This window comes from Camellia sinensis, chromosome 13 (assembly GCF_055761805.1).
Source record: "Camellia sinensis isolate YWXY chromosome 13, ASM5576180v1, whole genome shotgun sequence".
NCBI classification, from domain to species: Eukaryota; Viridiplantae; Streptophyta; class Magnoliopsida; order Ericales; family Theaceae; genus Camellia; species Camellia sinensis.
The window spans coordinates 7,330,632-7,401,703 of NC_138973.1; the positions used below are offsets into that span (position 1 = coordinate 7,330,632).

Sequence of the window (71,072 nt, forward strand, 5' to 3'; positions counted from 1 at the left end):
TTAATTTATGAATTCAATTTTATCTTTCATTTTGGAATGGCTTCCCAAAAATAAAAGTAGAGGTGGAGATTATAAAATGCTAGTGGATGAAGTCAAAGCAACCCAATAAAGTGTGAAAACCCACATGCACTTGCTTAGGGCTTTATTTTTCCAGTCAAAAAGTCTTATTCAAACTCGAAAACTAAAGCCATAGTTGTGTAAGTATCAATGCACCTTCCCTATTAACATCCACCCAATCCTAGCTTCATCAAATTAACCTCATAAACCCTAGCTTCATCAATTAACAGCTTTCAAAACTCAAAATTATACAAAATTAAAAAACCAAAATCAAATCCCTAGAAACTTTTGTGTTCTATACCAAACACTTGAAAAAACATACACACAAAATCAACTTACAAAACCTAAAGAAACAGAACAAGAACACTCCAGATTTATAGATTAATAAATAAGCATCAATCGACCAAAATATAAATTAAAATTAAACTCTTAACAGCAATCAAAATGATAAAAATCGAACAAATTTGAATGAATCAACGAGAACTCATCTCATGCACAGATAATCAGTGTGATCTTGAAAGCATCTTCGATGACATCAAAAATGTACAATAACAGGGATTGGGAACAAAGCTCTGTTCGTTATGAGAGAGAGAGAGAGAGAGAGAGAGAGAGAGATTTGCAATTCGCACCTCCATAAGATCGTCGACTGTCAATTGAGAACAACTTGAAGGAACTTGATTCAGAACAACTTGAATTGCCTATTTACCATTGCTCCACGAGCATTAAATAATTTCTCCTATTTACCAACTGAATGAAAATCAAAATCAAGTTACACAGACACAGACACTCATTCGTACAAATTTCGAATGAGTGTGAAACAGGAGAGATTGGAATACAAATTTAGAGAGAGAAAACAGAGTAAAAAATGGGAAAGAACAGAGTTTTAGAAGAGGGAGGGTTTCAGAAATAATCAGAGGGAGGCATACCTTGTTGATTGCTCTTCTAAAAAAAATTCTTTATTTTCTTAGAAACCAAACAGAGGCTCACTTGGTTAGATTAGGGTTTTAAACAGAACAACCACTTCGGCTTGCATTCAATCGAGCCAGAGAAAGAGAGAGGAATGAGCGCAATAGAGAGAGAAGAGAGCGAGAGGAGCGAGGGGAAGAGATGGAAGGAAGGGGCAACAGAGAGAGAGAGAGAGAGGGGGCGAAAGAGAGAGACGAAAGTGAAAGTAGAGAGAATACTATGCAAGAAGAGAGAATATAGATCTGTCAACCGGTTGCTCCGGTGTCAAATTTTTCAAAATTAAATAATTCAACCGTCAAGATCAACTTATGTAATCTAATGGTCAATAATGAAGTTGCATATGGTGTGCAACCCTTTAAGGGTTGCACACTACAACAGACCCCTACTGCTATATTCCTCTTATTTGAGTGAGCAAGTACTGTTACATTTCTCTCCATACAAAAGAAAGTTTATATAAAAAGATCAAACATGAACTATTATAATGCCAGCAAAAAGCCCTTCACAAGAAAGGCCTTGTTTGGCATGATCTAAAAAAGTCAAAAAGTCAAAAAATTACTATTCTATTTAAGTCACATCATCTTATTTAAGTCACATCATCTCTCTAACACATCACTTTAAACTCAATATCTAACCCATATTTCATAAAAAGTAAAAAAATACACTTATTTAGATTATCCCAAATCACCCTAAAATAAAAGAGTATTTCTTCACAGATAAAATGTATAAAATTTCAACCTTCGAAGGCATCCAATCTAGCTTCTTGACTTCTTCTCTACTCTCAATTGCTCCCAACCAATTTGTACCTTTCTTCTCCTTCCTCATCTTCAGCTCTCTGTAACATAACGAGTAATCAATACAAATAACAATCTCATTAAGGCAAAATAACAAATATTGACAAAGCCTAAGTTCTCTTTCTCATTAAAAATACTTGCCGTATCTGGATTTGAAACCAAAACTAAATATGGGCTTCCCAATGGAGCTACATTAGCACTACAGTTCCTTTTCTTTTCATGAATTTTTCTTGTCATACCTGAATTCTGTGGTTGAACAAGATCTTCTTTAAGTTTTGGAGATTGGATTTTCAATAGATATCTACAGCTCCGCCTCAAAAAACTGTAATTCATTTGAAAATGAGCAAAAACCCCAGTTATCAATCCCACAATGCCAATTCTGACAAAAATTCCAGCCTATTTAAACTAAGATTATGAGTATTCATACCAGGCTTCTACCAAAAGGATATCTCACTTTTACTTTGCAGTCTACAATTTTCTAATTTTTTATACAAATTCCTATATATGATCAAAACCAATGGTACATGACCACAAATAATGGTCTATGCAAGAACATAATGGAGCGATATAGACATCAGACAGTAGAGAACAAGGTTCAAATTCAACAAGCAAATTCTCCCAAATTGAAATTTTATTGCACATTGACTGAAATTTATCCATATGGATTGAACAAGGGACAAGATATCATTTACACTAATACTATTTTTCCATTACACTACAGAACCTGAAGGACATATACAATATGTGATTATTCACAATCCTTGTGGACAACAGTCAGGAGAACTTAAAAAGCACCTCAAATATTCGGACCACAGACCTTGGAACCTTTTGAAGCATGGTAGTTGTAGACACCCCATTTTTGACCGACCTTGAGACTCAGATGTCACCAGTTGAGCACTTGGTGATATTGCATAATGTGCTTGTTCAGAAATTTCAGAGTCACGGCCGTGAGCCCTACCTTCGGACTTCCGAACCCTCTTCTGTGCCTTATCTCGGTTTGCGAACCAGACTCGGTTTTCTCTGTTTCTTTTCCTGAGGGAAGGGAGAGGTCCCGTAGACCGTCTCTCAAATGTCCGTAGGCTACATTTGGTGGCCGTAGGCCATTTTTCCCATTTCAGAGCCCGGTTTCCGGTTTTCGGAGCCGTCAGGCCGTGTGCCTCGGTTCGGGACCGCCTAACCATCTCCGTTTGCTCTGACTTTTGGCATACATCTTATTTCATCCCTTTTGAGGGACACTGGGGGCTAAGAAACCCACTTCGAGGTCGAATACCATTTTCGGTGCTTAACAGCCCATTTTCGGGACCCCGAACTGCGTGTTTTGGCCCCGGAACGTTCGTTTTACAACGGTTTTCGTTCATTTTTGGCAGGTACCTCTGTTTTATCACAAGGAAGGTCACTGAAGGGTGGGAGGCCAGCAATTGTTGCAGCAACCAGTTATCTCTCTTCCGGAGCCTCCCGGCGCCCGTTTTTCGCACTTCCGGGCTAATGTTGAATACCTTGGAGCTAGTGTTGCCAACTTTCAACCACATATCTGTGATCTACACATCTGAGAGGCCCCTAAAAGTTCATGGCCGGCCATTAAGGTCACCTGACCCTTTTGACCCCTTCCTTCCGGGCTAATGTTGAACCCCTTGGACCTTTTTTCTTGAACTTTGAACCACATATCTGTGATGTACACACATGAGAGGCCCCTAAAAGTTCGTGGCCGGCCAGTAAGTCAACTTGACCCTTTTGAAAAAACCCTAAGTCCCTAACCATTATTCCTTCTACACCACCAAGCTCTACCACCACCATCTCATTTCCAGCAACAAGGAAGGATTCTTGAAGGCTAAAGAAGCTGCAAATCCATCCAAAAAGCAACAAAAGTTCGATTCTTCAAGGGTAAGTAATACTTTTACCCTTTTGAACCTTTTTCTTGATCCATTTCTAAGCCCCACTTCTTTTTGGTTTCAAGCTCCGGCCCTAACTGAAAAGGGCCATATTTTGAGCTCATCTTAACTTCTCATTAAGGGCTCAACCCTGTTTGAGCCCTCCGTAATACACTTGCTTCATTGATCATCTTGTATGTCATAGTTTTGCATGCTGTTTTTGACCCATGAGCAATTTATTTTCGAGCATGTGGTAAACTGATATAAGGTTTATTTTGAGCCCCTCTTCAACATTGGAGAAGGGCTCAACATTGTTTGGTGCTTCCATGTGTCACTTGTAGTTATATCCCCTATTTGGCCCCATTTTTGCATAAATTGGCAACCCTCTTTGCTTCTGTTTTTGGACCTTGGTCCGAACTGAAAGTGGTCTTATTTTGGCCTATACTTCATGTTTCATTAACACTTTTTTTCTGTTTGGTGAATATTTTGTATACTTCATGTTATAGCCATTGTTGAGCCTTATTTTGCATCACATTTCTATCATGTTTGTATACTGATTTTGAGGCTGCCATATACTGTAAATATTCATATTTTTGGTCCCTCTTCAATGTTGTAGAAGGAAATTTTTCAGTTTGGGTTTTTCTTATACCACTTGCTTCATTACCCCTCTTTTGGCCCCTATTCTTGCATGCCATTTTTGCCATACCTATGCTTGCTGTTTGGCCATGTTTATAACTGTGAAAGTGCATCTTTTGGGACTGTCTAGCTTCTGTCTTTGCATTGCACGTCCATATTGTGCATGTTTGGCATAGCTATGGGCCATTTCGGGTGCCTAGATTCGCATTTCGGGACAATTCCATGCATTTCATGTCATTTTGCCTCATTTCGGAGCTGTTTTCCCTCATATTTTACTGCTGAAATTCCATTAGAATGATTGCTATCATTTTCATGCCATTTCATCGCATTTATGCATCGCCTCGGTTTGCGTGCCCGTGTGCACGCATTTCGAGGCGCCTCATTTTCTGCCATCGGCATCTTATGTGAGTGCGGCTGAGGCTCTCTCATGTTAGTATAAGTCCATATTGCATTCTGTATGTCATTTGCATTGCGTATGCATCGCCTCGATTTGCGTGCCCGTGTGTACGCATTTCGAGGCACCTCATTTTCTGCCATCGGCATCTTATGTGAGTGCGGCTGAGGCTCTCTCATGTTAGTATAAGTCCATATTGCATTCTGTATGTCATTTGCATTGCGTATGCATCGCCTCGGTTTGCGTGCCAGTGTGCACGCATTTCGAGGCACCTCATTTTCTGCCATCGGCATCTTATGTGAGTGCGGCTGAGTCTCTCTCATGTTAGTATAAGTCCATATTGCATTCTGTATGTCATTTGCATTGCGTATGCATCGCCTCGGTTTGCGTGCCCGTGTGCACGCATTTCGAGGCACCTCATTTTCTGCCATCGGCATCTTATGTGAGTGCGGCTGAGGCTCTCTCATGTTAGTATAAGTCCATATTGCATTCTGTATGTCATTTCATTGCATTCTGTCACCGCCTCGGTTTGCGTGCCCGTGTGCACGCATTTCGAGGCACTCCATTTTTATCCGCAGGCATCCTATGTGAGTGTGGCTGAGGCTCACTCATGTTGGTGTAAGCCCATTTGTCATTTTCATGTCATTTCATTGCATTCTGTCACCACCTCGGTTTGCGTGCCCGTGTGCACGCATTTCGAGGCACTCCATTTTTATCCGCAGGCATCCTATGTGAGTGTGGCTGAGGCTCACTCATGTTGGTATAAGCCCATTTGTCATTTCCATGTCATTTCATCATATCATATCATAGCCTCGGTTTGTGTGCCCGCGTGCACGTATTTCGAGACACATATCATCGCCTCGGTTTGCGTGCCCGCGTGCACGTATTTCGAACATGTCATTTTCTCGGTTTGCGTGCCCGTGTGCACGCATTTCGAGGCATCTCATTTTCATCATATTCTGCATTTTCTCGGTTTGCGTGCCCGTGTGCACGCATTTCGAGGCATCTCATTTTCATAGCATAGTGCATACTAGGTTGTATCTTAGATCGCATTCTGTCATTTTCTCGGTTTGCGCGCCCGTGTGCACGTATTTCGAGGCATGTCATTTCCATAGCATTGTGTATGTTAGGATTGTATCTTAGTTGCATTTATTGCATGTCATGCATATCGCATCGTATCCGGGATAGGAGTTAGCCCGGGCACGAGAAACGAGGTACATTTCGTACTCCGAGTGACGGAATGTGTCTCAATTCCCCAGTCACCGACACTCCAGATTATCCATGATGGAGTTAGGTTTTAGCTGTAGTTTCATGTGCATTCATCCTATATTGAGTTGTGCATTTCGATTCCTCGGCCATCATGCCTCGGTATGCGTGATTGGTGGTACGAGGATCGAGACATGCATATATCTGTGCAAATACATTGCTATGCCCCTTTCCTGCTCTCTGTTGCAGCAAAATGAAGAATCAGCAACCTTTGGGGGGGGCTTGGCACGCATTCCAAGAACAGGTGTAAACAGAGGCTAATTGGGGCATTCCGGTGGATTTCCGCGCAAGACAGTCCGGACATGCATCATCCACCAGAAGCAAGGCAGTCCCTGGCTTGCACGCCAGTTTTATTTGCTTTCTTAGTTAATTTGTTAATTAATTAGGATTTTGTAATATTTTGGACTGTAATATTCTTTATTCGGGACTGTAATATTTGGACTGTATATTTATTCGGACCCTCTGCGCGAGGGCAATGTTGTAATAAGTGTGCGTGAGTGTGTTGTATGTCTTCCAACCCCACGTCTTTCTCCTTTTTATTTATCCGCTTTTGATGGTTAGATTAGGGCATATTTAAATTAGCATACAGTATGACAGCATGTCTGCATCATTCATATGTATTGCATGCACCGGGCTCGGCGCATCATACTAACTGCATTGTACTTTCAATTCCAAATTGAATACATGTTAGCTGTAGCATTTCATATGCCATGTTTAGAATAGCCGAGCCTGCTATAGTTGCATTTTGCATGTGTTGCATTAGGCATTTTTGTATACTTAGGATCATGCATGATTTCTAATGTAATTTCCATTTTGGCTTGGAGTACTCGGTAAGTTTTATGCTTTAGCATCCTTGCATGCGTGTGAGTGACTGCCATGAATAACATGCTTACCATGAGGCTATATGCTTATGTGATATAACTGCCTGAATGCCTGTGGGTGAAGGTTGGGTTATTTGAATTGGAATAATTCATTAAATGTGTGTTTTAAGCCCACTAGATAGTGGCAAAATCATGTTTTCTAAGCCCACCTGAGGGTGGCAAATCCACGTCTTAGCCTACTTGCGAGTAGCATCATCAAACCATTTTCAAATAAACAAGCATGAAATGTTTTGTTCCAATTCGAACGACCCAGTCTATACTTATATGATGTGTGCATCACATAGTAACCTAGGCTAATAACCGGAATAAGGACACACAATATTTTCAAAAATTGATATCATGGTTAGTAGAGGCCGGTCTATGACCGGGCGAGCGGGGGTGCTCACGAAGTGACCTTCCCCAATCGTACCCAAGTTCCCGAGCCGAGGCAACTTTGGTGATGACGAACACGTGGCCTTTTGGCACCGAGTCAGGGTTTCCTAAATTTCTCAAAATAAAATATTTAGGTGGCGACTCTGTATCTGGCAAAGCAGTCCATGTTTGGCAATACTTTTTCAAAAAATCAGTTGCTCAAAACAATGTGCCGGATTTGGACTCTTTGGTTCAGATTAGGAACCGTGACATTTTAAGAGTCTGAGCTGTAGTAACCCAAAATGATCAGAACGGGAACTAACCCTCCCGGGGCGTTCGGGGACGTCTACAGTAGTAGCAATCTCACCACCAACATTGCAAGCACGACTAGGCCCACACTATCACAACCAAAATGATCAAGTACAATTAAGCCAAACATTCCTGGAAAGAAAACAAGTGTAAGCAAAATTAAGTGAAAGGTTGCCAAGTTAAAATTAATACACAAACAATGTCAGAAATCTAAAATTCAAAAAGGTAATAGAAAAGCCAGCGATGAATATTGGGGATATGCCAGAAAGAAATCCAAAGGATTGATACCTTGTGTGCCTCGAGTACTGGCATCAGAAATTAGGACAATTAAAAGCCGAGGAGTAACCCCAAAAAATTCAAAATTAATTAGGAAGCTGTGCAAATGTCCCAGTGTTGGGGCTGCAGCCCCCGGCCATCATCTTCTCATAGACCGCATATGCACGATCCAGATTCCCAGACATGCTATATCCTCGAATGAGAGCATTATATGTGAAAACATTAGGTTCAAGGCCCTTAAGTAGGAGTTCTTCATACATTTTCCCAGCTTCCTCGATCATTCCAGCAATCCCAAGATTGAGAATCAAGGAATTGTAGGTATAAAGGTTAGGAATAATCCCTCTACTTTGCATCTCATTGAAAAGAGAGAGAGCTTCTTCTATTCTTCTTGATCTCCCAAGGCCATTAATCATAAGGTTGTAAGAAATTAAATCAGGATCAATGCCAGTCGACTTTAATTCCTTAAAGTAGTGCACAGCATCATCCACTTTCCCCAACATGCAAAGGCAATCTACAAGAATGGTGTAGGACTTCAGATCTGGTCTTATTCCCTCTTTAACCATTCTATTAAACAACTCACAAGCAGTTTCCACATCCCCTCCTTTGCCAAATCCATTTATAAGAATATTGTAGATAGCACAGTTTGGTTTACATCCATAATCCACCATCTCATTAAAGAAACTCTTCACTTCATCCAAATTTCCCAGCTTTAAGAGACCATCTATGAGAAGACCATATGTACAAGGAGTGGGATTGAAATCTGCGCTGATGAGATCATAGTACAAATCTATGGCTTTCTCTATTCTATTAGACTTGACAAGACCAACAATAACTATATTGTGAGTTATGGTGTTAGGCTTACATCCCCTGCTGAGCATCTCTTCATAGAGTTCAAAAATTTCATCGACCCTCCCAGACTTCCCAAGATCATCAAGCAACAAGTTGTAGGTGAAAACATCAGGAGCACAACCAACAGTTTTCATCTCCTTAAAAAGACCCCAAGCCATTTCAGTGAGATGAACATCAAGAAACCCCTCAATCAGAACATAATATGCTTCTAGTGTAGGTTGAATTCCAAAACTGCTGGTAAACTTCACAAAAAGTTCGTGAGCGTTGAGGGCTTTCTTATGCTTGCACATAACCTTAATTAGAGGAATCAATACTGAGTCATTTCTGCAAAGCTCATCAACTATCAATATTTCAACAAATGAAATGGACTGATCAATTTCAGCATCACACAGAATTCCTTCAATTAAATCTCTCCAAAAAGAGATGTCTGTCTGATTCCTAACCTGGTGAATAAAGCTCTTTGCGATCTTAAAAGCATCCTCAATCCGTCCGTCCTTCACAACACCTGGTAGAAGGGTGCACAAAGTTATATCATCAGGATAGAGCATCTTTCTCATCTGATGGAAGAACAAGAATGCATCATTAACCCTGTTCTCTTTAACTAAACCGTAAATGACAGTGTTGTAAGTAAAAACATCGGGAAAGCAATTTCTTGTTGTCATCTCAAAGAGAAACTTCAAGGCCATATCAATCTCATCATTCTTACAAAGGCAATCGAGAAGTGTATTGAAGGTAATTGTGTTTGGATAGCACCCTTGTGCAGTTATACTCTCAAATAATTCCATGGCCTCTTGAACCTTCCATTCTCTCCCTAAACCAGCCAATAATGTGTTGAAGGTCACAACAGTAGGAGGAAGCTTCATCTCCTTCATTCTGCAAAACATTGCCCATGCCTCATCTACCCGATCAGCCTTGTAAAGAGTGTCAATCAAAGAATTGATATTAACCACGTCAGGATCACATCCATTTTCTATCATCTCAGAGAATAATTGGATGGCTTCATCTATTTTCCCTGCCTTACTGTAGCATTTCATCATCATGTTGTAGGTTATAGAATCTGGAGCAAGTCCATTCTTTTTAAGTCCATAGAATATACCTTTTGCCTCCCCAAGTCTACCCATTTCCGCTAGACTATACAAAGATGCATTACAAGCAACAATATTAGGAACAATTCCACAGAGTTTCATCTTCTCAAAAGTTTCAATAGCTTTTTCAGGTTCACCTGACTTGCCGTAGTAGTCAATGAAAAGGATATACGTGTAAGCAGTAGGTTTCACGCCAAACGATTCCATACCATCAAAAAGTTCTAACGCTTCATTCAATCCATCAACTCTCAAAAGTCCACCTATTAATGTATTATAAGTATGTAGATTTGGCAAGATCCCTATCTTTCTCATGTTATCAAGGGTACCAAATGCTTCATCAAGCTTCCCTGCTTTGCATAAAGCATCAACAAGTATTGTGAAAGTAACGACATCTGGAACATAACCATTTGCTTCCATCTCGCTCCAAAATTCTCTTACAGTGTCCAAATCTCCACGGTCACTGAACTTATCCAACAAGGTGATGTAAATCACTCAATCAGGTTTATGGCTGCTGGATTTCATCTTTAGAAACACTTCTTTTGCCTTGTCAAGTTTCCCCACATGACAAAGAGCATCGATGAGAACTGTATAAGTAATTACATCAGGTCCACAGCCCTCGTCATCCATTCTCTTCAGAAGACCATAAGCCTCGTCAATTTTTCCTGCCCTCCCAAGAACCCTAATGCATATGGTGAAAGTGTACACATTCGGCCTCAACCCCAAACTCTCCATCTCTTCAAGTAAGCCCATGACAGTTTCAATATCCCTTCTCTTCCCAGATGCTACCATAAGCGCAGAGTAGGTCTTGAGACTAGGCTTAATCCCTTCTGAAACGACTCTTCTATAAACCTCCGAAGCCTGTTTACAACATCCAGACTGAAGAAGCAAATGGATCAGCCCATTGTACGAATACCCATTCAAAACGAACCCTTCTTTTCTCATCCGCTCGAGTGCAAATGGTGCTTACCGAATCCCTCCTTTTACACGAAGAGCCTTAAATATGATCAAATAAGTATTCAAATTCCTATAGATAATTTGCTTTTGCATCAAATCAAACACAACAGCCATATCACCAACCCTCTTATGAACCATCAAGAGCTCAAGCATGTAATTACAGGTTTCGGCAGTGTGAACAACATTACGAAGCTGAGCAACAGACTTAAAGAATGAAAAAGCTTCCTCTGGGTCTGAAGAAATTGACTTTAAAACCCCAATTGCTTCCTCAGAAGACATACCACCATTTGGCTTCCCACTTACTGCCATTAACCCATGTGAGCTTTTCATCACAAACCCACAAAGACCCACCATTTTTCTCCTATGTTTCTTCCAATTCACCATAGACCCATTGCACTTTGAGTGGTATTGTCTATTATTACCAGTTAGGGCAGTGTAATTGACATTACTACAGTAAATACTTGAGTTGCAAAGTACCAAAACAGCCATTGATGATATTATCAGAAAGAATTCAATTCGGGAAGAGCATAAATTAGAGGTATGTTGTGTTTTGCATGATGGGTATTCGTTGAATTGTCTATGAGAAAGGAAATTGCAGAGATATCAAGATAGGCGTTCACTTACCAAAGAAAATTGGATGATGGATTATCAGTTGAATGAGAACTTCGTTTGGCGTAGACAGAGTTGAGTTTCCGAAACTGTCACAGTGAGGAGTAGTGAGAGCGTTCGAAACTATCTCAACTATCATTCGTTCGGAACCATATCTTGTGTGCAGTCCTAATAATTTTTAAATGGACGATGCAATCCAAATTAAATATTTATATAAAATTATTTTAGAAATGTTTCTATTTATATTTTTTTTTTCTATTAAACTTTTTATTGGTGATAAGTCTATTTTTATAAAAGCACAAAACAAGTCTAAGAATTGATTTTTTTTTTTTTTTTTTTGGTGTGATAAGAACGTCATTAATGATTGTTTATATTTTTAATCCATTGTTGCCATAGTAATTAGAAGTAGTAATAGTGGTGGTAATATAAACATATAAATAAATTAGATGGATAAATAAATTTTATAAGTAATGTAAACAAATAAAAAACGACGTGTGAAAATAAATGAGATGTAATCAGATAAATAATATATACAAATATGACAAATAACAGAGATAGAGAGCGATAGACAGATAATGATTATTGATAATTTTCAATAAAAAAAAGTATTAATAAATATATACACAGGGGTTATTGAGAATTTCCAATAATAAAAAAATACAAATAAAAAAATTAAACAGAAACAAATAAAATAAAAACAAAAACAAAAACAGAAATCTAATTATCGACTACCAAAATTGACGGTGGTATTATCCTCCCCCAACTCTGAAGTTCATCCACCAAGCTCCCCTCTCTCTCTCTCTCTCTCTCTCTCTCTAGTTTGTCTTCATATCAATGGCGGCGTCTACCAGTGCCCTAGCTCCACAATTTTCTAACCGCCACGGACTAGTTGAACCCAGAAACCCTAATTCCTCTTCGTTTTCATTCTGTAAGCTTTCTCTCTTTCATCCATGATCTTTGTTTTTGTACATATGTTTATTATACAATCTTTTTTTTTGGTTAAGATTGCTATTTGTAATCTTCTTTTTCACACGCACACAAATAGTTTTGTTTGGGGTATTTTGATTTTAGGAATTAATTCCCACAGTTCTTATGTTTCTAGATATGTAAATAATATCAATCAATTTCGAAACTTTTTGCATCTGGAAATTGGGATTTGCAGATGAGGTCCTTTAATGGGTACATTACTACATTGTTGTTAAATATTATTGGAACTAAATTTGTTGGGTTTTATTTGGTAGAACCTTTATATGATTTGGGCTCCTTTACTATGTTTCTTTATAATGGATTTATTAGTGTAGTGGAATTGTATGTTGAGGTCTTTGTTTGTCTTGGTCTCTGGATGTAACAATGAGTTTCGTTTTTGAATGAATTTAGATGACACAGTTCTTGTTAGTATATTACTACGACTTAAAAAATAAAATAAAATAAAATTTGCCGTACCTCAGTAATCAGGTGTGTAACAAATTAGGCAGTGTTGGGTGTGAGGGTGGGTGTATAAAACCATTGTTGATCCCAGAGTAGAAATGCTTATTTGGAAGAGTTACGAATGAGGTACACTACATAAAGTCCCTTGAAAGCCCTCACATTGGTAAGGGCCAAAAGCAACCAACCAACCTAAGGTTTATTGCAATAGTAGTTTTATAGAAGGAATTTATACATTGTGGATTCTCTTTTAGCCAAATCATTGACCTTAGTTGCCTCATGTGTGCATGCGTGCAGATGCTGTGTGCCTTTGGGAGAGAGGGAGAGATGGAGATTGCAACTCACTTGTGAGATCCAAGATCTCATTCAAGAGATATGAGTATTTGAAGGGGTCGTGTGGTTGTGTTGAGTTGTGATGTAGGATGAGAGCGGACCACACTCTCTTACAACCTTTCTTGCTGGTGTTTATATGCAGAAGATTAAGTTATTTTGACCAAAAGGCTGATTTTGAGAGTTTGTATGGGTGTAATTATGGGGCAAGTGGTTGGGGGTTCCAATGGACAAAGGAAGACAAAATTTTGGGGTACGATTCTAGGATTTTGAGTAGTATCCATGAATAACAGTAAGGTTGCCTTGGATGATTTTTATGTGGTATGGTTTGATGCAAAAGGAATTATAGTTTAGGCTTGTCAAGTAGGGCCTAGTGGTTACAGATTCTTGGTGGTGCCTTGGAGAAAAACAGTCCAGGGATGTCGCAGTATTATAGATTCTTCTATTGTTGTTAGATAGATAACAAATATCTCTCATGGCTGTCAAAATACTAGCATTTCATGTGCTAGTTCTGCCAGTTTTGGGTCTGTAGTTTTCTTAGAGTCATATGTCAACCAATGCAAAGCAGATTTCTTTGTTCAGAAAGGGGTTGAACTCTTGAGGAGCTATAAGTTGTTTTTTTTCATCTTTTTTAGCTTTGACTTCCTTAATATTTTATACCTACAAATTAATTATTCTTTTATTGTCCCATTTTTTCTAAGGTTTGGCAAGACTCAAGAGTGTTAAGCTCTTACACAAGCATTATGCAATTCAAACAGTATAAGATAATACTATTGCATGTTTTTAATATATGACGATATGAAATAACTTATATTCTGCTGTTGCTTTTTTAGGTAAATTGAATCCATATTCCAATCCAGTTGGTCCTCCTATTGCATCATGGCCTGGTAGTACGATTGGCAAGACCCGAAGATCTCTTCGTATACATGGTTTATTTGGAGGCAAAAAGGAAAATAATGACAATGGTGATGACGCGCCCTCAAAGGTTCTATAAATGATCTTTTAATTAAAATTTATGTATAGGTAAATATTTTGTGGGATATATAGGCCCACCTTGTTAATGCTGATGTAGCTGATGTAGCACAACCATCCTTTATTTTTACTCCTTTAAAAGAATCCGCCTTCTAGATGAATGCTTGATCAATGTACATGCAACTTTGCAAGCCAGCTAGGATAATCCCCAGGTTAATGTTCACTTGGGGTCTTAAGGTTTTGTGCTTGATATCAGTTACCTAATGTGACCTTTGTCTCAAGTATAGCAATTTTACAGCTTAACATATATAATGTGGTCCAAAAATATAATAATTTTAGTTCTGACTTAACTGGCTATGTTCTAAGTGCCTGAAATTGATATACAAAATTTCATTTCTGCAGTATTCTAAATACTGAAAATCTTTATTATTAGTAAGCATCTCAAAAGAACTTATGCTTTTATAAAAAAATATTTTTTTATAAACTATATACTCTCTGTTCAGGGAGATGATTGGATAAATTTTTACTTAATCTGAGAGACATTGTTTTCAACTTAAGCATTTGTGGATATTGATAGTGATTTGTCACTTTTAACTTATTGTGTATCAAAGCCAATTTTATTCCTGATAAGTTTGGTCTTGGTGTGTACTATTTGTGCTTCTCTCTTTTTATTTCTGTTTAATTGTCAAATATACTTGGTAAAGCTGATCTTATTTTCTGCTACTTGGGTGTGTAGGCTGGAATATTCGGTAACATGCACAATTTATATGAGACTGTAAAAAAAGCCCAGATGGTAGTCCAAGTTGAGGCAGTACGTGTGCAGAAAGAACTTGCTGCGTATGTGTTACTCAGCAGATCTATTTTTTCTTTATTCTACAATTCCCTTTTCACTATTATGATGTGTGCATGGATTTATTATGGTCATTTTCCATATTTATGCTTGCTATTATATTCTGTTTTGCAGAGCAGAGTTTGATGGCTATTGTGAAGGTGAGCTAATAAAGGTATGATTTGAGACAAAAAGGCTACTTTCTGAAACAATATTTTAGCTTAAAAAAAGGCCAAAAAATTGGATTGGTTAGATGCTTCTGTGACTTAGCTTAGCTTTCGAGCTTTTAGAAGCTGTGTCAAATGTGTAAGACTTCTTATCACAATGTGGAAACCAAGAATCAACGTCCACAGTTCCTGCGCCACCTTGCAATGGATTAGGAGGTGATTCATGGATTGTCCATCATGTTTACACATGCAATACCAATTGATGTGTGCATTTGTCTCCTTTTAATTAAGTTGTCAATGATGGGAATCTTCCCATGCGAAGCACACCAAATGAAGAAGGCCTCTTTAGTGCGCCAAACCCCTCTCGACGGGAAAGAAGACTCACTGCTCCCCATAAGCGTAGCATAAAAGGACTTCACATTACCGAATCACCAACATCATCAATAGGGGATGAATAGAGCTACCAAGGAGATCCAACAACTCTTATCATCTCCAAATCATTAAGCTCTCTCCAAAGGCCAACATCACAAAATTTAAGCAGATTTATCAGCTTTATCTTTCTGATTTTTTTATTTTTATTTTCATGGCACAAGAAGCATTGGATACATTTAGCATAGCACGTAAAATTAGTCGCGATATTCTGAATGGCATTGGAGTGATCTATTTGTTGTTTTTCTCCCTTAAATTTAATTTTAAAAACAGATGTGTTTCGCTTTTGTATTTGTTTATTTTTGGATTTAAAGAGCATCATTTTTTGCATATTATTCATCATGCATTTTGGACAGTGACTCCTCCCCGTCTTCATTGGTTGCCTTTCTTTTTCTTATTGGCTCGATTCTGGCTTGTGGTTATGTTTGTCCAAATTCTTTTTAAAAACAATATGCAGCTAAATTATTATAGTAGGAGTTTGAGCTACCTCCATCGCAATAACGGAAGTCTTGTTCCTGTAGCTAATAATTATTCTCAGGTTTTTCCTTGGTAGTAGTGCAGGCTTTGTTTTAATGTTCACGAAGGATTCAATTTGACATCTCTTTGGGCTTTTCTGTAGGTAACACTTTCTGGTAACCAGCAGCCTGTGCGCACTGAGATAACTGAGGCTGCAATGGAGTTGGGAGCTGAAGTAAGTGAACATGGTTACATTTTCTTACCATATTTGGGTTACCATGTGATTTGTCACTACTGCGTTGTAACATATATGAGTGGTGGGACCCACCAACTAATGCAATGGTGACAATCACATGGTAAATCAAATGTGGTAAAAAAATTATAGCTTATTGTAGATAACTATTCTTACTCGAGTCCTCACTATTGTGCTTCGCATTAGCAGGGCTAGAGTTATATCTCGTATATAATGGCTCATGATGACACTTTCAAAGAGATTACTTGAACATCCACACCTCTTCACAACTATATTGGTGCAATGCCTTCATTACATATTAAGTTCATTGTTTATGAGTCCCGAGTTCAACAACTCTATACTAATTAGATGCACCCCTCCACTTAACAACAATTCCTGGGTATGACTAGTAAATCCATATAGAGAAATAGTTTTAACTTAAGAAGCAAGAATGTGGACACGGACATGTGACATGCCAATTTCTAAAAAATAAGGACATGAACATGGGAGGGAGGAGATATGTCAAATATATTTTATTTGTTGATGAATATAAATATTACACTGAAAAATAAAAAAAAAATAATCAGTGTGTTTGGTTTGAGTTTTTTTAATTAAGTTTTTTGAAAACTGAGTTTTTTGGTTTTCGTGTTTTTTTGTTTGTAGTGAATATTTTTAAAATTTTAAACATTTTTTTTACTTTTTTAGATGCACCTTATTTAGATGTATCTAAAAAGTAAAAAATTTGTAAAAAAATATTTTTAAAAATTAATAAATACATAAAAATATAAAAAATGTATTGAATTCTCGTTTTTTTTTTTTTTTGTATTTTTGGTATTTAGTGAATTTTTAAAAGGTTTTTTTTTTTGCTTTTTAGGTATATTTATGTTAGGTATGTCTAAAAATTAAAAAAATTGCTCAAAATATTAAAAAAATTCAGTAAAAACAAAAAAATACGAAAAATAAGAAAGTAGAATTTTTTGAAAAGTGTTTTTGAAAAATGATAACCAAGCATAGTGAATAATAATGAAAAAACTAACTAATTTAACATGAAAAATCACTTCATTTATCGGGAGCGTCTAGAGGCAGGACGTGTGTGCCTATGATGTGTTCCTACCATGTTCAACGTGAAATGTGTAGATGTAATAGGAATTTTTTCTCTCATGCAGAAACTCTCCCTTTTGGTCACTGAAGCATACAAGGATGCGCACCAGAAGAGTGTTCAGGTGAAAATCATCTCATCTTGTGAACTGTGAAATTTCTCTCTTTTTCCCTTTCCTCTCTATTGGAGTCCATCTGTCTGTCCCTGAAGATTACACTTTCTGATGTTGACAGGCCATGAAAGAAAGGATGAGTAATCTTGCCCAGAGCCTGGGAATGCCGCAGGGACTTGGTGAGGGATTGAAGTGACGCTGACCCATTGACGGAGTTGAGCTTCAATTTTTGTATATGAGCTTTTTGTTGTAATGGCTATTTATGTGGTGACCTTTGTCAACCTAATGGTTAAATTTTCAAATTACATTTCCTTTTTCTTTATTTAAATTTTCAAATTACATTTCCTTTTTCTTTATTTATTTCTGGCGACATTTCAAGGCTCCCTCTGTTTCTTGTAGTAATTTCTGGCTATATAGAAAGCAAAAACAGCAGCAATTCATACTTGTTTTTCATTAGTCTCTCTCTCCTGTCAGAAATCAATATCTGACTATTGCATTGTTGAGTTCTAACTATGGTACAAGTCTTCCATGGCATAGGATGCCATAAAACCTTCATTGTCTAAATTTTATTTTATTTTATTTTATTTTGGGAGCAGAATTGTCTAAATTTCAGATGGTCTGGGGACATTTTTTTTTTTTCTATCCAAAATTTTGGAATTCAGATTTATTCATCCAGTCATCATCTAGTTCAGTAGCTTCCAAAAAATTATTTTGAAAGTGATGAGTCTCATTTCAACAAATAAAAATCAAATTGAGGCATCATTTATTTTTTATCCCAATTGCTAGGGACTTGCAGCCAAATCTCTATAAATTGTGGGTAAGAATGTAAATATTGGAGATAAAAAAAAAATGTAAAAAAGAAAATTTTGTTAGTGTTCATGTACGGTAATTTGTGGATTTTTGTTTTTCACATGAGTGTGGGGCCCACAAAATTGCGGACCCACACTCATGTGAGACATTTGGTCATTTGTTTGGTAGAAAATTTGGTGTCTCTAGCATTCACCTATTATAAAATAAAAGACACATGTCACCATGCATGTAGAACAGCCAAACTGCCACATGTCCATTTTCATTAATTAACACGTGGCAATCCATCACCATCTTCAGACAAACTCCTCCTCCATACTCTCTCTGCGTTCTGAGTTTTGGAGAGAGAGAGAGAAGAGAGAGTAAAATGAGTAGTGGTGGAAATGAAGAGTGGAAGAAGAACGCAGACACACACAAGATGAGTTCAGAGGAAGTCAAGAAAGCTGGAGTCGACTCCTCCAAGAGGCCACCGGGTCACAACCCTGGTGAGGTCCTCCACCAGCGCCGTAAATTACCATTCAGCCCCTACACCATGGCCCTCGGCGGCTTCCTCATCGTCGCCACCCTCGGTTACTTCACCTTATATGCTAAGAAGAAGCCCGAAGCCAGCGCCCGCGATGTTGCCAAAGTTGCCACCGGCACCGCCAAGCCCGAGGATACCCATCCTCGCAAATAGGGTGTATATATATATACATGTATCCTTGGGGGTTATGGAATGGTGGTTTGGTTGGTGTAATTGGTTGTCTTAAAAAGTATTTTGATTTTCACTGTTTTTTAATTAGTAAATAAGATTATGAACTTGATTTAGAATCTGAAACAGTTCTTTTTATGGTTGCTTCTGGTTTTGTTTGGTCGTTAAACAATGTACAAATATGATGTCAATCTCTGAAGGATACATCTCCCATGAAGTTGCTTCAATCATTCATCGTCTATATATCTATTGCTATTAAGTGGGCTAATAGTTGAGTCAATCTCTAACTATTAGTTTAGTACCTGAAATTTCATTATATAAATGAACCCCATATTAATTTCATGGACTATATCAATGCATTCATCATGAAAGAATCTAAGGAAGAAATCACACAACTTTATGAATTCCTGCATTTGTCAAGCAAATATAGAAGAGGAGAAGAGAAGAGAAGAGAAGAGAAGAGAAGAGAATACTATTACTATAACAATGGCTTACTGACCTTGTCACCGTTCAAAAATGAACACAAATATGGTCACATTCAAATCAATACCACTCAATACATTAATCTTCAACCTCAACTACCATTTATAAAACAGAAGATGGTATAGCCTGCCATCAAAATCCACGCACTTCATCAATCGATCTTCACTGACGAGTAAATCAGCCTTGTGAACCAAAAACATGCATAGAAACCAATGGTACCGGTCAACACGAAGAACGCATATGAACCAATCAACATGTACCCAAAATACAGTACCCCTGAAACCGGCTTTGTGATATCAAGCTTTGTGAAGAAGTAGAAAGTAGCATAGAGGAACAGGTAAAGAGCCGATGAGCCTGATGTCAAGTATGATCTCCACCACCACAGGTAATCTTCGCTGCACAACTGGAAGTAACAGAGCACGATAGTTATTTCGGCGCAAGTGATGATCAGGATGATGAAGACTATAAAGAGGAACCCAAAGATGTAATAGAACTGGTTGAGCCAGATCGAGGTGAGGATGAAGAAGAGCTCGATGAACACAGCTCCAAATGGAAGAATGCCTCCGATGAGAATTGAAAAGAGCGGGTTCATGTACCATGCCTGCTCGGGAATCTGTCTAGGGATTTTGTTCGTCTTCACCGGATCTTCAATTGTTGGTTTCTTGAACCCGACATAGCCACCCACGAACACGAGTGGGACTGAAATCCCGAACCACAAAAAGACCAGAGCGAACATTGTCCCAAATGGCACGGCTCCTGAAGATCTCTGACCCCAGATGAGTGTGTTTAAGATGAAGAAGAGGGCAAAGACACTGCCTGGGAACATAAAAGCAGTCCTGAGAGTGATTCTCTTCCATTCTGTTCCTTTGAACATCTTGTACAAACGTGCAGAGGCGTAACCAGCGAAGAGTCCCATGAAAACCCAGAGCAAGAGCATTGCTGTCATTAGTCCGCCACGGTTTGAAGGCGAGAGGAACCCTAGGATGGCAAAGATCATAGTAACAAGCATCATTCCGAAGAACTGAACGCCTGTTCCAGCATAGACGCATAACAAATCAGAGTTATTTGGTGGCCTGAAAACGTCGCCGTGGACTAGTTTCCATCCTGTTTCTTCTTGGGCCTCCTCTTGAGTCTCAAGTTCATTGTACCTAGAGATGTCACGGTAGAGTGTCCGCAGCATTATCATAGCCACCATGCCGGACAGAAAGAGAACAATCATCAAGGAGTTGACAATTGAGAACCAGTGGATTTGGTCATCGCTCATTAGAAGATATGTGTCCCATCTTGATGCCCACTTCACCTCACTCTCCTGTAAATGTAGACATCAGAATCGTAACCACAATTTGTAGGAGATAACACAGAATTTGAAACCAACAACAAATAAAAAAACAAACAAACACGTTTGCAAACGAGGGTAAAAGAAAATGCCTCTAATAGAAATGGCCCTTAAATTCTGAAAGTCGATGGTAAAACATTCTATTTCTCGGATGGGCAAATCACCTGGAACTCAACATCGTATGTGAATACAATTTCTTTGTTCGCTTCAACTTCTTGGGGAGTGTTGGAGTTAGAAACCATGCGTTTTGTGTGTGGATCACAAGTGCTTAAACGAGTATTCACAGTCCACTTTCCTTCATATTCATGTTTAACACTGCATGCATCAAATTATCAGATATCAGATCACCTCAAGTTACTACAACAAAGAGGAATGAGTAAATTAATAAGAAACAAAGAGCCTCTAAGGAATCAACCTGAATGGCTTCACCTCAAAGGCCACGATCCTTGCTGAATCGGTCTGCATGTCTTTATGATACTTGACAGTAAATGTCAAATGATTGTGTATGAAAAATTTCTCATCCTTTTTCTGCATATAAATAAAAAGTAAGCAAAAGAAGAAATCAGTGCATTCACAACACCTTGAGCCTGTGTGCTGATAACTGATTTACTTACTCCGGCGTATTGCCCTTTGAGCCCAACATAAAAGCCCAGCTGATATACCGGTGGAGATTCCTGATCTAGCCTTTGTATGGGAACCACCAGAGGAAGGTTATCCAGTATCCTGTCACAAACATAGTAGATTTGTTAAGAATACACAATGTATCTTGAAAGCAAAGTTCATAGAAATTAGTTGATAAGAGGTAAAAGTCCATATATGAGTCTCCTACATGTTGACACGATACTCATCTTCAATCTTCTCTTTGAATTCCTTTGCAGTTTTGGCATCAAGTGTTTGCCGACAGACAATTTTGCACATCTGTGGTTCGCGCATAGTAAACTGCAACAAACCCATTCAGCTAAAAAAGTGTCAATAACAGGAAAATAATTTATCAGAAGACCTCAACTAATAAATACATTAAACTGACCACATAAGGGGAGTTCTCAATACGATCACCACGCAATACTTCCCCAAGATTCTCTCTGCTGTCAACTATAGTGTTTGGACGACAATAAGGAAGAGAATAATATGAGTAAGGAAGCTGAGTCTTCGTAGAGGTCAATTTATTCACTTTCACACTCAACGGATCACCCTGCGTCCAAGTCAAACAAACATAATTTTAGCAAACATCCCTAATAAAGCCCCAAACATTTTGATGCATAAAAGGAAAATACAGGCCGGCAGCGTGAGATAGGCTTCAGTCCAGAATAGAACCAACATATCAGACAAAATCAAAAAAATCAAAAAAATCTACACCAAACCAACCATGTCAGAAGAAAGTACAAATGTAGAAAATATAATGCACAATCATAAATAGTAAATCCCTCAGTTTGACTGAAATATCTTACGGATTATAATTTCCTCACCCAACTTTGTAATGAGTTAACATAATTGCATATAACATGTTTCACTGCCAAATTTCAAACTTTTTCGTAAATGATGACAAATGGTCAGACCCCTCCCCCCCCAACCCCAACCCCAACCCCAACTACTAGCAATAGTAAGAAATTTTGTAGACAACAATCCAATGAGGGAAAAATTGAAACATGAAAATCACATTCCCACTTGAGCTTTCTGGGGTCATGCTGTTGTCTAGATTACAAAGGGGTTGGTTGTTGACCAATGTTGAAGTGTTTTTCTTTTTTGGTCATTGTACGGCACAAAGCCAAAGGGAAGTGCTTTATAAACTTGGATCCACAGCTATAAGTAAGCAAAGAATGTTGTTTCAACAGCTCCTAATAAATATCTAGCTTGATACATTTAACATATCTTCATACACCCAGCAAAGTCACTTCAAGTAGGGTCCAAGGTTCAGTTGATCAGTGATCCAGGCATTTTCAAATAAAGAAGTCCCTCCCTCCCGTGATCACCAGTTATGGATCAGTCAGATAGGGACAAGAACCACAGGCATTTTCAAGAATGAATGTGCAAAGCTCCACACATCAATGTCTCTCTATTTCTGACTGTAATTAGGAAAAATAAATCTACGAAATAAACATAGAGAACAACAATCAAGAATACCCATAACAAAGGAGCAATAATTGGTAAAATCGAGCTAAATTCAACCTCAATTTGAAAAGTTGTGGGAAAATTTCATAACCTCATTACATTTTCCCAAAACCATGTGAGCTACCATATTTCATATTTGCCTTACAACCAGTTTGAATTGGGTGAATTAGAGAGAAAAGACAAGTAAAGGAAAGGAAAAAGTCACTCCTCAAGAACTTAAAAGAATGGTCTCTCATTCTTATCTCTCTGTCTACACTCTTGTTTTCTTTTGAGTGTGCCCATGACATAAAAATTGAAATTTGACAAAGCAAACAAGTAAACCACTTGGTAAGCCAACCTCAATGCCATTAATTGAATAGTATTTACAAGTTTAAAAACAAACGATACACAAGCCAACCCTGCTTTAAAAAAAAAAAAAAAAAAAAAAAAAACCTCCACCGACACTTTTCGCACCCCATGAACTACCAATTAGCAATTAATTCAAAACGAGTGCATAATCCAATTAACATAAATCAAAACCTAAAAGCAACAATCGAAAATTGGAGATCTGAAAACTAAATGCAGCGCAATAAGGAATCCTAGATCGAATTGGTAAAGCGAATACAACAGAATTAAATCATTGAGAGAGAGAGAGAGAGAGAGAGATGACCTTCTGAAAATCCTGGGGAGCGACGCCGGGAAGGTAGAAGGAGTGAACATGGTGAGTGAAAAGCAGAAGAACGATCGCCGAGATCAATGAACGGAGTGCGAGGGATCTACAAAATCCCATGGCGTTCTAGAGAGAGAGGGGATTACAGATCCAGAGAGAGAGTATATGAATGAAGCAGGAGGTGGTGGGGAAGGGGAAGGGGAAGGAGAAGGAGAAGAAGAGAGAGCCAGGAAAGCGAAGGTGCACCAGAATGGGGAGCACAGGGTTAGCTTTGTGGTTTGAGTATTACGCAGGGATGATTATTCACTACTCCGAGTATGGGACAGAGGGATGCTGCAGCCTGCTATGAGGGCCTATGGGAGTTATCTCGGGTGATAATTTAAACTATTCTTATTATAAAAGTTTGTCAGATAAATTCTCTCTAAAGAATTAGATTAACTTATAAAGAATTAGATTAATTTGGTATATGCAGCCATACAATAAAAGCAGATTTAGTTTTAAAAAATAAACCGTTAATATGATTTTAATAATTTTTTAAAAAATAATTAAATCTTGATCGTAAGATTATGAATATTTAATTAATTTAATTTTTTTTTAATAATGATATACTCGACGAATCTTATAATATGAACAATCAAAATAGATTAGGATAAACTCTCACAAGCTCTCAGAGCAGGGTTGCTTAGTCAAGCACAACAGTAATCCCGTTCTCCAAAGCATGAATATGTGATATTTTATAATATTATTATTGATGAAGAATGTAAGTAGATAAAATATTATATTAAGTAATTTAGAAATATAAAAATATATGATGAATAATAAAGCCTAGTTTGGGAAGACTAAATAAGTGCACTTTTTGACTTTTTATGAAATATGGGTTGGGTTTGGGTTGGGTTTGAAGTGATGTGTTAGAGAGGTGATGTGACTTAAATAAGATGATGTGACTTAAATAGGATAGTGACTTTTTGACTTTTTGTCTTTTTTCAATCATGCCAAACTTGGCCTAAGTAATTAAGATGTGCGAATGTGATATTTTGAAAATATGTTTTGTTTGGTTTGGTTTGGTTTTGAGAGAGTAGTTTTTAAAAATTGTTTTGGGAGAGAGTTTAGATTTTTTTTTAGTTTGTTTGGTTGTATATTTTGAAAGTAGTTTTGAAGTTTGAGAGTTTAGAATAATTTGATATTTTGTTATAATTGAGTAGATATGTATAAAACAAATGATCGAGAAAGAGAGATGAGAAAGAAAAAACAATTGATTAATGTGTAACAGAGAAAAAATAATTTTGAAAAAATTATAAACCAAACAAATTTTTAATTTTTTTTTTTTTTTGTCAAAATCACTTTAGAAAGCCAAAACCAAACATATTCCACTTGCTGCCACGTCAGCTTTTGCGGAAAGATTTTGGAAACACATATAAGTGGGTTCCACTTTAGTCAACATCTAGTCCCCAGCGTCGGTCGACGTTTTTTTATTTTTTTGGGTAAAATATATATTTTTAGAGTTTTTGATATTATATTTTAATTAAAGTTTTTAATTACATAATAAATTATCATTTTTATTAATAAATTATCAATTTGATTAAATATTTCTAATAATGTTATAAATATATTTTAATTAATAATTTAAGTAATTTTATTATTGTATAAGAGAGTAATTATAAATTTTATTTTTTAATTAATTTTGTTAAATAAAAAATTTAAACAATAGAGTAATTATAATTTTCTAAACCACAAAAAGCAATCTGTACTTTAAGGTGTATTTATAATTTATCCTTTATTTTTTATTTTTCAAAAAAAAAAAAAGTGTGACTATTTATAATGGGCCGCGCGGCCTCTGCTGCTTACTATAGCCCAACAGAAGCCCAAATTAGCTGGAGATTGGTTTGGATTATTCCCTGAAAATTACTTAAAATTTGTCTCTATAAATAAAAATAAAAATTGTGGATTAGATTCTTTTATTATGAGTGTGGCCCAAATAATTGTAAATTTATATTTACATCACACATTTTATTTTTGGAAGATTTATGGGCCGGTCTTATGGATCGAATTTAATACCCAACAAGTCCTACTCTAAATTAATAGGGGTTTAAATTTTTTATTTTGTCATTTCAATTCTCAACTCACATTGGTTTTCACAACAAACTCAACATTTTTCTAACAATTCTTAACAGAAAAAAGTACGATTTTCAGGATTAATAGCTCCAATTAATAAAAATCTCACTCAAAACTTATTGGATAATAACTCCAACTGATAAGACCAGTTAGTAATTTTCTATATAATTTTTATGAAAACTTTTCAGATTATTTTTTTAGACTCTATATATTTTTTTTCCTTATTTATTTATTTCTCATTGCTTTATATATTTTAAAATATAAACATATGTACGTGATTCTCTACAACATCAAATTGGGTTACAGGCAAAGCAGCGAGCTGTGCTGAGCCCAATAATAACTTTGGGCCCAAATCAAAACTAAGTAATGCATTTGACAAACTTTTGGTCTATATTATTTGGGCTGACTTATAGCCCAAGAATATTGATGTGCGGTTTGGATTCAATTTTGTATTACATTTAAAAAGAATTTAAATTATACAATATTTCTGAGTATGTTTTTGAATAAGTAAAATAAATATTTGTAAAAAAAAAGTATAGCAATTATTCTATTCACATAAAAATCAATTATAGAATTAAACACAATTCTCTCTCATCATATGTTTGATTATGTATTTTTAGATTTTTTTTTCAAAATAAGGTAAGTGTAACAACAAGAGGTTGTTATCCAAGCATGGTCAAATGTAATTTTATTCTTTATAAAATGTACCATCCCTCCTATACGAAAAAATTATTACGCGATTCAAAGGCATAACGTATTTCTATCTTTCACCAATTACCAAATGTTAAGTCTTGTGTTATTGTTATCTCATATCCTATTTCTTCTATTAATCACGTAACTTTTATGCCATGTTTGTTTGGGTGGACATGAGCTTGGGATTGGACTAATAGTCCAATAAAATTATTAATCCGATATTTGGTTAAACAATTGAAATACGGACTAATTATTTTAAACTTGACTTTTAGTTAAGATAGGATACATAATCCAACGGATTCGTAATCCCAGGACTATTAGTCATAGGAATGCTAATCCAGTCCGTCTAAACAAACATGTCCTTACTTCTTCAATTAATCACCTAAAGCATCATCTGACCATGCCGCAATACCATCAAATAACTTCTCCTCTTCAAGAGAGTGATAGAGAGATTGGGATTTTAAGAGGTATATATATATATATATGTGACTTTGGGGGCAAAGGTGGATCATAAACAAAGGCAAGTAGTAGGAACAATATACAATCATGTCAAAGCTTTTAAGAACGTAAAACCTGGAGGAGAATCTGTGGTTTGTAACCCCAAACACTACCAATCACTGAAATCTTACACTTTTGCACTCTTAAGGCAAAAGGGAGGTTAGGTTTGGTTAGGGCGTATAAAGGTGACCTATATGGTCCCCCACCCCACATTACCACATGGAAAAGCCCTATCATACCAATCCCTCTTCCAACCATCATAAAATTGGGGACCCATAATCTCCCATGATCATTTATTCATGACAATGATTTAAAAATAAAATGGTTATAGAAATAAATTTGTTGAAAATGATATGATATTTTTGAAAATTTGAGTATACAAACATAATTTCTATATAGTTTCACAAATGTAATGATGTGGCCTATATCCTTTTGTAATTCATCCTCCAAACCAAGATGAAATTTCCTATTTAAATAACTAATCTCATGCATATTGCATATACATCTAATTATAAAATATCATAAAATAGTTATTTAAGATATTATTCATGTGCCATAGGATAATTATTAGGAAATTTTAAAGCACTATATGACATTGTCTATGTAATTGTTCAAATTAATAGCGTAACAAAAAATTTGACGGGTCGAATCTCATACATTTCAGACCTTTCGGCTATTAGAGATTTGTATAGTTGTTAATTTTAAGACCCCGGGATTAGTCATATTGCAGTATAAGCTGGCCCAAATACCGAATTATAAAAAATAAAAAATAAAGAAATTTGTTCAAATCTTGTTACAAGTTTCAAGCTTGAACTTCAAAATCAAGGAAGTCTCTACTCTGTACCAACAATTTTTTCATTGGAGGATAGAAGCCTTTACAACTAGATCTATAAGAAATTAAAAGAAAGGTATAAAAATGAAAAGAAAAAAATAATAATTGTATGAGAAAGAGAGAATCTTTCAAGCTAATTAAAGTCTATTTTACATGATTATGACTGTAATAGAAATATAAAACTTCCCCTAGATGTACAAAACCAAACATAATATGGGCTCAAATTGCTTAACATGTGAATTGGATGGATGAGTTTTATCCCTCGTTTGGCAACAGTTTTTTTTTTGGACTTTTTGGTCACCATTCCTTTTTGTTTTTTTTAATATCTTTATCTGCGGCTTAAAAGAAGGGAAAAAAAAAATGAGGCTGGCCAGAGAGGAAGATGAGGAAGATAAGGAACTTGCTTAAAAGCCAAAAAAAAATGAGGGAAAAAAATGAGGGAAGATAAGGGGAAAAAAAATGAGGCTGTCCATAAAAAGAAGGGAAAAAAAATTGATGTTCTCTAAAAAAAATGTAGATAAGTCAAAAAAAAAAAAACTTAAAAGCCACCTTAAAGTTGTCGTCAAACATGGCATAGCAAGAAGTTGGAAGAATGAGGCTGGCCAGAGAGGAAGATAAGGAACTTGCTGGCTTGAAAACCGGCATTAGTACGGCCCTGTTTGGTACAGTTTAATTTCAGTTTATTTCAGCTTTCAGTTTAATTTAAGCTATTTTGATGTGTTTGGTTTAGTTTATACCTTATAGCTTATAGCTTATAGTTTTGTGGAAGTCAGAAAACAGCTTATTCTTTGAGTGGGGCAGGAGATGCTTTAAGAATAAGCTGAAAATCAGCTTAAGCTGAAAGTTATAAGTTATAAGCTGTTTAGGCATAAGCTATAAGCATTTTCCCACCGCTCTACCAAACAGGACTTACGACTTATTAAACAGCCTTAAAAGGGAGAAATTATATTTTGGTCCAATGCAACATCACATGATTCACTTCATTTTTATTAGGTAAATCTTCTGCTGGTGAACCCGTGTGGAGGTATTATTGTTCATCTAACAATCAAATGTTGACGGAACACTAAGGCTTCCTTTATAACTAAGTTATTTTATTAATTTTTTAATTTTTTATAAAAGATATGTAAAAAAATAAAAAAATAATATAATAACTTATAATAATGTTTTAATTAAAAGTTTTGCTAGAGATTCCCAACACGCTTACCTCCACGTAGAGGATTATGAGAGCAAATCTTAAAAAAGAAAAAATTCTACCAATCAAAAAATAGTGAAGGTGGTGAGGTCACCCTCACCGAAGGCTGAATTTTTCTGTTTAATTAGAGTATATAATTGACAATTGAAATTTAGCCAGCTGTGACACTTGTACCACCTTACAAAGTTCTCCCTTAAAAGGTGTGTCTACTCGCTAATTCAAACTAGGGTCACCTACATGTGCTTTCATGTGTAGCTTTGGGGGACCATGAAGTTTTCGGCCAACATGCTAGCAAAGGGTTCACATTGGGGCAGACTATGAAAATGGTATTTAAGGCAATAGGTTAATTTAATAATTTTTTTGATTATTTGATTAAAATATGAATTAAAAAAATTAATTTATTTGGAATGATATTTTGATTTTTTACGAATAGATATGTAAAAAGTAGAGAAAAAAGAAAATCTTTGACTTTTTGGTATGAGTTGTTGGCTTTTTGATTTTTTTAGTAACTTTTTGACTTTTGAACTAAACGGGCTGGTTCCCAAACGAGACCTAAGTCTCTTTGCTCATAAGTTAGGTTTAGTAGTTGTTTAGGTTGTGTTATATAAGTGTACTAGGAATAACTCGTGCCTAAAGGCACTGCCAACCATTAATTTTGTATCACGTGCTATGAAACTCAGTGTTAATAAATCAATTTCAAATAGTAATATCACTCCGATTTAAAACTTTACATATAAGAAACTGAAATTATTTCTACATATTGAATTAGCGAAAGTATTTATGAATTTCAAATAGCAAATTTCAAAATTAAAGTCCAAAAAATGAATTATATATTTGAATGTAGCATAACCAAAGAATCTATAAATATTTGCTAAATTTAAAGTCCTAATAGCAAATTTTAAATTTTTATCCACATCAAAATGACACATCTATACACTATAGCAACCTAAAATGGGATAACCTTCAATAAAAAGAATGTTATTGAATTAGTATCATAACTGGTAACCCTTTCGCTTTATTAGGTTTCAATGCCTTAAAATAAAGATAAGTTTTCAAAAATTAATACATGAAAATTGATTTTAGAAACCCATTCAGAAATCCATTTTAATAATTGTGGTAGTTCATTTATCATTTTAATCTTTTTGGAATCAAAATCATTCAGAAACACATTTAAATCTAACCTTCCATACTGAGCGAGAATTTTAGAGCAGAAAAACAAATAGAAGTCACCTATTCATAGAATCTCATTTCATTGAAAAAGACTTATGTCATCTCATAGTAACCTATTTCATATTCATATAAATGAAATCAAAACCATAAAGAAACACAAACAATTATGCCCAACTTCTTAATACTCTTTCAATTTTCCATAAAGAAATTGAAAGAAAAAAAAAATTCAATCAACACTACATAAACAAACATGCTATAAGAAATGAGTATAGTAACTTAGAAATAACAATATTAAATTAGGATACCATTAATGGGTTAACATGATGCACCGAAATGCTAAGAACAACAGCGGCAAAAAAAATATAAATAAATAAATAAATAAAACAATCAAATAGCTCAAACTTTCAAATCCACCCATAAGCAAAACATGAAACCATCCTTTTAAATCCATTTAATTTGCTCATGGGAAGCAGCCAACCTATTCATATAAATGAAATCAAAACCATAAAATCAGAATCAAAACCATAAAAAAAACACAAACAATTATGTCCAACTTCTTTGCACTCCTCTTTCAGTTATCCATAAAGAAATTGAAGGAAAAAAAAAATCAATCAACCCTACATAAACAAACATGCTTAACTTTGAAACGTATCTATTAGATTGTAGCAAAGCCATTTAAGCCCTTGTTCATACCTATAGTCTTAAGGCTAATGAATTACCAATAAAAATAAAAAGGCATTTTAGAAGTTCCTTTAGTTTTGTCATAATTTTATACATGTACTGCTTCCCATCCAAAATTCCAAGTCCCTTTCACACAATTCCATCCAACCTTCCACCATTGGTCAAACAACATTAAGGTTTCTAGAACAGGCATTGTTGTTAGGAAAAAAATCGTGGAATATTTCAACAACAACAACAAAGGTCAATCCAACAAAAAGGCTATCTGCTAAATTTAGATGCACAAAGACCCTTACCAACAGAAGCATTTTTTGAAAGAAACTGTTCTACCAGATCTTCATTCTGGTCAACTGTTAAACTATTCTACCAAAAGGTAAAAGCAAGTTAAAACAAACATTAGTTGTTTTAACTAGGGGGGAAGAGGCAGAAGAAAAGAATAGAAAAGAAAAAGAAATTAGTTCAAAAAATAATTTTAATTTCCATTAAAAGAATAAAAATAGAAAAAATAAAAGGGAATAATAAGTATGATAAAAGCAGTCTCTTACAATTCCACCGAGTATTAGAGAGTCAGCCCTCATCTATGTCTTTTGCATTTCAGTTTGGCAGTGAGCATAGCAAGAGTTAATTGCTTTTTTTTCTTGGCAGTAGTAGAATACAAAAATATTTCCAAAGACAATATTTTGAAATACAACGGAGATTTATTATGGAAAATTGACTTGCTCAATACTCCCAAATTTACAGCAATAGAATTGAATGCCTTTTTTCTTGGCAGCAATAGAATACAAAAATATTTCCAAAGACAGTATTTCAAAACCATTAAGAAATCATTCTGGGAACCCTTAACCCAGAGAAAGCAGTTGAAGCAAGCACATACAACAGAGATCGCTACTGTTTAACTGTCCACGTTTTGTACCCTCACCTTTTATTGCTCCACACCTACAACTTTTCTCATTTAACTGCCCAATTATATATATATATATATATATTTAAAAAAAAATACTTCATCCCTACACCTACATACACATTCTATTACCTTACTTTCATTTTATTGTTTCACTGTTCCACAAAGTTGTCAAAAATTTTCTTTCCATTGACAGGTTTGCACATTTCTGTTGTCTTTTTCTTACTAAAGTTGCTCACTATAATTTTCTTAATCAAACCATTGTTGTTTTTATGTTTAATCAAACTAATTTTGAAAGCGATTGTTCCTCAAGTAAAAATATAAAAATAAGCATTATTAGATATGTTTTTTCATACAATTTATTTTTATGTTATTGGTATGTAAAATACCGATTGAGTATTATAAAGCTTTTTTTTCTTCTTCCAATTATTTCTAAATTTCTTTTTTTTTTTAAAAATGTTTTCAACCATATAAAAGTTCAATCTAAATTAAAAAAATAAAAAATAAAACATATATACATTATGACAAATTTATTTATAAAAACCACCATATGAAAGTTCAATCTAAATTACGAATTAAAAAAAAAAAAAACAAGCCCAACAGGTGAGGCCTTAACCTCGACACACCATGACAATTTTTGGTTTTCTCTAGGCTAATAAATCTAGTGAGACAGAACCTTGATACAAATCTAGCAAGCTAAAATTATGGAAAGAAAGCTTCTTATCTTAGCAAAATTAACAACCTGCCACCAAGCTAAGATATGCATATGCATATATACATATATACGATCAATTACATGTCCAAGATGACTACTAAAATGGAGCATATCCAGTTGATAGAGGGCTTGATCACAGTAAGGATCTCAAACCTCAAAAACAGGTTCTAAAAAATTAACAGTTGACAGTCAATTAGCAAGCCAAAAACTGTTTGATTAGCAGTTAAAAAAAATTTAAGTTAACAGTCGATTAAGTGTTTTTTCTGGAATAAACCAGTGAAAAAACACGCAGGTTTATCAATGGAACACAAACCATGATGTATTGTAAATAGATAGCAAGAAAATGGAACTTTTCCATTATAGAAAATAATGTATACATGTTTGTTCCATTACTATCAAATGTATAATGTATACATGTTTGTTCCATTATTGTCAAATGCATACATGTTTTGTAACTTTGAATACAACTTTAAAAAAAAAATAATGTATACATGTTTTGTAATGCAAATGTATTGTTCCATTACTGTCAAATGTATTGCAATAGATTCTAAGTTTCATTAGAATCAAATACTTTTCCATTACTAAAAAATCTAACTCTGAATACAAATTTTAAATAAAAAAAAAAACAGAGCATGAAAATGGTTAAAAAAAACAACCAAATGGAACAAACACCCAGAGATTAGGAGTTCAAAAAATTCTTAGAATCTTAACCTAGATGGACAGATACAAGCTCATTTACAATGCATATAATATAAGAAAATTAATTAGGGAAAAATGAATTGCATATCAATTTCTTTTCCCAAGCAAATCACCATAATGAACCAAAATTAAACTTTAAAAACATCACAACTCGATGAAGAGAATTGAGCAGCGAGAGAAGGAGAACATAAAGAGAAGGGAAGCAAGCATCTTACCTTGGCGAGCCGAGAGTGGAGAGCAGACTTTGCAAACATTCTTAGAATACAGCCCGGTGTTTTGAACCCAACAGATTCTAAGTTTCATTATAATCAAATAATGTATACATGTTTTATAATGCAAATGTATTATTCCATTCCTGTCAAATGTATTGCAACAAATTCTAAGTTTCATTAGAATCAAATACTTTTCCATTAGAAAAAAATCTAACACAACCCAATGGAACAAACACCCAACGATTGGGAGTTAAAAAGTTCTTAGAATACAGCCCGGTGTTTTGAGCCCAACAGTTTCTAAAGTTTCATTAGAATCAAATAATGTATACATGTTTTGTAATGCAAATGTATTGTTCCATTACTATCAAATGTATTGCAACAGATTTTAAGTTTCATTAGAATCAAATACTTTCCATTACAAAAAAATGCAACACAACCCAATGGAACAAACACCCAATGATTAGGAGTTTAAAAAATTCTTAGAATGTTAACCTAGATGGAGAGATACAAACTCATTTTTAAAAAAAAACGAATACAGCCCGACAGAAAATTGCATATCAGGGAAAAATGAATCAGGGAAAAACAAATCAGGGAAAATTGCATACCAAAAGTAAAGAGAAGGGGAGCGAGCATCTTACCTTGGTGAGCCGAGAGTAGAGAGCAGACTTTGCAAAAATTCTTAGAATACAGCCCGACAGAAAATTCTTAGAATCTAAAACCCAAAAAAAAATTAATAAAACCAGACAGAAAATCAAACTTCGAATACAAATTTTTTTAAAAAAAATGAAAAAAATAGCATAGGCAAACAACCCTATAACCTGTTCACAGCCCGATAGAGAGAATTGAGCAGCGAGAGGAGGGGAACATTTTTGATTCAGAACAGCCCAACAGAGACCCAATGTGGGTTTTTTCGTTTTGTTGAAGAAGAAGAAGAACCGAGAGTGAGAGAGGTAGAGAGGGAAGGTGGGGAGATGCAGACGTTTCACAGTCCGATGGAGAGAATTGAGCAGTGAGGGAGTCTAACCCACGCTCCTAGCTCTGGTCTGGTGCCTGAACACCTATATATATATATATAAACAGTGAGCTAAAGCCCAGTGAATAACATAATGTGTAAAGAGGTTAAGAATGAATGTCATTACAGTAACGAAAACAGTTCATTAAATTAGTATATCAGTCATTCAGTCATAACAGTCATATGTGGTACATCCATTAGCAGAATAGTATAGTAAGCAGTAGGTCTTAAAAGACTGAACAGTCAATGATGGCCATCATAACAGTAAACAGAAGTTCCAAGATAAGAACTGACAGAGATCTCTGTAACAGTAGCAGTAACAGTAACAGTAGTTATTAAGGATGCCACAATACAGTTCAGAATAGAGGACAAACATTCATTCAGTCAACAGTAAACAATTCAGAAAACAGTTCAGTTGTTCATTTAGAAAATATTCATTTTCGAACATATCTTTACAACATTGTTACTCACAGAGTTCTGGGCTATAAGCAGCTAGAGCGCGTCTCCGAAAGCTAACCCTACACAGTTACAATATGAACACACACTAAGCTATACAGTTAGGAAAATAATAACTTAATCCCTAATTTGCCTCGGTGTGGTTCTACATCAATATCCTCATTAAGATGTCTGAAACTAGGCCAAAGAATGCCTAGGATGGAATGAGGATGCAAAGATGCACTTTAAAAATATTTTCAAAAAACAGGGGTCCTGCTTGAGCGTAGGATTCCCCGCTCGAGCGTACAGGCAAATAAAATACTCCGCTCGAGCGCGAGTTACCCCGCTCGAGCGGACTGTCAAACATGCCAAAAGTACTGGATGTGTGAAAATCACGCTCGATTGGGCGCTCGATACCCGCTCGAGCGTGTGACACAAGTCCTCGCTCGAACGTCCAATACCCCGCTCGAGCGAACTGTAAAACAGTGTAAAGTGCTGGATGTACGAATTTCACGCTCGAGTGCTAGTCACTCTGCTCGAGCGTAAGTCCAAAATCTGAAATTTCCAGATTTGAACCTCAAGCTCAAAAACAAGTTTCAATATACCAAATTTAATCCTTTTGGGCTAATTTTCTGAAAAACACTTCAAAACTCATAATATAACATGTTTCAAAGATCAATTTGAGAAATCAAAGCCCAAAGGTAGTTCAATTAAATCCAATTTCAAACCAATTTTTATGAACATAACTCAAACATGACATACATGAGTTTAAACCAATTCAAAGCTTCAATTACTTGCTCAAATGAGCCTCAACTTCCAAAAACAAGATGAAGACATGGACTATAACAATAATATGAACATGTATGTACCAAATTCCATGTAATCAACCTTAAAATGCAACAATGTAGACATGCATGCATGATATATGCTACAATTCAACATTATGAACCAATTCTTAGCTAGAATCTCTAATTTCTCGTGGATCATGCAAGACAACACACAAATACATCAAAGAGAGGTTGAATTCTCTACCTTAGGTCTCTAATTCTAAGCCTAGAAGCTCAATTTTGCAAATCTTCTACCAATTTTCCAAGTCTCTAAGCCAATTTGAGATGGAAACAAGCTCTCTCCTATCTCTCTCTCTCTAGTCGGCTATGATTACAAGAATGGGCTGAAGAAATGTTGTGTTTGCATGTAATAAGGCTCAACATGTATTGCCTAAATGGTCCACTAACATGGCAATATGGTAAATAAGGCAACTTGTGTAATTTAACTTATTTTAATCTAATTTAATCATACCAAATCCAAATTCAAGTAATTATACCATAAAATCCTGTAAATTCTAATCATCACATAACACTAATCCATTCCTGGTTCGGCCGCCGATAAGGCCTTCAATTTGCAGTTTAAACATAAAACGTGAACAGATAGAAATGCACTTAAACAGATACAGACAATCAATCAGTTCAGGATTTCAGTCAATTCAGTCAATTATCATAATCAGTCTCAGTTTAACAGTAATTAGTGGTTTATCAGTAAACAGTGGTGAGGGTTGTCACAGATGCAGACGTGGAAAGGAGAACAGAGTGGGAGTGAGAGAGATACAGAGGGAATGTGAGGGGTTCAGACGTTGGAAGGGAGAGGAGACGTGGATAGATGGGACTCTTTCCAATGTGAAATAGTTGGGCGAAAACTATATATACTTAGGATGGATATATACTTAAGAGGTCATCTCAGTCGTTCATCTAAATATACAAATGAATCATGATTAATAAAATGTCCTAGTAGGACAATTGTCTTTAGGATAAATTCAAAAATCTTCTTCCCCTATTATATAGATTTTTTTAATTTTTTAGTTAAAAAAGTAGAAAAAAAATATGTATGTTTGGAATAATTTTTTGACTTTTTATGAAAAGATGTGTAATAAAATATTATAATAAAATCAAAGTGACAATCTTATCCTTTTAATTTTTTGACTTTTAACTTTTAAATTATATCATAATGACTTCCCCCACAAGCTACCCTTAAATAGTATAGACTTTTTAATTTTATAAATAATCTTTCGACTTCTTAATTTTTTTTAATTTATTCCAAACAAGACCTAATGATTTTTTCCCCTGCTGGGTAGGGTTAGTTGGCCCACATGCTAAAACCTTTAAGCTCGAGTATTAGCTAATATGATGGATTAATGGGTCGGGTGAACGAGTTGTCTATCACTGGCCGATAAGTCAAGGTTTAAGCCTTTTTTTTTTTTAGTTGTTTTTTATTTTTATTTTTATTTTTTCCCCTCTATTTTTCATGTTGTCAGGCTCGTCGGCTAAGTCGTTTCTCACCGGCTAATAGATCAGGTCAAGATTCGTACTCTAAACCTAAGCCCAATATAAGAAAAAATTATTGTGAGTTTTAGATTGAAAGAGTTTTAATTAGTGTGTTTAGTTTGATTTTTTTGAATTAAATTTTTTGAAAATTGAATTTTTTTATTTTTCGTGTTTTTTTTTGTTTTTAGTGAATATTTTTTAAATTTTAAGCATTTTCTTTACTTTTTTAGATACACCTTACTTAGATGTATCTAAAAAGTAAAAAATTTGTGAAAATATATTTAAAAAAATTAACAAATACATAAAAATATGAAAAATATACTAATTTGTTTTTATATTTTTGATATTTATTGAATTTTTAAAAGATTTTTTTCACAAAAATTATACTTTTTATGTGTATTTATGTTAAGTGTGTCTAAAAATTAAAAAATTTGCTTAAAATATTTTTAAAAAAATAATAAAAACAAAAAAATACGGAAAACAAGAAAGTATAATTTTCTGAAAATTGTTTTCAAAAAAAAAGAAACCAAACAAACTGAATAGTTTTTATTGGTGTGTGGGTCTCATATAAAGTGATGTTTTAGCTTTTCTTTTCCTTTTTTTTTTTTTTAATTTTCACATCATTAATGCTTCCTAAATTAAAAAGATATATCATTTCTGCGCAATATAATTATCGTGTGGTTAATATATTTTAATCAATAGGCATCAAAGGCTACAAAATGATCACGTTTGAGCTAACATTCCCTGGCCTCATAAGATTTTGTTATTAATTATTTTTAAGCCACTTGATATTAAAACTTAACATGATAATACATTCTTTTAAATAGACTACAAAATGACCACGTATCTCAGACATTCCCTTACGTTTCTTAATTATAAGATTTTGTTAATGATTATCTTTAAGTCATTTGTTGATAAGTTTCATATGAATCATTGTTAGTAATGGGCGCCCATGTGACATGACCATTTGAATTTGAATTTGAATTTGAATCTTATCCAAATAAGTTTTGAAATTGAATTCAAACCTATTTAGGATAACCATTCTGGATACAGATATTATCTCCATTAACTAATATGGATAGATAATAATAAAATAATATATATCTGATATATGAGTTATGGGTGATAATGAGAAAAACAACGTATGATCTGTTTTTACCCATATACTGACTCTCTCCCAAAGAACAACGATCAAGTCATTTGCACTGTGATTTGTGTAGGTGATATTCATTCTGTAATATCACTTTACTGCTGGGTTGGTTTATCAGACTCTGGAAGCACGTGATTTACCCACGAGGTTCTATCATCTAAAGGTATGATCTAAATATTTTATCCGCTGCATTCTATATAATGTGATTTACATTGGTATCAGAGCCATGTATGGGTATTTTCGTGCTTATTTTATGCATTAAAATATGTGTATATTTTTTATATAAATATATATACATGTATATGCATGAATATTAATGGAGGAGGAAGATGAAGTGCACGATTTTTTTTTTTGCATTTTAACTCCATTAGATTGAGAGAGTGATATACCTCAATTTTATGTTGTTTAAATGTCATTTTTAATGCCATAAATATTTTTATTTTGAAAAAAGGAGTCCGGCAGTACAAAAATCGGACCAGAAAACACCCTGGAAGGCGGCGCGTGCAGACCACGCGCCACCTGACGCTGTGAGCCGCAGCCACGCGCGCCCACGCGCTGCCACGCGCCCCACACGCGCCAGACGCCCTACAGACGCGCCTGCACGCGCCATCACGCGCGCGTCAGCGGCGCTGTCCACGCGCACGCCGTCCGCACCTCGCACGCTCGCCGCGTGCTGGAGCCGAGCCGCGTTTGAGCCGTGCGTCGAGCCGCACCGAGCCACGGGCTAAGCCGCGCGCCGAGCCGCTCCTTGAGCTGACTCGCGCCGAGTTGCGCTGAGCAGCGGCGAGCCGAGCCGAGCCGTTTTTTCAGCGCTAGCTTGGCTCTAAGGCTCTGTTTGTTTGTTTTTAATTCTGAATTGCGTTAATTGGCCATAATTTATTCGTTATAACTTTGTTTTAAGCATGGTTGGTACCGTTAGACTCAGAATTAAATTTTATATCTTCTGTAAAATTTTGAAAATTTTATGAAAATAAAAAAATATATATTTTTCCTGAAATAATAATGCATTATTTTTGTTTTAAAATGCATCTGGGGTTGCATGATTAAGTTTCTGGAGCTGAATTTTTTATTGTACACTACTGTTATGGTTTACTGTTTACTGGTATAATTGTAGCATTTTATCAGATTCTGGAATATTTATTTATAATTTTATGTGTGTTAATTAGTTATTTAAAATTCCAGAAAAATTCAGAAAAATTTCAGAAAATTTCAGGATGATGTACTTTCTGTTATGGCATAATCTGAATATTTAATACAGCATATTATTTTTTTTAGAGTTTCTAATATGTTGTAATTAGAAAAGCATGATCATTTATTTATTTATTTATTTGAATTCCATTATTAAATGAATATAGCATGAGTTATTTGTAAATTTACATTAAGATGCTATTGTATGGAATTTGTCATGCTTTGTATATGCCATAGTCAGTGGGAGGTTATTCGGTTGAAAGAAATCTTTGTAGATTAACTCCCGAAAACTAATATTTTGCGCATAAATTAAATTAAATTTTGGATAATTGTCACATGTGGCGCAAGAGATGATTACGAGCATAGCGGATTTTCGATCTTGCGACTTGTGTAATATTGTCACTATTTAATTTAGATTTTTGCGGCAAAATTATATTATGCTAATCAAATTAATCCCAATGCGAATTTCTCTCTAAATTGATTTAGCTTATGGAAGTTAATTTGGTTGACCTAGACTTAGTAGAGATGTTCAAATGTGAACAAACTAATCTCATTCTTTAGATGAGCAAAAGTCTTGGAGACTTTAGGTCAAACCTTAATTGAGCCAAAGTAAGGAAACATGACTCAAAGTCGCCGTGGTTTTGTTGCCTTGTTTGACACAATAAAAACTAATGTGTGCGCTATGGTTAGCGGCACGCTACATAGTTTTGGTTGGCGAGTTTTGGAGTTATGAAATTAGTAAGCCCTCAATAGATCTGTATATGATCTTGACTAATGAGCTGTGCGGATTGACTTTGTAATTTGACTTGTAAATAATGTTACATCATTGGATGAAGTAACATTCAAGAGTCACGTCATCCAAGAAATGCGAGCTTAAATAAATTAGTCATTAAGTGTAAGACGAGTAGCCAGTACGAGCAGTGTTTTGCTCTCTACCCAATTATTGGGAGTGGATTGAGCGAAATTTCATGCACTATAATAATGTGCGTTGAAATATCACGTGAAGTTAAAAGATTAGCGCTTAGAAGCTGCAAAATCTATTAACACTGAGTGAAAATATTAGCGCTTAGTGGCTGCAAAATCTATTAGCATTGCCAACTTGTCTAAGTCTAGACACTTACTGTTTCCACACTTGAGTGTGAAACATGGATGAGGTGCTTCTTTGTGTGATTCCTTTACTAGGCTAACGTTTTGAATAACATTTACCACTAAGCGCAAACGTTGCAGCATAGTAATGAAAAGGTCAAGGCTGACAAGGTTGTTATGACTCTAAGAATTTGACGCATGGCTCATGAGAGAAAGAGCATTGTGTTGAATTAGACTATTTAGCCTAATTCGCGCTTAAGTTACTTCAGGAGCTGTCATAGTTGATAGCTTATTCTCTCCTTCTTGTGGATAGTAGAATTAATTGCAAGTAACTATGAAGCGAGAAATAGATATGGCAAGAGGAGTATCGTCATCTTTCAACTAGATGTATTAAAGTGTATAGAGAATAAAATTGACTTGAAGGTGCAGGGGATTAGCACTTACTAGTTAAATTTGCGACTTAGGCGCAGTTGATATCTCCATGACATCCTTTTTATGATCTAGTGAATATGACTTTGTCGTGAGTCATTACCTAGTTAGGCCTAAACTTTTAAAACTTGTCTTCGAGAACTCACACATTAAGATGATTGGAATTAGTTTATGACATTGGTCATGAACCAATGGCTTATTATACTTAATCACATTAATGAGATGATGACACGATGGTTTGAGTAGGCCTTCTCGGGCCCACTCGCTTATGACATCCTGCTCTCATGTGAATGTGTAACTTTGTTCACAATGGGTGCGCACAAGTAAGTAGGAAAGCCGTAGAAGGTCATTTGTTTTGGCGCATTTAGTCCACTATGATATTTGTGACTAAGATATGTGTAAGGGTATGATAGCTAAGCCTCAATCTCGACACATTTATAAATCACGATATGTATCTGAGTCAAGACTATTTGATCTCCCATAAGTCAAAAGTTTTGAGATGATTTTTGACATTGCACATATGAGGTTGAGATCAATTAGATAAGAGCTTTTGTGCTTTTAGTTTTGACCAAGATGACGAGTATCTATTTGAGTTATTTTTAGAAAACTCTGTGAAGAGAGATGGATGCTTAGAAAATTGATTATTCATAGTATTCAACAACACAATGGTGTAGTAGAGAATAAGGAATTAAATATTGTTAATGTTAGGTGGATAATGGCGCAAAATGTTTTCCAATTGGAAATTGCACTAGTTTGTTGCCTATATCCCTAACTAAGAGCCCTCCATATCAAATTTTACACTCCAATTTTGAGTAATAGGTTAGTGGAGAGCCATCTATGGGCGATCTGTAACCGTTAAGCAGCTTATCTTTATGTTACTTCTTATAAGATTGTGAAGTTAAGACCTAGGGTTCTATAGCGCATTATTGAATGCTGTCTTGTAAACACAAAGGGTCGTGTGGCGCATTATTGTATGCGGTCATGCAAACCTTTCGGGTCATGTGCATATAGGTAAGCAGCTTTGTGGTAGTGTAACTAAGTCACATAAAGTTTTATTAGTAAAGGTGACGTGAATAGAGTTTTCGGAACTCTATAAGATGGAGAATTCCAAGCATAGCGCTCTATGTAGCCTAGTTGAGAATGGAAAGAAATTTCCAATATCCTAGGGACAGTGGGAGCGATGTGCCTACTAATGGATTACTCCATTAGAGAAGAATACTCTACATTCTTAGTTGCGTGTAGCAAATGTGAAAATTTTCCACGTCATCGCTGGGTGATTGAGAGGGAAACATTCATGATTGCTCCGCAAGATGATAAAGAGCCTAGTCCCCTATTTTTAGAAAGTGGATCAATGTTGCGCAGTTTAAGACAAAGTTTTTGAGGATTAACCATTTTTTATAATTTGGTTGACTTTCCATTATGACGCAAAACTGTTATAAAGTTATGCGTAATTTGGATAGTCATTGTTGAGGCATAAGGCTCGCTAGATACCGAAAAGTCACACCATTGAGGAAAGTGTAGACCATGAGAAGACTTCCTCCTGGGGAGTGAGGTTATTTTGACTTAGGCTATGATTGACATAAGTTCGGAACATTGTTTTGTGGACATTGTGACCCGATTTCTCATTAGAGAATTGGATAAGTATATCCGTAGGGATTTACCTTCTGCTTTTATGATGAAAAGTTAGGAGCGCAAAAAGGTTGTTAGTTCCAATAAATCTTTTACAGCCTAAAGCAGTTATCCAAACAGTGGTTCTTAGATTTCGTCAAGCCATGATAGGCCAATGATGATCGATGAAGACCACTGAGGCATGATCAATGGTCCAACAGAAGTTTTTCCTTACTTAGTCATTATGAGCCAGGAATTTATAAGGTTGTCGCCACCTAGGGTGGGCAGTCTTCTATTTTAGATATGATGGACATAGGTGATGTAATTTATATGCTCGGATGTACGATCCTTAGGGATTGTTTTAGGAAAATTCTCGGTTTGTCTTCGATAACTTACATAGAGAATATCCTAGAATGATTCTAGATGCAAAATTGCAAATCCATTGACTTACTTATCGGTAAAAGCCAGAGCCTTAGCTATTGAGTGAATCCTCGGATTGTCTTTGGGAGGACCTATATTCCTTGATTTTCTTTGTTGTGGGAGCCTAAAGTACGCTATGTGGGCGTGTTCGGCATGATAAGTGTTATCTTTGGCAAATGGTTAATTGAGTTGTTTAGACATTGACCTTGTTCATTAGACTGTGGATAAAATGCTTTATTAGAAGCATATTAATTTGCTCCTTGTAAAATTCAACGCGCTAGTTGGGCGCATCTGCGCTAGTTGGGCGCATTAAGAATGAACGCAAATTGGTCACCAAAAAAATATCTTTAGAGAGGTTAGTGCACAAGAGGTAGTGATCTTAAATCATTTCATGTGAGGCACACATGGTGGATTCCGTTGTATATACTTATCGCAAGAGGTGCTGATAAGGCTTATGTTTGGAATCTATAATTGCGCAAGCTGTGGTCAAATTTTGTTTAAATCGATCACTTATTTTGAGATGATGGGATGTTGACATTATTATGGTTTGTGTCATAATGATTAGCAGATGATGATGTCAGCAGGCAAGATTGGCTCACTCACACGAGCAATCGCCCTTGGCGCTTGGGAGCGAGCAAGGATGAGACTGGTGGTTTATTTTTATTTGGAGCCAAGAGAGGCTTAAATCATCCACTATGTATGTCGCCTTGGTTATAACTAAGATGAGGTCGTGTTAAGGACCAAACATGGATGTTAGTACCCACTTTCCATGTTGTGCCTGTTATGATTAGCCAGATGCGAGATCTCATTTGGCGCCTAGAAGGCGAGCAAATAGAGAATTCGGGTTAGGCGCTAGAAAGCAACTAGACTAATATCTGTACGGTGTATCGAGTATGACGTCACTCTTTATGGAAAAGTTACTCCACCGTAGCATGTATTCATACTATATGTTCTTAGCGACCGAGTAATGAGGTGAGAGAATGGATCCCTACTTCCTCACCGTGTGAGTCTTACGTGTCATTATTGATATGACTTCACTATGTACCCTTTTGTGACTTTTGACTATGTCATAAGGTAAGGGATTGATGTTCTGCTACTTTGGTATGTTGCCTGCGGTCATGTATGATTCGGCCTTAAGGGACATCACTGGGAAAGCGGTCAATCCTAAACTAAATGGCATGAGTGCAAAGGGAAGATCATCTAGTATTACACCACTGTTGTATATTCACTGCCGGCAACTCACATCGCTCTGTATGAGAGGCGAATTGAGTGTGAATATATTGCAAGAATTGAGAGGGTCAAACATGCTCTTTTGAGGGATAGAGATGTTTTTTGGATCGGTGTAATTAGATGGATCTGGGGTATATGAGACACTATTTCTGTTCTTTTTGGGTTGATGTCTTTATGTTGGCTCATTTTGAGTTTCTAGTATAGAGCTCCCACATGCAGGTGTTCTCAGCAGTCGCACGGTGCAGTGGCTAGTATGAGATTGTTTGTTTTTGGGAGATTGAGATAGAGATGTGGCAGTGTCATGCCAACTCATGTGCGAGTGGGAGATGTTAGTAATGGGCGCCCATGTGGCATGACTATTTGAATTTGAATTTGAATTTGAATCTTATCCAAATAGGTTTTGAAATTAAATTCAAACCTATTTAGGATAACCACTCTGGATACAGATATTATCTCTATTAACTAATATGGATAGATAATAATAAAATAATATATATTTGATATATGGGTTATGAGTGATAATAAGAAAAACAACGTATGATCTGTTTTTATCCATATACTGACTCTCTCCCAAAGAACAACGATCAAGTCATTTGCACTGTGATTTGTGTAGGTGATATTCATTCTGTAATATCACTTCACTGCTGGTTTGGTTTATCAGACTCTGGAAGCACGTGATTTACCCACGAGGTTTTATCATCTAAAGGTATGATCTAAATATGTTTATCAGACTCTGGAAGCACGTGATTTACCCACGAAATTCTATCATCTAAAGGTATGATCTAAATATTTTATCCGCTACATTCTATATAATGTGATTTACAATCCTGATTTATAAATTACGTATAGTACACTACATAAATTTAAAAAATTTTATTGGTAGTGGAAGGAATTAGGTGGGTGATAGTGTTGGAGAATGATAAGAAGGGAAATCATATGGCCGAGAAAGAAGATGGTGGGAGAGTGGCATACTGTTTATGTTTGAAAAGATAGGTTTGGGATTTTTTTAGGTTGAAACAGTCACAAAAAAATAAAATAAATTTTTTAATTCAATAAGACAAAACATTTCATATGATCTAACTTATAATCTTTATATTTTTTTCTCTTATAAAAATTTAAAAAATTAAAAATCAATCACAAAGAAAACTTTTTAATGTCAAATTAAAATAATTAAAAAATTAAAAAGTTAAAATGCTGACTCATGATGGTCGAGAAAGGGAATGGTGGGGGAGTGACGGATAAGAAGGAAAATGATTGGTGGCCCTAAAAAAATTGGCCCTAATACCCCTAATTTCCAGTTTTGGAAACTGTTCTCTTTTTTTCTTTCTTTTTTTCCTTTTTTTTTTTTTTTTTTTTACCTGAAATGGAAATTTCGGGCAATTCGGGGCACGGCTTTCGGGCCCTCAATCACCGCCCCGGATAAGAATTGCAATGGAAAGGAGAAAAGGCAGAGAAGAGGCTGGTGGCAGTGGTGGTTAAAATTTTCCTTCCTTTAGATTTTGGGTTGAATTTTTGATTTTTTAATTATTTTAATTTGAAATTAAAAAATCTTATTTAGAATAATTTTTTTGATTTTTTTAACTTTTATGAGAGAAAAAATAAAATAATTATAATTTGAATATGACATTTTATCCTATTTAATTAAAATAACTAACTTTGTCTTATATAATATGTCAAACATCGCCTAAGGTGATTGTTCATGTTAAAAAAATTATAAACAAATGTATTAAAAAACAACAATGATTCATCCCACTAAAAACATCACCACTAATAGCACTAATGCATTAAAAAAGTAAAAAAAAATAAAAAAAAATACAACTCCAAGACTAAAACATCACATCATTAATGGCAGGACCCACTGCCACCTAATTAGTGGGAGCACTAATTAGTGGCTCCCAAGCATTTTTCATTAAAAAATGTAAAAATATTTTAAGCCATGTATTTTTTTATTAACGACTTTTTGAACTGCAACCTTTTTGATAAATAATAGATGAATTCTATTCCGGATTTGTTTGGGATGCCTTAAATAAATGTAATTTTTATTTTTTTAGATTAAAAAGTTGAGAAAAAAAATATGAATATTTAGGTTAATTTTTTGACTTTTTATGAAAAAATGTGTATCAAAAAATTATATAAAGAAATGTGTAAAAGAAGATTAGAAATAAAAAGTCAACAGCAGTACAATCTGTGGAGCCAAATTGGTGGTAAGAAATTATTGGCTACTTTTTGGACATTGCACTTGACGGTTTTGTTCAGTCCGTGGGGGTCATCACGGATCCTATTTTGATAATCTGGGCCGTTCAATGTGTAAAACTCGTCGAGTACTATGTGCCCATAAAAAATCATGCTCATCGGATATCGATAGCTATCTGATCAGACTTTTTTTTTCAATCGTTAATATAATGCCATCCTTTTTTTTATACAAAACTGATTTGATCATATAATTATCGATATCCGATCAATGTAATTTTTTATAGACAAACAGTACTCGACGAGTTCTACATATTGAACGGTTCAGATTATCAAAACGAGACTCGTGATGGGCCCCAATGGATCAAACAGCAGTGTGTCCAATTGCACCCAATCTATTCAGATTTGTTCATCCCCACGCAGCACAGAGCAGTGATTGCTGTGATTGCTTAGTTGTACTTTGGCTTGAAAAATTATTATTATTTTTTTTATGAACAATGATAACTTTTTAGTTTTTTTGAGTGATTTTTTGATTTTGTAGGGAGATGCCAAACTTGGCTTCAATGTACTTTTTAAATTTTTTTTACTCATGCTATGGGTTGGTTTGGAAAGTGGATTGACTTTTTGACTTTTTGATTTTTTTGACTATTTTAACTTGGGTTAAAAAGCTTTTGGGAATGGCTTTTTGACTTTTTAACTTTTTTGACTTTTGTGAAAGAAGAGTATAATGATTATGGATTGGATGTGATGTTTTGTTGATTGTGACTAAAATAGCCTATTTTATCTTTTGTAACTAAAATAGTCAAAAAAACTACAAACCTTCTTCTCAAACAGTGCCTATATTTCTTTATTTTTCTTCGTATTTAGGGTTGGTTTGGGATGTCCTAAAAAAGTGCACTTTTTGACTTATTGGTGGGTTTGGGTTGGGTTTGATGTGATGTGTTAGAGAGGTGATGTGATTTAAATAAGATGATGTGACTTAAATAAGATAGTGACTTTTTGACTTTTTGACTTATTTAGTACATGCCAAACTAGCCCGCAGAAAATTTAAAGAGAGAAAAGGTAAGTGTGTAAAATATAAATAAAATTTCACTTTTTTTTTTTTTTTTTTTTTCTAAACCACTTCTTAAATTTAAAAAATAAATCCAAATTAAATATAAATATAAAAAAAAGAATATCAGACCAAATGTTATAATGAGTGGAAGGAATAGAAACGTTACGTTAAGTCATGAGAGGACAAGTTGGAGATTTGACATTTGATGGGTGGTAGAAACAAGAACAGGTGTAGAATTTAGGCCTATAGTTTGGCAAATGACCTTTTTTTTAAGTTAAAAAGTGATTAAAAAAATTTAAAAATTAAAAATTTATATTAAAAAGTTAAAAAGTTATAAAAAAAAATTAAAGAGTCAACCATCTATATTAAAAAGTCAATTTTTTTTTTTTTATTTTTTACACATCTTTTCATCAAAAATTAAAAAGTCATTCTAAACGTACTAATTTTTTAATATCATATTTTAATTAAAAAGTCAAAAAGTTATTCCATCCTTCCCAAAATATTAGTCATTTATTCCAATTTTTATTATCCAAAAATATTAGTTCCTCTTCAAAAAGTAAGTAAAAAAATAATATAAATTTTTTATTTTGCCATTCTTTTAAATTCATAAACAATACAAAAACTACAATTATGACATTGATATTCTTCAAAAAAATGTATTATCAGAGTAATTTTAGAAAATTATTTTTTTAAAGTACAATAATTGTACTATCAAAAAAAATTAAATTCCTCAAAAGGGACCATTATTTTGGAATGGAGGAGAGTACTAAAAAGCATGTATCCAAACGAAGCCTAAAAGTTAAGTTTTTTTTGTTTTTAAAAAAAAAAATAAAAAAATGGTATGATTTAAAAAAAATTAATTAATTTTTTTTTTTTAAATTTAGATGACAAAAGTGGCTTTAATCAATTTTTTTTCGAGTAGATCCATAGGTGTTTGATAATTATTCATCACATCGTCTCTTTATTTTTTTTATATATTTATTAAAAAGTTCAAAAAAAAATTAAAGATAGTATCAAATTTTTTATTAAATAAATAATAAAATATCTCACATATGTGTAGAATTCGTAATTTTATAAACTTTTCACCTATATAAGACATTCAATCGTTTATTTAATAGAAAATTTGCAACGCATAATATTTTTTTTAGAAAAATTAAAAAGTAGATTTTTAAAAATTATTTGAGATGATCTAAATAAGTGTATTTTTTAATTTTTTATGAAATATAAGTTAAGTTTGAGTTAAATTTAAAGTAATGTATTCAAAAAGTGATATAACTTAAATAAAATAATATCACTTTAGCCTCCGTTTGGGAAGTGGGTTGGCTTTTTGGCTTTTTGACTTTTTTGACTATTTTAGCTTGGGCTAAAAAACTTGGTTTGGGAAGGACTTTTTAGCTTTTTGACTTTTTTGACTTTTTTGATTTTTTTTGTGAGAGAAGAGTGTAATGATTATAGGTTGGATGTGATATTTTGTTTGTTATGGCTAAAATAGCTTATTTTATTTTTTGTGGCTAAAATAGCCAAAAAAAGTCTATAAACTTACTTCCCAAACGGTGCCTAAGATAGTCATTTTTTACTCTTTTTTTTTTTTTTTTTTTAAATCACTTTTCAAAACAAGTCAAAAAGACAAAAGGGCCCCGCGCGTAATCTCTACCCGCTCAACCCTCCCGTGACGGGGCATCACAGAATATAAAGAGAATCACGAGTGCCAAAAGAAAAATGCTTTTGGGAGCACTAATTAGTGTTCCACTAATTAGGTGATAGTGGATTCTGTCATTAATGATGTGATGTTTTAGTCTTGAAATTATATTTTTTTATTTTTTTTTAATACATTAATATTATTAGTGATGATATTTTTAATGAGCTGAATCATTATTAAGTGCCAAAATAGTCATTTAATAGTATGGCGTGCTTTAAAAACTCCTTAAAAAGTCTGCCAATGTGAGACCACTCTGTACACTATACTACACTACAATACACTCTCTCTCTCCTCTTGCTGCAAAATTCAGAGATATACTTGAGAGACAACTACAGAAGGAGAAGGCAAAATCATCAACATTCATCACCTATTACATGTAGAGAGAGAAAAAGAAATATATATATATATATAGAGATAGAGAGAGAGAGATCTCGAGATTTGGAACTCTATGAGATCTTGGCGGATCAGGGGGGTCAATTAAAAGCAAAGGCGGCGAGATTCAAGACTTGGGTTTGTGTGTGTTTAATCCAGCTAATACTAATAAATACAAATTGGGTTGTTGTTGTTGTTGTTGTGTATAATTGTAATATGGCATCATCAATGTCATCATCATCATCATCATCATAAAAGGAAAGGCCACTTCTTTGGAAATTTCAATATGGGCATTGAATTTTGGCTCCAGTCTCGAGGCTACTGTGCCTGATGTGGATTGCAGAGAGAGGCTGTCTCATCTTTGATGATGCCTTGTCCTTGTGAATTGGGATCCTCCCCTTGAGGCCCCTCCTTCATTCCCTCCTTGTAAGGGCCTTCGGGTCCACTTTGAGGCCCAGTTTTGATAATCCAAACCGTTCATATTTTTAGATTTATTTAGTATATCATACCTGTAAAAAATCAAGTTGATCGAATATCATAAAGTATGTGTTCGGAAAATTATTTATTAAAAAATAGTTTGTAGTCCCAATTTTCTGAACGCATACTTTCTGATATCCGATCAACTTGATTTTTTACAGGTATAATATACTGAATAAATCTAAAAATATGAACGGTTCGGATTATTAAAAGTAGGCCTCAAAGTGGACCCGAAAGCCCCTGCAAGGAGGGAATGAAGGAGGGGGCTCAAGGAGGGGATCTGGACTCTGTGCTTGTCCCGTCTTTGTTTGTTTGAAGAATGTGTTTTTGTTTTATAGAGAGAGAGAGAGAGAGTTTGGTAATGGCCTTGTCTCTGTTCCTGCGAATTCTTCAGAGAAAAGAGTCTGAAAGTTGTGGGTAGTGTTGGGTTTAAGGCTTGAAGGTCTTTTTGAGGTTTTGTGAAGTAGTTCATTGGGTGAGAGAGAATTTGTTGTGGTATTTTCGTGGGATTGTAGAGGGTGTTTTGGGGAGAAAATGAAGTTTATGAAGTTGGGGTCGAAGCCAGATGCGTTCCGAGCTGAAGGCAATTCTATCAGGTAAGTTGGTTTCCAGTTATATCATTATTGTTCTGTTTCATGCAAACAAACAAACAAACAAAAATTTACCTCTGTACTTGACTCTGTTTTGCTTTATTTGATACCTTGATTTTATTTGGAATGTGGGTTTTTATTATATTGTTCTGTTTCATATAAACAAACACAATTTACATCTCAACTCTTCTTTGCTGTCTTCCTTTCTGGTTTTTGTGCTTCCTTTCACCTTCTATCGAGTTCTTATGCTCTCTCTCTCTCTCTCTCTCTCTCTCTCTCTCTCTCTCTCTCTCTCTCTATATATATATATATATATATATATGTATATATATAAATTTGGATCCTTCTTCATATGTGTTCTTTGTAAGAATTATATACCATTCATTTTTTTTTTCTTCCTTCCATAATTTTTCAGAAATTGAGTTTTTTTTTCTTCTTCTTTGTTTTAACTGAATATATATAGGAAGATGAATTTGTAACTGGAAAGTGCTTTTATGTTGTTAGCTGTGAATACAAGTCAAGAATGGGTTGAAAATAAGAGCTTATATTACCATTTTTGTATGTGTTTATATCTTCTCTTGGTGGGGTTGTGTATAGTATGAGGTGGTCCAGGAGTTGAACTGTACTGATTTTGATAAGTTGCTGGTCCAGTTGTGGTAAAGTCATATGAGATGGGCCTGATGGCCTAGACCTTTAATTACCAGAGTATATTACTATTCTTCCTGTAATGGATAACGTTCATTCTGGCACCTACCATTGTACTATGTTATTGCCAAGCAAGGGTTAAACATAAGCACAAATTTCAGTATATAACATTATATTGGGTTGTTAAATCCCTATAGAAATCTTGTAGTGCATATGGTTTTGATGATGAATTGCTTGAGTTAATTACTACCATAATATAGATCTCAGGTGGTCCCTATCTTTTTTGTGTCATCCTCTCCCATTTATGCTTGGTGTTTGTGCTTAAATGATGAGCTAAAATAAAATTAGGTTGGTGGTTAGTTTGCTTATTGAAGAGAGAATGCCTGTCAGAAATCTTGTAGCGCATATGGTTTTGATGATGAATTGCTTGAGTTAATTACTACCATAATATATATCTCAGGTGGTCCATATCTTTTTTTAATCATCCCCTCTCCCATTTATGCTATGTTTAGTGTTTGTGCTTAAATGATGAGCTAAAACAAAATTAGGTTGGTGGTTAGTTCGCTTATTGAAGAGAGAATGCCTGTCACTGTAGGTTACCTTGTCTGGTTGGGTGCATTGATGGGGATTTTTGAATGGCCTTGCAATGATAGTGCTCATGTAGATGAACTAGGCTAAAAGACACTAGGAAATTTAGAGTCTCGAAGTCCAAAAGTATGAGGCTTTGGGCCTGCCTTTTAGTTGTTGCTTGTTAGCATTGATATCTTCTGTCAATTTATTTTTAAATGAATTTTGACCTTTGTTTTTAGTTGCACCAATAAATTTGGCCATTTTAAAAATGAACTTCTTGATGCTAGAGAACTCATAGTTATTTGATAGCTAGTGCATTTGTTGTCAACATGTTAGATAAAATGCCTAATCTACACTATTTGTTCTTTGGGGGGTAGGGATCTTAGCTACCGCAATTTTGAATTATAGTAATATATGTCTTAAAATGTTGTTCTTAGTGGCATTGCTTTGTTAAAGAATTATCATGGTAGTTGTATCATTCAGCAATTGCAAAACTCACTCATTTTTTTGTACACAGAGAAAGTAGCTAAGAGACAAATAGTGAACAAATATTTGATTGACTTGTTGACTATAATGTCTCATGGACTTAGTTTGCATGTGGGCAGTTTTGTCCGCATTTATCTAATGATCACATTGCATCTGCGGACATTGGAAGCTAATTTTCTTGCTGAATTGTCTAAGGTTTCTTCTTTATGTCTGCTTGTATATATAATATAACATTGTATTGCAACATAATATTTATTCATTAGTGGTACTCAAAGCCAATCTGAAAGAAAAATCTAGAATACATTTGCCCCTTCATCAAATGTGCCTGTTGGCTACATTTTCAACAGCATTATATCACAGTACATTTCACTCCAATCGCTGCACTGTCTTGTGTTTGATGAGTGCTTCCCACTCACAAGTTAATTTTTCAGTCATTGTGATTACGTATGCTAATACATCTATCCTTTCAGGTATGTGTCATCTGAACTGGCAACAGATATTATCATAAATGTTGGTGAAGTGAAGTTTTACCTTCACAAGGTATGCCCTTAGAATTTTTCATGAGATGAATTAAGCTGTTTGATTTTGTTTGTATGTTTTATGCTGTATCTAATTATGAACTCATCCAAATTGGTGGAACTTTTCACTCAGAAATATTCCTAAGAATGTGTGGATTTACATCCACCTAGAAATAAACTGTTCGGGTAGTATACATCTTGATTAGTACAAAAATAAACTCATGATTCTTTATCTATGTTTGCAGTTCCCTCTCTTGTCCAAGAGCAATCGCTTACAAAAACTCATGCAAAAAGCCAATGAGGAAAGTTCTGATGAAATTCATTTAGCCAACTTTCCCAGTGGGCCAAAAGCTTTTGAAATTTGCGCTAAATTTTGCTATGGAATGACTGTCACTCTCAATGCATACAATGTTGTGGCTGCCCGTTGTGCAGCAGAGTACCTTGAAATGACTGAGAATGTTGACCGAGGAAACCTGATTTTCAAAATCGACGTATTTCTCAACTCCAGTGTTTTCCGTAGCTGGAAAGACTCCATTATTGTTCTGAAAACCACCAAACCTCTTCTTCCATGGTCCGAAGATCTGAAGGTGGTTGGGAGATGTATAGATTCCATTGCGTCTAAAACTTCAGTGGACCCATCTAATATCACCTGGTCTTATACTTATAACCGGAAGTTATTGGTGCCGGATAGGATAGTTGAGAATGGGATGAAATTCACGGAAAGAGTTGAATATTTTCCGAAGGATTGGTGGGTTGAAGATATATGCGAACTTGATGTTGACCTTTACAAGCGCATTATGATTGCCGTGAGATCAAAGGGAAGAATGGATGGGAATGTGATTGGGGAGGCGCTAAAGACTTATGTAATGAGGTGGTTGCCTTCTGTTGATACTTTGGCTTCTGAAGTTAATAATACGAGAAACAAATCTTTGGTTGAAACAATAGTTTGCTTATTGCCTTCTGATATAGGCGGGGGTTGTTCATGTAGTTTTTTGCTCAAATTATTGAAATTTGCCATTCTGGTTGGAGCAGATGATTCGCCGAGGGAAGATTTGGTAAAGAGGATCAGTTTGAGGTTGGACGAGGCTTCTGTTAACGATCTATTGATTCCAGCAAAGACTCCCCAAGTGACCAAATATGATGTTGAACTTGTGCAGTCCCTTGTAAATCAATTTATGATTGCTGAGAAGAATGACAAAATTGCTGGTGATTTTGTTTTAGGGCAGGGGTCCTCGTTGAATGTTGGTAAACTGATTGATGGGTATCTTACAGAAATTGCTCGGGATCCAAATCTTACTCTCTCAAGTTTCGTTCTCTTGTCACAGTCAATTCCCGAGTCAGCCAGACCAATTCATGATGGGTTGTACAGAGCTATAGCCATCTATCTGAAGGTGTGCCTTTTTAATTGAAACTATAACTTTTAATGAGTAAAATAACCTTGCTAAATTCATCTACAGGTGTAATTCCTATGAAGACATATATAAAATGATGAATGAATCTGATTGCTTTGAATACAAGTTAAGATATACGCTAATGATCGATTATTATGTGTTCAGGAGCACACAAACTTGACAAAAGCTGAAAGGAAGAAGATATGCGGGCTGATGGACGTTAAGAAATTGACAATGGATGCATCCATGCAGGCAGCACAGAATGAGCTCCTCCCCCTCCGAGTCGTGGTGCAAGTTCTGTTTTTCGAGCAGGTTAGAGCAGCTGCTGGGGCTCGATCTTCTGTTACCACCAACACTGAAGAAGAAGATTGGGAGAAGACTTTGCCAGATGAGGGAAAATCGACTAGGAAACTGATGAGTCAAATGAAGATGACAGACGCGGATTTACCCAAAAAGGGGAAGTCGATGAAGATGGGTAGCAAAAATGGAGGAAGTGGAGTGCACTTGAGGCCGTCTCGGTCACGGAGGATCTTTGATAAGCTGTGGGTAGTTGGGAAAGGGCATGGGCATGGGCATGGGCATGGACATGGAGAGAATCAGAGCTCTGAGACATCTGGTAGTTCTCAGAGCCCGACTTCAATGATTCAAGGGGCGATCAAGTCCTCCGGTTCATCGTCAAGAAACAGGAGGTATTCTGTCTCATAAAACGGGTAATCTGGTCTGTTTAAACTGAACAAGAAAAAGTAGATTCAAGTGTAAAAAGTTGTAGGCAATTTTAGTTTTGATGCAGATAATTGTGGTCCAGTTTCTGGTTTTAGCTTTCTTGCATCTGTTGGTCTCAATTGTAACATTATTATCACTATCCATATATATTAGGCCTCGTTTGGGAACAGGCTAATTTAGTAACTTTTTGGCTATTTGGCTAAAAAGGTAGGTAAAAAAAACTTGTATGTTTGGAATAACTTTTTGGCTAATTACGAAAAGATGTGCAAAAAGTAGAGAGAAAAGAGAATCTTTGACTTTTTGGTATGGGTTGTTGGCTTTTTGGCTAATTTAGTAACTTTTTGACTAATTGGCTAAAATAGCCTCTTGCCAAACGAGGCCTTAGTATCAATTTTAGTTAGTTTATTAGAAACTAATAAATAATAATTGTGGTTCATTGAGCTTATTTTTTTCCCATTCTTGTCCATTGATGATTGAACTGTCCTCAAGAATGATGCAGGTTAAATCAAATTCTGGCATTTCAACCAGGTTAAAATTCTTGTTCAAGTTTGTTAGCTGAGTTTTGGGGTGCACTTCGACGAATTTTGAAATTCTAAAGTAACTTTTCAGTGATTACTTAGGATGACTCTAAACTTATTATGCCTTCCTTTGGAATGCTAGATTTTTGTGATTATTTTAGTCGCGAAAGACAAAATAAGTTTTTTAATTCAAAACTCTTAAAATTCTAAAATTCTTAAAATTTATTTTCTCCTCTTAAATAATATCAAAATTATTCTTACGAAAATATTTAATCCATTCAATTATATCCCCATACGTCAAAAAGCTCTCCCCCAAAAACCTTAATAAAATTCACGAAAGTGATTATTATTTCATCTCCACATTCTTGTTTGTGACTTGAGAAAATAAATGTTCGGTTACTTATTTTCGAACAAATAAATAATGTTCGGACTTGTGTTTTCGAATTTCGATCACATATTTGGGAGTTCAGTCTCGAAAAAATAACGAATAATTTTTATTATTTTTATAATTTTTTTCAAGAAATTTACTCTTATAAGACTAATCTCATTTGAGTTAAGAATACTATATCAAGGTTATGAACTCCCTCTGAATTTTTATTGTTGTAATTCTCTCGTCTCACTCATTGTCATTGCCGGAGAAGTATGGGTAATCAAATGGTTGTCACCGTTACCTTAGAATATTGTCACCAAAAGATTTTCAAGATTTTGAGAGCGGTAGGTTTTGAAGGTGAGATTTGGAAAAGATTGATGGGTGGAGATAGATGTGTGTGCTCTCATAAACCTTAACTCATGATGTAGTAGGTGTGTGAGTTTAATTGTGAGATAGGGTGTCCCAAAATTATTGATGCCCTATGTAGTAATTTCATCTGAAGTTATTATTGTAATAAAAAAAAGCAAAATAATGGGGGTTTAAAATAATTGATGGGGTGCTAATAGTAACACTGATTCTAATTGACGAAGAATGTTTGTGAAACCTGTTTCATGATTGATTAAGAATGTTCGTGTAATTACAAAAAAACCTATTGCATAACTGACCAACAATGTTTGCATAATTACTAAAAAACCTACACTCAACATATAGACCACCAGTAGTAAATTATTCAAAATGAAAGGATAAAATCAGAAAGAAAAGAAGAACCACAAGCAACTAAAGCAACTAAACGATTCTTATATAAATAGGACTAGATTTATCTCCAATTTGTGATCGAACTGAAGGGTGTTGTTGGGCTTGTGGAGACCCACCATAGAGTCATGTTTTGATAATTTGAATCGTTTAATATGTAGAACTCGTTGAGTACTTTATCCCTGTAAAAAATGGGAAATTTGGCTATAAACCCCCCTTATCTTCCTTTTATTGTTAAAAAGACTAAGAAAAAAATTATACTTTTAAAACCTCCTCATAATTATAAAGTCTTATATAAAGGACAAAATTTATTATTTAAATATTTTATCAGACTATTATACCCTCAATTAAATCTTCCCTAATCACAATCTCAATCTCTCAAGCTTCGTCTGATACAACTATTGCATATACATAGATGATGACTCCATGGCTAGGGTTTCAAAGGAGATCTGGTCGGAGTGACCAGATCTGGTAGCAAATGCCTCCATAGAAACAATAAGAAGATCAAAATAGCAAAAGTTCATCCGCAATCAATGGCTTTGTTGTTTGCACCTAAGGAATAAGCTCTTTGTCTCAAGATCTGAATAAGCTCTTTGGAGATTTGAAAGCTAGGGTTTCGGAGCAGATGGGGGAGATTCGGAGTGTGGTGGAGATGGCTCAATTGGAAGCGGAGAAGAAACATGATGAGGTTGTTGATGAGATGCTTGCGATGTTGAATGCGAAGGCTGAAGCTTCGAGATTGAAAGAAGTTGAACAGAAGGTTGGGAAGGATGTGGATGAGGAACAGTAGAATATATGTATATATATATATATATATATTTGTGTGTATGAGTGTTGTTGAACATATGTATTATTTTCATTGAGATTTGTGATTGTTGATGGAGTTTTAGAAGTGTTTCTTCTCAATTAGATATGTTGATTTGTTGATTAATTTATTTTGTTTTTGTTTGTTTGTTTGTTTTTTTTGATTTATTTTTGTTGTTTTTGATCTAATTTCATTTTGCTCTGTTTTTTTCACTTGACAGAACCAGAGTAAAATTTTACTCTGTATGAAAGTAAAATTTTACACTCTGAAACTAAAGTAAAATTTTACTCTGTATGAAAGTAAAATTTTACTCTGTATGAAAGTAAAATTTTACACTCTAAAACTAAAGTAAAATTTTACTCTGTATGAAAGTAAAATTTTACTCTGAAACTAAAGTAAAATTTTACTCTGTATCAAAGTAAAATTTTACTCTGAAATACATAGTGAAGATGGCTTAATAGAAGAGCTGATAGATATGAGGGTAATATAGTAAAAGAAACAAGTTTTAAAATATCAGGGGGTTTTGAAAGTACTTATATAATTCTTGTCCTTTTGAAAGACAAATTAGATAGTGAGGGGGCTATCACCAAATCCCCGTAAAAAATCACGTTGATTAGATATCGATAACTACTTGATCGGATCATATTTTTGTAAACGGTAAATATAATTTTTAAAATAAATTATTGACAAAAATTTAATCTGATCAAATAATTATTAATATACAATCAATATAATTTTTTACAAAAATAATATATTAAATAATTTAAATTATCAAAATAACACTGTTCATGAATTCCACGAATTCAACAATATCGACCGGAGTCTGGAGACAAGCTGCCCAATAGATATATATATGTTTGTATTCATACAGAAGAAGAGTGAGAGTGCAAAATTTGAAAAGATGAAACTAATTAGAGTCACTCTCTCTCTTCTCCTCATAATCAATACTCTCTCTCTAATACCTCTCTCTCACTCCTCCCCAGATTCAAATTCAGAGTGCAAAGCATGGCTCGTCCAATCAATCCCCACCGACATGCCTCACCTCACTCGAGTCCCCGGCGTTCTTTCCACTGGTATTTATCTATTTTTTTACTGTTTGGTTTGTTGGAAGCACTGGGAAATTAAAAAGATTGGGAAAGAAATTTTTTTTTTTGATTTTTTATTTAATGGGATTCAAAATAGGTTGACAAATAACATTCATGATTCAAAAATTTGCTTTTTCCTTTTCGTTTCTTCTACAGTTTTTTAGCAGCCAAACATATAATTTACCCTTTTTTTTTTTTTTTTTTTGTGTGCGCGCGCTTTTCCCCTTGCATTCCAGTTGTTAAGGCATGGTTTGTGCTAGACATTTTAGTTTTGGCTTTGATTGGTTACTGAGAAAATGTAGAGGACTTCAAACTGAACCCTTTACGTTAAAAACAGTTTGGTCAAACATGTATTTATTTATTTATTTTTTCATTTTCTTCTTGGTTTTCATATTCTGATTGCAGTAATTTTAAAATCATGATTAATCTTTTATGAACCTAAATGTTTGGAAGTTATCATACAGTATGGTTTTCTGAAATGGGTTATTATTAAGAATATCAGACAGAGTATTTGAAAGCAGTTGGTCAAACATGTACTATGTTGCTTTCATTTTCTTTGTTTTTAAGAATACAAAATAATTTTCAAAGACAATACCAAACAGATGATTCTAGATTTAGGAGACATTTGCTAATTGCTATACTCTCAAAAACTTTAAAGTTCTTCAATACTCAAATAATTGGAAATGATGCATAGGCATGTTTGGCAGTATATTGTTGAAACTGCTACATAGGTTTTTTTGTTTGTTTTTGTATTTTCGCTATTAATCTTTTTTTTTTCTCCCTTCTTCTCTTTTTTTTTTTATTTTAATTTTTTTAATTTTAATTTTAATTTTTTTTATAGCTAAACTGAAAGCCAGATGAATTGATCTTATAGTCATTCTTTTCATTCATTCTATTAAGGGAGACCTGATAATGGAAGATTCCCTACTCAACTGACATAATAAATTTAATTGTTTTTGTTGAGTGAGTTTCTAAAAGTCGAAACAACATAAAAACAAGAATCCCAAATTTCATTTCTCTTCGTTATAACCCTTTTATGTATTTGTATTTTTATTTTTATTTTTTTGTGGGCAACCAAATGGATTATCATATTACTTTCTTCCAATTCTACTAAGGCTGTGTTTGGTTGGGGGATTTTGGGGGGGGGGGTGGGGGAAGGGAAAAGGTGTGAAACTATAACCAAACACAGCCTAACTAATGCCAAAAATAAAAAATTGGGGACTTATTTTCTCGTGATGATTATTAGCGGATGTTTTTCGTTGGTTGGCTGGAAATTCTTCCAAGAGGCTGGACATATTAGCACAATATTGGCAGTTAGTAGCAGGTTCTGATGATCCTCGTTCCGGGGATTATGGATACTCGAAAACTGATATGCTAAGGTTTGGTGCTAATGAAGGCTTTGGTGTCTATAAAGCAATAGAAAATGCTGCCGATCGCAATGTTAGTATCAGGTACACGTATGGTAGCTTGAATGTATGTTTTACATTGTTATAACACTATCTTCTATTAACAATATAAAGGTGTTAGCCCCTTTCTATTATTGAAATTACTGGTGTTATTTTGATACCAATATGCATGAAACCTTAAAATTGGGAGTTCCCTGCAAAATTATTCCCAAAAAATTGGGGATGACATCACAGTTGAAGTTTAACAGGTTGTGTAAATAACTTATTTGTTTGCATGTTATCCTTTTTTATAAAATCAATTGTAGCCAAGTTTGTTCATTGCTTCTGAATTTGGCCATAAAAGAGTAATAATATTTCCTGCCTTGCAAGCCTAAGCTAACCGTTTTCCATTTCTTGAAAAAATGAATTTATTTCAGGTTTTTACAGCACTCTGGTGTATATCCTGATTATACTGAAGAACCATCAAACCTTGCTTCGGGGAGGCCAAATGTAAAGAATGTCACATTACTGCTTAGTGAATGGTGGGGATCAGGCATAGTCCATGCAAAAGTCTGGATATCAGATCATCGAGATGTTTATATAGGATCTGCGAATAATGACTGGAAATCTCTCACTCAGGTAACATGACACATGCAGTTTAATCCTACAAGAGAAGGCACAATCATGTTTTTCTTCTGAATCCAACACCTGCATCAACATGTTAGAGGTGGTTCCTCCAATTGTATTTCACAAGCATACGACAATAGTCTACCCCCACCTGCAGTGTTTTCAAAAAGTAGTGCAATCAAAAAGCATTCTATGAACGAATTCCTTCATAGCCTTCATAGACAGAGTAGAGTAGAGTAGAGATAAATGGGAGTAACTGTGGGCAACTGGTTCAGCGGTTAGAATTTAGATTATTAACCTTGAGGATGGGGGTTCGAACCTAAGACAGCCACTCTGTGGAAATAAAGCCAAAGGTTAGATCTGTACCCAACCCACCCCTCTCAAACCTCTATACAATGGGGGACTAAACAGGGTGTACATTTTTTTTTCTTTTTTTGTGCAGCAATAGAATAGTCTGGCACTTTAAGAGACAGATGAACCAAACAAACCACATACCTGTGGCTATGTATGGCAGTGTGAAGACAAATGCTCAGCTGTCTCCATCCTGCATAGGAATGCCTGAAACTTAGCAGGAATAAAGATATTCCAACTAGGCGCCATGGATTGGGGCTGGAAGCAGGATCTGTTCCTACTGTCAGTCCCTATTCAGATGCAATCCAGCATAAAGAAAAGAACCACATTTAACTGAATAATATTTTCCCTTGCCTTTATAATTCCAATTTCCAAAAGAATTGTCAGACATCTACTCCTGTATGCAGTTATGCATTCTTTTTGTTCGGAAGGCTTTAACATGGAAAATATAGATACTTGTTTGTTAATTGATTAAAGGTTCCTGATTGTCCAATGTTTATAGGTTAAGGAAGTTGGAATATATCTTGTTGGTTGTCCAACAGTAGCTAATAAGGTTGAGGTCTACTATGACAACTTGTGGAAACTTGCATCTCTAAATGTTTCAGCTTACACAAAAACAATATGGGATCAGCAGTGGCAGGTCACCAGAAAAGTTCCGTGTTGGTCTCATTTTATCCCTTCCAAAGAAAGATGCAGGTATGGCACATGGAACATGCTCAATTTGTATCATTATGCAAATAGTGCTCACGCTGATTGAATTATTTTGTCATGTTTGGATAGAGAAAATCTTTGAGTTAACTTGTTGGATTGGCGAGTTTTTTGTGTTTTTGTTTTGGGGTGCAGAATATGACTTGTAACTATTAAAATAGCAGAACTTCTCCATTTAACAGCTGACGTGCCAACTGTAGTAACATAACAAATTGATATGAATTTTGTTGGAAACTTCGTATGAATAAGATTTTCCTTTCCAAGAGATGATATTAGCTAAAAAGTATTTACTATTTTTTACATCTAATTCATGCAACTTATGGTAGTCTGTTTGTGAACAACTTACATGATTGTTAGGAATCTTTTATATTGCCTGAAATGGTGTTAAATCTTTTTTTTATACCCGGCAATTCGGCATGTTTTTTTGTGTTGGATCTCTCTACAACAAACTATTGTTTTTTGGGAATCAAGTTAATGGTGTCTGTTAACTTACTGAAGTTACTGTTAGTTTGTAAGTTATCAATTGGATTAACTGTTGAAATGCTTCAATTATAATGGAAATTATATCTCAAAACAGTCTTGCATATCAGTTATCAGGAATATCTCACAAACATTATCACGCGTACTACAACCTTAGCATTCATATGGTTTTTAAGATCTCTGAAACCTTTTCTTTCTTTTGTCTTCTTGGGAGCAAATAAAGAATGAACTTGCAGCTTTGTCTACATTGTTAACGGTATCGAGTTATGCCATGGCAGATCACCTCTCCCTTATTTTGTGGAGGTTCCCCATGTAGCGGGCTATCCAGTACTGTCAGACCCTTATATGTTTCAAATGCCAATTCAAACTCCCGGACTCAACTATTCAACTTTGCAGCCTCAATCCAACTATCTCTCGTTTGCTCCACCAGAGGTCAGTTTTCAATGCCATGTATTTTGTTTGGTTTGTGTATAAATTTTGATTTTGTTTTTTTTTTGTTTTTTTTTTTTTTTTTTGCAACAAATAAAGGGACTTTCAGAAACGACTAGTTCATTTTTTTGTCATTAACTCATCTTTAGAATAGATTTATTATTATCATTTGTTGATATGAAATTACAGTGGCTTCCTTCGATCTGTATTATGATTCTTTGCATACCCTGTAAACTTGTCTTAAATATGTCAGGGAAAAAAATTGAAGTCATTTTCAAATTTTGTGGCAGAAGAAAACAGAATAATTTTGTTGTCAACAAATTTTTAGCTATCTTCAAAGTTCTAACTAAACTTAACAATAAAAATTTTAGGGTTTAGAGCTTGAAGTACCCTCTTTCTGTCAAAGGAAAAATCATTTTTTTTCTTTCAATAATAGTACTTCTGATTTTTGATAAATGATGGCTTGTATGCTCAGCTTGTGTAATGTGGTCTATATACTTCATTGTTTTTGATGTAGTTTCTGAACTGCAGCTGTTATTCGGCAAGTACCAGGCAGATGAACAGGCATGGGTTGACACAATTAAATCTGCAGGAGTTGGAGAAACTGTTAGAATAAACACTATGGATTGGCTTGGCCAATCCCAATACTTGACACAAACAGTTTATTGGTCATCCCTTTCCTCAGCAATATCAGAGGTGAGTTGAAAAAAGTTTGTCCTCAAATTGTTTATTCTGTCTCTTGCTCACACCTTGCACATTATGCATGTAGCTGATATGTTTATTCTACTTGGATTTATTATTATTATTATTATAGATCTTGACATGTCTTTTTCATTTCTTATGAGCTCATTGTCTATTGTTTATAAAGTTTGTTTGGAGTGTTATTTACCTTGAAATTATTTGGTGCAATTAAGTGAACATAATTCTGGATCCTTTTGTAACTCATATCAATATTCTGAATAATGATTGCCAAGTTCTTTCCCATAACCAGTGTGCTTTCTTTATGGAATGTGTGCTACTCGCATTCATAAGTAGTTATGCACAAACACATCATATAATCCGAACTTTCTTGTCATTTTCCCATTTTTGTTGACTACGTTTATTGTTAAATGAAGCATGATTTATAATGTTACTGTGCAAACTATAAAAAATAAAATACAAAAAATTAGTTAGTATACATAGTAGTCGATGAAGAAAACTGCCACAAGCTCGTACACAAATCTCCCCTTTTAGCGTCTAAAAGATTTGGCAGCTTTACCCCATTTTTTTGGTGAAGAGGGGGATTCTCATGACTTCAACCCCGGCCACAATGTTGGGGCACTTGGGCATTTGTCATCCCAAGTCATAGCCTTTTATTTTGAGATCAAACAAAACTATAAAAGTGAATGAATAGAAAAAAAGGTGACCCAATGCACGAGGCTCCCACTAAAGCGAGGCCTGGAGAGGGCATGATGTACAGAGTCTTACCTCTATTTTTGGAGAGGTGGTTTCCATGACTCTACCCTGTGCCATCAGAATGCGAACAGCAAGCCTTCAGCAATAGTCAAATGGTGCCATCAGATGTGAAATTCAGAAATAGGCATTTCGCGAAGTCTCGAAATGTTCTTACACATGCAAAGAATATGCTTACATCAACCTCTTTGATAACCTAATTTGACTCATTTCAAATAATTCACAGAACACAACTTAAATGATTTTATCAATTTGTCCCAGGCGAGAAAAATGACTCTGGACTCTCTTTGTGCCTCTATCTTCACCTTTTATGCATCCATTTGAAACCTAGAAGATTGTTTTATATTCATGTTTTTGAATACTAGGTTCTCTTCTCCAAGCATGCAAAGGTCAAGATCCTAGTAGCATACTGGACACACTACATCAACGGCACAGATCAGTACTTGAAGTCTCTTCTCTACTCCAATGCCCTATGCTCTTCTTCAAAGTACAACAAATGTTCCGGCCAAATTGAGATCAGGTACTATGTCGTGCCTGGATTTAACTTGACTGGACCTGCCATTCAGAATGGGACAAGAACAGGAAATGCATACCCGGGTTATTCCAGGGTCAACCATGGAAAATATGTAGTAAGTAATGTGCGAGCCCATATCGGGACTAGCAATCTTATATGGGATTACTTCTATACGACATCTGGTGTCAGCTTTGGGACTTTTCATCCCGGCATTGTTTTGCAACTTCAAGAAATTTTTGATGCTGATTGGAATTCTCCCTACACTGTTCCAGTTGAGCCGTTAGAGGAAGGCCATGCTTATTCAAGCTGATGAGGATTTGAATTTCTTCTCTGGGAAGGATTTAAGTTTTTTATTCTGATTTTATGTGCTCTGTGGCTGTTTTTTTTTACCACAGAAGTCAACCATATCTGAGCTCGTCACAGAAAAACAACTTTCACTCTGTAATTTATCAAGAGGAAAATGAAGCAATTTCAACAATTCATAACACTCTATCTGGTCTCACTATTTATATGTATGGGACAATAAATGATTTTAGTTGAGCCGATCAGTTGATTGTTTTGAAATTTAACAATTTTAAAAGATGTTTTCAAGTTTTCTTTTACTGAGTTAGAGTAGGGTCGTTTTTGTTTTATAGTTCTATAGTGCATATATGATTATTGAGAGTGTTTGAATATTAACAAGCTTTAGATGGTGTTCAAGCTTGATTTATCTGCAAAATGAGTGAAATGTCAAGCAAATTTTTAGCAATCGAATGCAATTGTTTGAACTTGAGTACTTCATTTGTTTTACAGTACACACAAGGATACATGACACCCACACTTCTTAGATTTTTCTAAAATAGCATTATTACCCCATCTTTTTTATTTAAAAACATCATTGGTCTCCATTGTCAACTAATTACAGTCGCAATTTCTTTTTGTTTTAATGTTTGCTATGGTAATTACGAACGATTTTTGAAAGGTTAAATATAAATTGATGTATTGGCCAAAATAAATAAAATCAATAGTTCAGTGTTGAAAAATCAAAGCTCTAATATTATTATATAATAATTTTCAAATGTTTAATGTTGGACTCTCACAAGGTGCAAAAATACTGGCAATTTACACATAATTTATGAGTGATTACTGTATTACAGAGTGGATTTGTTATAAAAAATAAATAAATAAAAAAGTACAAAATCTATACGTGAAAATTTTTAAATTCTAAAAAGTGCTATTTTGAGAAACTCAGGGGGTGACTTGTAAATCAAGAAATTTCCCACTGCAAACAAATGCAAGAGCCGCAACACAGTGGGTTTTAGAGAGAGAGAGTGAGGGAGAGAGAGAGAGAGAGAGAGAGAGAGAGAGAGAGAGATTGACGATGCAGAAGTTAAAAGTCCTATTACCAGTGAGGCGTTCGTTGCAGAGACATAGCTTTCTCTGCCATCACAGACATGGCTTTTCCGCTCAACCCAGCTATGCCCAATACGATGATATTCAAAACCAGGCCAGTTCCTCATAAAATCTCTCTCTCTCTCTCGCTCTCTCTCACTCATAAAAATTTGATCTTGGAGGAAACCCATATAGTCTTTGGATAAAATTTCATTTCTTGTATCTGTACTTTTAGGTTTTAGTTGAAGGAAGAGCTAATTCAAGAGCTGCTATTCTCAATAGACCATCTTCACTCAATTCTCTCACTACTTCTATGGTTTGTTTTTTTTCTCTTTTGGGGGGGTTTCTTCTGATAAATTTTATTAGTTTATGCTTCATACCCTTGTATGAAAATGTATGAATGTAGGCGGGTCGGTTAAAAAGACTATATGAGTCATGGGAAGAAAACCCAGATATTGGTTCTGTGATAATGAAGGTAAAACCTTGTTTGTCTAACTCTTTTGATCTAATTCAAGTATAATTGTGTTTGGATTCTAATCTACAATCTTTAATTTTGAAGGGTAATGGGAGGGCTTTCTGTTCCGGCGCAGATGTTGTTACCCTTTATCAGTTGCTTAATGAAGGTGGGTACCCTTTTCATTTTTTTCATTCTTTGTTCTGGATTCAGCATTGAAGACTTTTGGTTTTAAGGTATCAAGCTGAGAATGATTAATTTAGGTACTCTTTTAGTTATAGATTTCATGGTAGATTGTTTGAATCTTTGAAGCACGGATACTTCAAATATGGTGACTTATCCGTATTATATCCGTATCGAATACAGATACTCCTTCGATACTCACGGATAGATATCGGATACTTATTAAAAGTATCGAATACTTCTTAATTATTTTTTCATTAATTTTGGAGTATCGGATACTCCAAGTCATGTTTACTTGTTTTATGAAATTAAAATTGTAACATTTCTTACATAGTAATATAATATAATATAATTACAAGTATAAATATAAGAATATTTTTCTAATACTTTGTTAAGTTTTTCGATAAGAAGAGTATAGTGAGTTAAATAGTAGAATTTATCAAATTGATGTATCCTGATTATTTCATGCATGTCTCCTATAACTATATAGAAAGTAAGAATTGACAAGAGAATATAATAATGGTAAAATTAATTATCAATTAATAAATAAATAAGCAAGTAAACTTTGAATACAATATTTTTCACTAGTGTCAAAGGAAAAAGTATAAAGACAAGTTGTGGATTGTTCTATTATTGTAATATAAATATATTAAACTTGATATTGAAATGAGTTATTTGCAAGACCTATTAAAAATTTAAGAAGTAAACAAGCTACTAGTTTAAATTAATACAAAATTCTTAAAGGTTAATATTTTGCATTATAAAATTACATTGTGATTTTTCAACGTTCTTTAGCTTATGTGTAATTCACTATTAATAATTTTAAAAAATATATTTTTCACAAACGTGTCCTACCCGTACCGGTATCCAATTTTTTAAAGTTTTGTCGTATCACCGTATCCGTATTGTGTCGTATCCGTATCTATGTTTCCTAGGTTTGAATTGAAGAAAGAAGAGAGGAAGGAGGGTAAGGCTGCAGCATTGGGTGTTTTGTGGACAGTATGGAGGGAACAAAATTGAAGGGCTTTTGAGATTGTTGAATTACCCATCCATTGTTTTGAAAGGATCTTCGCTCTTGTTTGGTTGGGAGAGGATTGTTCATTTTGTTTTGTCTTTGTTTAGTTCAAAGGAGAAATGCATTGGCTTATCATGTGTAACTGATAGGATCCAGGGTTTTCGGTGTATAGGGTTTTGCTCTTTCTGATGCCTTGTAAAGAATTTTGACTGTACAGGGTTCACACTTTTAGGTGCTCTGTATAGGTTTGCCCCCTTCTAGTGGTTTGTTTATTAAAAAAACTTACAAAAGGTAGATTTTAATATAAAATTAAAGATTTAAGGGATCCAAGCTGATTCTTGTTTTCATGTTTTGAACACCCAAGCTGATTTTTGTTGTCATCAATTATCATGGCACCAAAGGCTTAAGGAATTTCTTCAACTTGGTTAGAATGGTTGAAGTGGCTAAGACACCTTTAATGCTGTATGATTACTCTTATGAAAAATCTGACATACTAAGGCATCTTTTCTACCATGATTGACAATTATTAGATTGGCTCGAGTTACCTCCTTGGTTTGCTAGGGCTTTTAGATGATTTCCTCCAGTAGACTGAAAGCCACGTGCCCCTAGTTCTATATCTGTCAGTACTGTCACTACTAGTTCTGTGCCTACTAATATTTCCATTTTGAATAAAGCCTTTTCATTTAGAATCAAATCCATTTTGTGTGTTATTCTTTCTGTGATTTTGACCACAATTAGGCCTTTTTGATCCATAAAACTGTTTGAGGTAGACTTGGACCATGAAGTTTAGTACAAGCTTTATGTCTCTAGAGAAGAGGAATAATATCATGATAAGAATAGAAGGTTTGAGCATTGTGGTTACAAAATTGTCATATTATGGGCATGGCCTTGAACTTCCTAATGTATTCGTTTGTAACGTTTGTACCGTTATGAAGAAGGGATGTTTGCTGCATTAATTGGAATTCTCTCTTTCACAGCTTTGTCCATACACATCTTTTTAGCCTCTCCAATCTTCACGAGAAGTGGCAAGTCCGACTACCAGCTAAGTAACCTCATCTGATGAGGTTTCGGTGATCCAGTTATGATGGAAACCACCAGACCATGTCCATGCTATAAAAGTTGGATTTTCAACTTCCCTTCGTCCTACAGGGACAGCCTTTTTAATCACACAATGATAGCACAGCTTGCATATCTTGGCTTTCAATGAGGGCAAGCATGTGGGTTCTCCATAACATATAATTATTATGGTTTATAATAGAATTGTTATTATCTGTAAAATCAAGCATTCGATGGTGTTGGCTCTGATAGTGCTCCCAACTTCTAATTATGTGCAGGGAAGGTTGAAGAATGTAAATTTTTTTTCCAGACATTGTATAAGTTCGTGTACCTTTTAGGAACATATCTGAAGCCCCATGTGAGATTAATATTGTATAAGTTTCTTCATTTGAGGTCTTTGTTATGGATTAATATGGACTATTTTCTAATTTATTTCTAAGTTTTTTGTCATTTCTACAGGTGGCTATCTTGGATGGTATCACAATGGGAGGTGGGGCGGGTATTTCTCTTCCTGGAATGTTCCGTGTGGTGACTGATAAAACTGTATGTCCATTAACATAAACTACTAGATGCAATTGATTTTATTAAATATTGCTGATGTGATCTTTAGCTGAAGTTGAAATTTTAATGACATAAGCATTGAATATCAAAAAATTCAAATGAAAATAATTTTGTCATTATGCATTATAACTTGCATTCTATCAGATAACCTTGCTATGCACTTATCATGGCTAGCAATAGTTTAATTAAAAAATTGTGTCTTATAATTATATGGAATAATAGAATTTTGTTGAGGATTTAGTCATTACAATAAACTCGACTCAACTCAACAGTGCCTTATTGTAACATTTTGGATTGTTCAAATGAATCCTATTTCCTGATTTTGCTTTGTGTAGGCAACATGCTGCCATGTCTTTCGTAACTCCACTTTAGTTTTGGTGTTTCTCTCACCTGTAACATATTCCTCAATTTGGACTATTATCTTCACTATTCTTTACTAGTAAAGTTCTTTGCTTTGGATAGTGTTCTTTCTTTCTTCTCAAATTATTGCCACTTTCATTGTCTAATGTTTATTTTTTACATTTTTACACGTGCATCTCAATGTCCACATTTCCACCACACTTGTTAATGGTTTTGTTATTCTTAACATTGTCTAATTGAATTGCAGGTCTTTGCTACTCCAGAAGCCCAAATGGGTTTCCATCCTGATGCAGGGGCCTCCTACTATCTCTCCCGTCTACCTGGTTATTTAGGTAACATCATGAACAGACAAGTTCTTTGACACGTTGCACCTTTGTGATTCTTTCTTACATGCTTCACCTCATAATATAAAATAATAGAATGCTTCCTTGTCACTTAGGTTTAAATTGGTTATTATACCCAATATTTGGTTGCAGCTATGTCTTGTGAAATTGTCTTGTGTTGGAAAGATGCACCCTCTTATTTCTAGCAATACCTTAGTGTTATGATTTGTATGTGAATCCTATATATGAACATTTTTAAGGATTAGGCTTGAAAAACTGTTACTTTTGCTATTTATAAAAATACTCTTAAATCATGATTCTGAGAACTATTTCCAGCTTTTTATTATACAGATTTCTTTTCCTTGATATTATAATATCTTTTTATACATGTGTATATATCTCTTGTATATATATGTAGGTAATTTTTATTATAGATTGCCAAGTTGAGTTAAATTCTTTCTTATATAAATGCAGAAAATTATTTGCAAAATTTAAAATCCTTTCATTTTTTTCCCTTTACAGGGGAATACTTGGCTCTAACAGGGGAAAAACTTAATGGAGTGGAAATGATTGCCTGTGGCCTTGCTACACATTATTCACTGAATGCAGTTTGTTCTTTGTTCTTAGTTCCTTTTTTCTTCAGTGAGTGTATTCATGCTTTATTTCAATGTGTAAGTAGCTTTTAGTAATTCACTCTTCGTAACAGAGACTTGCTTCGGTTGAAGAACGCCTCGGTAAATTGATCACAGATGATCCTTCTGTCATTGAAGATTCTCTTGCACAATATGGTGACCTTGTCTACCCCAATAAGAGGAGTATTCTCCATAAGTAATGTTCGATCTTATATTTTCTTGGTTCTTCCATCTTTTGTTTCTATTTTTATCTCTATATTGCTTTTGAATTTGTCTCTTAAAATTCACAAATATTGGGGAAACCCAAACTTTCAAAAAAAAATTCCGTTTGTTTCTATTTGCTTATCTTTTATCTTGGTCCATACTCCCAGCTTAGTTTGTTTCTATCGTTTTCCCCTCCCCTTTTTTGGCTCAGGATTGAAGCAGTTGATAAATGTTTCAGCCAAGATACTGTTGAAGAAATTATTGATGCGCTGGTAAGCTTGATATTATATTACTTTCTTTTTTCGTTTTAGTTTGATTGAAAATATAAGACTTGTAATCCATGCTATATTACATGGACTTGGGTACAGGTGTTAGGTGCAACTATATATGTCCAAGTGTCAGATTCATGTAATTCCTATGTTCAAGGACACGAGATATGACAAATATTCATATTTTATTTTATAGGATAAAATAGTATTTATAAGGTGTCAGATATGTTTGTCAGACACATCTTATACTCCATGTGTCAACTGTCCGATATGGGTATTGTTTTTACACATTTAGAAAAGTCTGTGTAAAATAGGATTAGATATATTCGGACAAGAGATGCAGTCTCTTTTTCTTACATACAGACATCCACATCTGCACACACGCAAAGGGCTACGTAATGGATGTTATTTTTAAGAGTCATTTAATTTTTTTTTTTTTTGTTAGAATTATTTTTG

At 34.8% G+C, this 71,072-nt stretch overlaps 5 protein-coding genes and 1 pseudogene across 8 annotated transcripts in view; 4 read left to right on the plus strand and 2 right to left on the minus strand.

Annotated features, from left to right (window-relative positions):
* Positions 1-1,715: 1,715 nt before the first annotated feature.
* Positions 1,716-11,442, minus strand: LOC114297319 (uncharacterized; annotated as a pseudogene). The gene is made up of 3 exons (XR_014348217.1): positions 7,808-11,442; positions 1,956-2,136; positions 1,716-1,855 (listed from the first exon to the last, which is right to left on the minus strand). The product of XR_014348217.1 is annotated as an uncharacterized LOC114297319 (transcript).
* Positions 11,443-11,990: 548 nt separating this feature from the next.
* Positions 11,991-17,799, plus strand: LOC114304481 (nucleoid-associated protein At2g24020, chloroplastic). 2 transcript variants are annotated; one of them, XR_014348218.1, is made up of 8 exons: positions 11,991-12,220; positions 13,881-14,032; positions 14,756-14,856; positions 14,984-15,023; positions 16,064-16,135; positions 17,299-17,355; positions 17,465-17,632; positions 17,667-17,799. XR_014348218.1 is itself a non-coding variant. In XM_028249636.2 (7 exons), the coding sequence occupies exons 1-7, from the start codon at positions 12,127-12,129 to the stop codon at positions 17,537-17,539; spliced, it is 591 nt and encodes a 196-aa protein (XP_028105437.1). In that variant the 5' UTR covers positions 11,991-12,126; the 3' UTR covers positions 17,540-17,799. The 2 variants fall into 2 exon arrangements, 1 of the variants encoding a protein (XP_028105437.1); XM_028249636.2 differs by having other exon boundaries at positions 17,465-17,799.
* Positions 17,800-19,293: 1,494 nt separating this feature from the next.
* Positions 19,294-23,834, minus strand: LOC114304482 (transmembrane 9 superfamily member 8). Its single transcript, XM_028249637.2, has 7 exons — positions 23,419-23,834; positions 21,688-21,852; positions 21,490-21,599; positions 21,275-21,383; positions 21,076-21,188; positions 20,825-20,975; positions 19,294-20,633 (listed from the first exon to the last, which is right to left on the minus strand). Exons 1-7 carry the CDS (start codon positions 23,536-23,538, stop codon positions 19,476-19,478), a joined length of 1,926 nt encoding a protein of 641 aa, XP_028105438.1. The 5' UTR covers positions 23,539-23,834; the 3' UTR covers positions 19,294-19,475.
* A 26,417-nt stretch (positions 23,835-50,251) lies between these two features.
* On the plus strand, positions 50,252-55,167 carry LOC114304467 (phototropic-responsive NPH3 family protein NPY1). 2 transcript variants are annotated; one of them, XR_014348219.1, is made up of 5 exons: positions 50,252-50,384; positions 52,550-52,619; positions 52,843-53,988; positions 54,154-54,864; positions 55,097-55,167. XR_014348219.1 is itself a non-coding variant. In XM_028249622.2 (4 exons), the coding sequence occupies exons 1-4, from the start codon at positions 50,323-50,325 to the stop codon at positions 54,691-54,693; spliced, it is 1,818 nt and encodes a 605-aa protein (XP_028105423.1). In that variant the 5' UTR covers positions 50,252-50,322; the 3' UTR covers positions 54,694-55,156. The 2 variants fall into 2 exon arrangements, 1 of the variants encoding a protein (XP_028105423.1); XM_028249622.2 differs by having other exon boundaries at positions 54,154-55,156.
* A 2,792-nt stretch (positions 55,168-57,959) lies between these two features.
* LOC114304468 (uncharacterized) lies at positions 57,960-64,675 on the plus strand. The gene is made up of 7 exons (XM_028249623.2): positions 57,960-58,230; positions 59,489-59,693; positions 60,065-60,266; positions 61,108-61,301; positions 62,072-62,225; positions 62,754-62,918; positions 64,040-64,675. The coding sequence occupies exons 1-7, from the start codon at positions 58,011-58,013 to the stop codon at positions 64,496-64,498; spliced, it is 1,599 nt and encodes a 532-aa protein (XP_028105424.2). The 5' UTR covers positions 57,960-58,010; the 3' UTR covers positions 64,499-64,675.
* A 747-nt stretch (positions 64,676-65,422) lies between these two features.
* The window catches only part of LOC114304469 (ATP-dependent caseinolytic (Clp) protease/crotonase family protein), a 6,694-nt gene continuing 1,044 nt past the window's right edge, over positions 65,423-71,072 (plus strand). The window contains exons 1-10 of the mRNA XM_082901362.1: positions 65,423-65,674; positions 65,795-65,875; positions 65,966-66,034; positions 66,119-66,182; positions 68,546-68,625; positions 68,727-68,810; positions 69,436-69,520; positions 70,034-70,119; positions 70,218-70,339; positions 70,559-70,619. Of these exons, the coding sequence (XP_082757488.1) occupies positions 65,549-65,674; positions 65,795-65,875; positions 65,966-66,034; positions 66,119-66,182; positions 68,546-68,625; positions 68,727-68,810; positions 69,436-69,520; positions 70,034-70,119; positions 70,218-70,339; positions 70,559-70,619 (858 nt within the window). The 5' untranslated portion in view covers positions 65,423-65,548. The remainder of the gene's footprint in view (positions 65,675-65,794; positions 65,876-65,965; positions 66,035-66,118; positions 66,183-68,545; positions 68,626-68,726; positions 68,811-69,435; positions 69,521-70,033; positions 70,120-70,217; positions 70,340-70,558; positions 70,620-71,072) is intronic.

Bases quoted from the DNA above. Each gene is read 5' to 3' on its own strand.
- LOC114304468 (XM_028249623.2), top strand. From the start codon at position 58,011: ATGTTTGTATTCATACAGAAGAAGAGTGAGAGTGCAAAATTTGAAAAG. The intron at 58,231-59,488 runs GTATTTATCTAT...GATGATTATTAG, and splicing joins CCCCGGCGTTCTTTCCACTG to CGGATGTTTTTCGTTGGTTG. The intron at 61,302-62,071 runs GTATGGCACATG...ATGCCATGGCAG, and splicing joins CCTTCCAAAGAAAGATGCAG to ATCACCTCTCCCTTATTTTG.
- LOC114304481 (XM_028249636.2), top strand. From the start codon at position 12,127: ATGGCGGCGTCTACCAGTGCCCTAGCTCCACAATTTTCTAACCGCCAC. The intron at 14,033-14,755 runs GTTCTATAAATG...TTGGGTGTGTAG, and splicing joins GTGATGACGCGCCCTCAAAG to GCTGGAATATTCGGTAACAT. The intron at 16,136-17,298 runs GTAAGTGAACAT...TCTCTCATGCAG, and splicing joins CAATGGAGTTGGGAGCTGAA to AAACTCTCCCTTTTGGTCAC.
- LOC114304482 (XM_028249637.2), bottom strand. From the start codon at position 23,538: ATGGGATTTTGTAGATCCCTCGCACTCCGTTCATTGATCTCGGCGATC. The intron at 21,189-21,274 runs GTAAGTAAATCA...ATTTATATGCAG, and splicing joins TCAAAGGGCAATACGCCGGA to AAAAAGGATGAGAAATTTTT. The intron at 20,976-21,075 runs GTTGATTCCTTA...TGATGCATGCAG, and splicing joins TTTGAGGTGAAGCCATTCAG to TGTTAAACATGAATATGAAG.
- LOC114304467 (XM_028249622.2), top strand. From the start codon at position 50,323: ATGAAGTTTATGAAGTTGGGGTCGAAGCCAGATGCGTTCCGAGCTGAA. The intron at 52,620-52,842 runs GTATGCCCTTAG...CTATGTTTGCAG, and splicing joins TGAAGTTTTACCTTCACAAG to TTCCCTCTCTTGTCCAAGAG. The intron at 53,989-54,153 runs GTGTGCCTTTTT...TTATGTGTTCAG, and splicing joins CTATAGCCATCTATCTGAAG to GAGCACACAAACTTGACAAA.